The sequence below is a fragment of the Punica granatum genome, unplaced genomic scaffold, assembly GCF_007655135.1.
Source record: "Punica granatum isolate Tunisia-2019 unplaced genomic scaffold, ASM765513v2 Contig00036, whole genome shotgun sequence".
NCBI lineage: Eukaryota > Viridiplantae > Streptophyta > Magnoliopsida > Myrtales > Lythraceae > Punica > Punica granatum.
In genome coordinates this window covers 1-53,768 of record NW_022204053.1, presented here as the reverse complement: position 1 = coordinate 53,768, position 53,768 = coordinate 1, and the positions used below count along the sequence as shown (strand labels likewise).

The 53,768-nt window shown below is 38.6% G+C and overlaps 3 protein-coding genes across 4 annotated transcripts; all 3 read right to left on the bottom strand.

The window, feature by feature from the left end:
• Window positions 1-1,515: 1,515 nt before the first annotated feature.
• LOC116189876 lies at window positions 1,516-2,277 on the bottom strand. Its single transcript, XM_031519614.1, has one exon. The coding sequence runs from the start codon at window positions 2,275-2,277 to the stop codon at window positions 1,516-1,518; it is 762 nt and encodes a 253-aa protein (XP_031375474.1).
• A 33,557-nt stretch (window positions 2,278-35,834) lies between these two features.
• On the bottom strand, window positions 35,835-39,468 carry LOC116189877 (GDSL esterase/lipase At5g45910-like). The gene is made up of 5 exons (XM_031519615.1): window positions 38,323-39,468; window positions 37,187-37,408; window positions 36,937-37,088; window positions 36,564-36,840; window positions 35,835-36,122 (listed from the first exon to the last, which is right to left on the bottom strand). Exons 1-5 carry the CDS (start codon window positions 38,636-38,638, stop codon window positions 35,914-35,916), a joined length of 1,176 nt encoding a protein of 391 aa, XP_031375475.1. The 5' UTR covers window positions 38,639-39,468; the 3' UTR covers window positions 35,835-35,913.
• A 2,642-nt stretch (window positions 39,469-42,110) lies between these two features.
• On the bottom strand, window positions 42,111-44,496 carry LOC116189875 (sirohydrochlorin ferrochelatase, chloroplastic-like; the record flags this gene model as incomplete). 2 transcript variants are annotated; one of them, XM_031519613.1, is given in 7 exon segments in its annotated part: window positions 42,111-42,532; window positions 42,924-43,016; window positions 43,104-43,214; window positions 43,487-43,548; window positions 43,627-43,844; window positions 43,924-44,009; window positions 44,400-44,496. In XM_031519613.1, coding segments are annotated over 6 exon segments (645 nt in total). In that variant the 3' UTR covers window positions 42,111-42,430.
• Window positions 44,497-53,768: the final 9,272 nt, after the last annotated feature.

Here is a 53,768-nt window from a genome sequence, read left to right as displayed (position 1 = left end):
TTACCAGAAAACAGATGGAAAGATTTAACTGCTCCTAAAAGCCAAGGGGGATTAGGATTCGAAGATATGATTATTGTTTAATGATGCTTTGCTAGCTAAAATGGCTTGGAGGGTTCACCAAAACCCGGGAAGCTTTGTGGGTGAGGGTTCTTAAGGGCTTATACTTTCCTGATGAAAATTTCTTGCAGGCAATGAATAGAGCGACGGCTTTATGGCTGTGGAGCAGTGTGTTGGAATTCAGAAGAGGAATGATGGAAGGAAGGGGCTTCGTGGTCTATAGGGAGTGGAGAGGATGTTAGGGTGTGAGAAGATGCTTTGATCCCAGGTTTTCCAGAACATAGATTGAAGAAGAGGAGTGAAGACGTTAATAATCATAGAACTCAGAGTGGAGGATTTGATTAACAGAGAACAATGACGCTGGGATCTGCTGTGGCTGCAGTTTTCACAGGAAGAGAGGAAGGCTATTCTAAAAGGTAATGGAGAAAGCTTCCGCTGTTGATAGATACTACTTGGGGTGTTTGAAATGGGTGGGATGAAACGAGAGATGTTTAGGAGGGCTATAGATTTAATTATTTGGTATATTTGGAAATTGGAAAGGAAGATGTGAAGCTGTGTATGAAAAGAGAAGGCCTCAGCCTATTAATATAATCCATATATAGGCTCAGGTGTGCAATTGGAGAATATGAAAGAGCTAAAAGGATGAATACCGAAGTGGAAGGGCAGAGAAAAGCAGTGGATCAGAAGCAAGATTCTAATAAGAAATGGAAAAGACCAGGAAGAAGTCAAATCAAAATAAACCGGAATGCAGCGTGGGATTGAGATTCAAAGTATGCAGGGTCGATGGCTCGAGATAATGCTGGTATTATGGTAACTGGAGCTGGACAACACCTCTGGGCTGATTCTGTTCTTGTTGCAGATGCAGTAGCCATGAAGGAAGGAATATGACATGCTGCTGCAAAAGATTGGAACTCAGTCATCTTGGAAAAACCGACTGGAAGATCCTGTTTGGAAACCTCACAAAGGAGGACCCAGATGTTCATTGGAAGATCGGAAACTTAGTGAAAGGAACCAGGGCAATTAAAAGCAGGTTGCAAGATGTCCAATTCAGTCTTATTTGTCGAAATTACCAACTCCTGATAATTTCTTTGTAACAGACAGGGTAACATTTGATAATGGTTGAATTGAATAAAGGAGAAGCAGTTTATTGCCCAGTATATATAATTATTGCCCAATACATATATATCTGCAGGTAAGTTCTGTCTTAAGCATTCATCCATCTTCCAACATTTCAAAAGTAAAACCACATAGCAATATGTACAAAACGAATACTGTAGTATTATTAATCGAAGGGAACCAGACAAGACGACCATGGCAGAATTACAATTGCAATAATAGGCCCCCAAAAAATTTAATTTTTGCCCCAAAAAAAAAAAGACAAACAAAAGAATGAATTTCTAGTTTCTGCTGCACTAAGTAGTATTCCTTCTCTCCTCCTAACAGTGTAATCATCAAACATCAATCGTCCAATTCTTGACGACACAAAGGGCAGGCACGGTTGGTCTCCAGCCAGCGGACTATGCATGAGTTGTGGAAGACGTGCCGGCAGGGCATCTCCGTCAGCCTCCTCCTATTACATTCGGGGCCACCGCCCGAAAGTTCTTCGAGGCAAACTACACACGTCGTCCCCGTAATCGTATCACCAGCTTTCTCCCCATAAACAAAGCTCGCCGCATTCAACTTCATGATGGCCGCGCTCGAGGCCCCGCGTGGCCCTTCGTAGGGCAGGGCCTGCACCCAGCCGTTGTCATCATCGGGTTCAGCCCGAACCACCTCGATGGCAGTGATCTCTAGATCCGCCGAGGCGAGGAACTTCCTCATGTGCCCCTGGACGACTGCGTCGTTGACATCGGAGAGGATGGCCCCAGCGATACGTTGCCTGGACACTGGGTCTACGCCGAGGTCAGCGAGATGACAGCATAGGAATGACTCCAGGACGTGGGGGATGCGGATGAGTGAGACAGGGAGACCGGGAAGCTGGTGGAAGCGCGGCTGGCCGTCATAGAACTCTTGAACATCGATCTCGTCGCCGCAGTGGTCTTGAACAACAAACCGGCGCTTTCTCGTGACATAAAAGTCGAAACTTCCGAACAGCTCCCACTCCGAGGAAGAGGATGTCAATGTGGTGTCGTCGGAGGGGTTGGTGGTGGTGACACAGTGGTCCAAGAGCCTGCAGTCGGTGCTGGAGCGGATCACCGGCAATTCCCACAGAGCCGCCATCGCCGCCGCTGCAAATTGACAGAGCGTCCCAGCAAGAAACAGGGCGCGAGACAGAGACGGAGACAGACGGAGTTAATCGATGAGAGAGAGAGAGAGAGAGAGAGAGAGAGAGAGCCGTTGTAATTATCAGATATAATGAATGATAAATATATATATTGTCTGAATTGTGCGTAATAAGAAAGCTTAGTTTTAACGGTCAGTAAGTTAAAACGGAAGTTTCCTAATATTATACCCCTCATTTCTTTGCAAGCGACACAAATTTTGAATTTAAAATTTTTACGTTTTTTTTTTGGTGTGTACATTTTTTTTCCGTATCTTTCAAGATTCATTCTTTCTCCTATATCTCTCTCGAATCTTTGTAGATTCTGTTATTTAATATAACATTAATCAATAATGGTATTAAGATTCTATTAGTTTATGGCATTAATGAATAATGGTAATTTCATAATCATGGTTGTACAAAGAACAACCAACAAATAGTCGAGCAATCAAGCTTTTCTCATTACAATGAATACAAATTTTCATTTTCAAATTTTTATGCATCTTTTAAGGTTTATTCTTTCTCCCCTATCCCTCTCGAATCTTTGTTGATTCTAATAGTTAATAGCATTATAATGAATGATAATAATTTCATAATCACGGTTGTACGAAAGAACAACCAACAAATAGTTGAGCAATCAAGTTAGGAGACACTCAAATCTTTTAGTCCATTCAATATTCCTTTAGTCTAAGGTAAATAATATCACTCTCTTGATCATCGGCACGATAATTCACGATGGCATAACGCTCAAGTAGCAAACCGATAGATCAAATAGTAAGGCAATGTCCGCACGAGTCATAACCGATAGATGATGTACATCTACTCCTTCAAGTTTAGTATCTTGTGTGATGCTCATTACAAGCCTTCCAATATATGTAAGCAATTTGATGAATCTTATGATTAAATAGGGGAAAATTTCACAATTGGTACAAAATCTTTTTTGAAATGTAACAACTTTCATACAAAAAGTAAAACCTGTAACGATTTTATACAAAACGTTTATATTATATTTCAAAGTTGAACAATCCCTCAATTTTTGTTAACGTGGCTCTATCGTGGCCGTTGATGTGTCCTACAATGCTAACTTGGCGTCCCACATCATTAATATAACAATAAAACAAAAAAGGGGAAAATACAATAAAATTTCCAAAAAATGATAAAATATTTTATACATACAATAAAATCTCATAAAAATAACAAATTTTTTTCAAAAAATATTAAGATTAATTTTTCCAGAAAAGCTAAAAAATTCAATAAAAATCCAAAAAAGATTAGATGAAAATATTTTTTTAAAGAAAATTTAAAATCACCACTATATCCATAAAATACAACATTTTTTAAAATAAAAAAAATTTGGAAAAATATCGTAAAATTTCAGTAAAATAAAAAAATTATTTAAAAATACTAAAATTAAATTTTTCTATAAAATTTTAAAAAACCACGTACTCTTAAAAAATAAAATTTTTAGAAAATTAACAAAAAATTGAAAAGATACAATAAAATTTATTATTATAAATTTGTGCAATAATTGTAAATGTTGACAAATATATTAATTTGTGATAATATATATATGTATGTATATATAGACGTGAAATTAGATGATAAATTTATTATTATAAATTCTTTTTGGTGAGATGAGATTCGAAACTTCCTATCAGCTCCGACTCGGACGAAGAGGGTGTCATGGTGGTGTCCTCGGAGGGATTGGTGGTGGTGACTTGGTGGTCTAAGAGCTTGCAGTCGGTGCTGCAGTGGATCGCCAGCAATTCCCACAGAGCCGCCATTGACGGAGCGACCCCGCAAGAAACAGAGCGCGAGACAAAGACAAAGGCAGAGGTGACTAAGAGTAAATTGATGGATAGGAGAGAGAGAGAGGGAGAAAGAGAGAGGGGGGGAGAGAGAGTCGTTGTAATCAGAGATAATAATATATATATATATATATATATATATATATATATATCGTGTTTGTGGGTAATACGAAAGCTTAATTTGGGAATTTCTTAAAAAAATTTCCGAATTTTGATTTCTTAAATAGGAAATTAAGAAAGCAAATTAACTGTAAGTAACTTCAAATTTTCAAAATTAACGGTAAGCAAATTTCCTAATATTATCCCCTTTATTTCATTACAACGGCCATAAATTTTCAATTTCAAATTTTTATGCATCTTTTAGGATTTATTCTTTCGCCTGTATTTCTCTCAAATCTTTTATCCATTCTAATAGTTAATAGCATTAATGGATAATGATATTTCCATAGTCTTCCTTGCACAAAGAACAGCTAACAAATAGTCAAGCAATCAAGCTGGGAGACAGTAAAATCTTCCGTCCCATTCGATATTCCATTACCCTAAGGTAATTAATTCACATAATTCCTATAAAAAATTCAAATAATTCGGTTATAATGATCCTAACACATCCCGAAAGGAATCCCATATTTAAAAAGCAAATATTCAGTGAGTATTACTAAGCCACTTGATTATATATCATTCAATCAAAATACCTGAAAGTGAAGAATTGACCTCACAACAGACCCACGGATTCCCACTTACAAGCATTTTTATCGGCTCTTACCCATCAACAGTGGATGAGTAATAGTCATCGAATATTCAATCCATATCTAAATCACATTCCTCTGCATCTCCTAAACTCGCATTCCACCAGCACCTACATGAATCCCACTCTCTTGATCGTCAGTATGATAATTCTTGATGACATAACGGGCACCTACTACTCCTTTCCAGCCAACTAACAATGCACACTTGTCGTGGAACACGTTATTGCATGGCGTCTTAATTATCGGTTTCTTCTCATTGTCATCCCGCGATGATAAATCTTCCACACGACCCGAGCTTTGCATTATCATTCGGAGCACTAAAGCTCGTGGCATTGAACTTCTGCATTGTTTCCTTCTATTGACGCCCCACCACCAGGTTCCTCAAGTAGCCGCCACCCGCAGATGGGCCCTACTTGTTGTCGAACCACCTGAACTTTGGTTATCTCCAGCTTCTCTCGCATGTAAAACTTCTTCATGTACCCTCCAACCACATAGTAGACATCCAATACGACAGGACGACCCAAGCTATCTCATGCACGGAGCCAGGCTCCACATTCAGTTCGGTGAGAGTAGCCTCTATGGAGGTCAGCAAGAGTTTGGGTCGATGAAGGAATTGCATGCTGGCCTACAGAAAATTTTAGAAGAACATGAGTAGTGATTCCCCACCATCAAAGTGACCTTATGAGACAGGTGAAATTTCTCCGACAGAAATCTTCTAGGAGAATCCATTCTTCCTTAGACTACCTGAAATACATCTAAACTAAAATTAGTACATACTAAATTTTAATTTTTTGGCCACACTAAATAAGAAAACGAGCAAACTGACCAATTGAATAACTTCTCCAAATGTAAAGCCAAGGGATCTAACCTGACCAAAAATTATCCTACCATCGCAAGAAAGTGCAGCGTCCAGAAACTCTTTTTTCGGTTATCTATTGTAGCTGCAAAATCATTTGAAGGATAAATAAACAAGTTATCCCAAAGTACGTAATTTGAATCTTAGCCTATTTTAAATCCAGCCAGGGCATATCTTCACTGGAACTAACCTTTGTTTAGATGGAGGGATTTGAAGGCAGAAAATCTGGAGGGACCGAATATCCTCCAAATCCTTACAGTCAACTAGGGGACACTCTCCTTCTCAATCATCTCCTCTCTAATCCGGCCACCCAAACAAAGCTTAAAGGACCCACCAAATAATGTCCAAGCAGATCAACTCTTAGAACATAAAGAAATATTACGAAGCGGACCAGCCACATGCGTTCTGCTAGCTGTAACTGCCACCGGAAGTCGAACATTGGAACCAAACCAATGATGAACCACAGCTCCTGTGCAAAAAAACATGATACTAACTTCGTTGCAGCTCAAATCTCTAATTGGAAATCAAATAAATTGCTTCCGTGTACATCTGCATGTTATTACCTTGTGTGGAAGCTTAGAGTAAAGCAGGACAAAAGAGTATACGGGAATCACATAAAACAATAGTCTCCTATCAAGCAACACACCAAGCTGCAGCAAAGTTAAACCACCAGAAAGAGTTGAGATTTGAGAATGAGATTCTCAAGAAAGAAGTCAGCTCCATAACCCACCCTGGAAAGCTATGAGCAACGTGGGGCTGAAGTAAAATACCAGTGAAATGTGTCTGTCTGAAAAGACATGTTAATTAAGGAAAATACAAAATATTATTTTCAAGAATTCCACAAGCTTGAGATGCATGGATATTATCTATTGAGCCATAATCTAAATGCATATAACAACCACGCAAAACCCGAGTTGGTGCTGGTGGATCATGTGAATGAATGCAAAGACATTAAAAAAAACCTAAATCACCAAAATGGTAAAAAAATGAATGAGAATGACAAGATTTGCCGTAGAATAGGTGAAGAGTCTAGAACTGAGAAGCCATAAACACCTCCATAGCTTTGCCAAATTAGAATCACGATGACAAGCCATATACTGCTGGTCACAAACAGTTATTCCAAGCTTCAGTATATTCCTTCCTGAGAACTCGCTTATCAAATTCAAATTTACAATGCAAAATGCCAAAATTGGAATAAATCCTCTTTCGATGACCGCCATATGGCAAACGAGCATAGATTTATTGAACAGAACATCATACAATTTCAACCAAAGTATATACCAGCGAATTCAATGCTAGATAAAATTTCCCTTTCATCCAAAACCCATATCCAATGTTAACTGCAAAATAGATTTTTGAAAAGAGAAAAACAGAATGTGAGAAAATACGGATTGTGAGAGAGATGAGAGAGTGTAAAGACAGCCAATAGACTCGTGAAAGAGTTGTCTTTAGACCGCTTGCTTGCTCTCTAATCTAAGTAATATATATTACAAAGAGACTATCTATCATAAGCACCCGTAAGTGAATTCCAAGTCAGGGTTGTAATATGAGTATTTATATCAAGCAATTTATCCAAACCAAGTGCTAATGTATTAGGAAATGGACGGCTACAGTAAACAAGCAAGTGAAACTGCAGTGCACTTAATATCACAAAGAAAGCTTCTATTGGACGTCCGAACTTGCTTCTAACCTGAACAGACAACAAGAAGCCATTCTATTGGACGTCCGAACTTGCTTCTAACCTGAACAGACAACAAGAAGCATTGGCATAGTCATCTATCATACTTGTCCTTAACACCATCCAGAAGAAAAAGGATGAAGAAGATCAGAGAAATACATATAGCATTTCAGTCCTAAAAGAGAATGATCTAATCAGAATAACAGTACCCATCATGCTAGAGCATAATATCTATAATATTATAAAGGGAGAAAATAAGTAGCTGGTGTAACTTTCCTTCTCCCCAAAATGGCGTGGTGCGGCTCTTGTGACATCAGGTTGCATTATCAAAAATCCAACATTCCTAACATCAAATGCAAGTTAAAAGTCAAGAATATCAGATCAGACATCAAACTTACTTTCATCTTCATTAATAGTGATAAGAATTTAAATACATTTATAGGTAAGGGTACTTTAAGTATGAACAACAAAAAAAAGGCAAGTCAACAGAGCAGATAGTGATAATCTGCTAACATATTAAGGAAGCAAATAGAGAATGGGAAAGACTTTCTAAATGTAGATGTGATTTACAAGTGAACTGCAACCAAATGAAATGGATTGAAACAGTTGACAGAATCTACAAATACCAATTACTTGTTTATTTGTGGAGAAGAAACAGAAGAATTTCAATGAGTAGGAATGTTGTGAACAAACATCCAAATAAGGTTCTGAGTGGGCTTTCCATCAGCTACAACGCAGGAGAAATCTTTCTTATCTACATCCCTAATCCGCCTCTCAATGAAATTTAACATCAGGAGAGTTTACTTCATTGAATGCCTGTCTGCACCTCTATTTCCATGCCATCCAAAATGAAGGAGAAATCTTAATGCAAGAAACTTTGTCGCAAGATATAAAACATAACCAGTACAAATATCCAACTACAGCAAATAACTCACCTGCTATGAGACTATAAATCTTAGAAAACTGCAGCAAGCCCATGACAAATACAAATGGTGATGCTAAAATCGACACCAGGCAAGCACCTGCGGGGAATTAAAAACAACAAAGGGATTTCATTATTGTCTTACAAGAATGGAGTATTCACTCATTTCCAGCATTCAAATCAGAATATATTGCACCTGCGTTTGATATGGTGATCCATTAACTTAGTTACAGGTCTAATTGGAGGTAAAATAAAACCAACAACAATTCAGATCCACAGAACATCATAACTGACCAATAATTTTCATTTTTTTTCGAAAGGTAGATATATCCATGCACGCGCACACGCATATATATAATACAGAACTACACAAGCATCAAACAGATGCAAATGCTACATATGTATTGAAATAGTATATTTTTTTGTTCTCATACTTTTTTCTGCAGTTCTTCTCCTTTCCATGGAAAGAGAAGTCAGTTGTGCTAAGACATAAAACCATGAAGAAGAAACAAATATGATGTTCTGGACAAAGGAATAAAAGGGCATGGAAAAGAAATTTGACAGTGACATTTATAATTCAACACGGTTGCCTGTCTTTTGCACGCACTGCTGCATTCTATTATTATATATAGTTCACTACATAAGCATGTATTTGAATACCCTCAGATAAGAAATTCGTAGTAAATTAAATCCTTGATGCTTTAAATTTGGCACATATATTGGATAGACACAACTTTGCATTTTTTTCAACTTGTTAAAGATATGAGTCTTCACTTCTACTTACAAACCATATACAGTTAAGTATTTGAATATATATAAGGTATATCTTTGAAAAGTTATTTGTAATTTCCAAGATTATTAGTGTCAAAATATAAATTAAAATAGAGATAAATCATAATTTGAGATAATTCTTTTAACCAGGTGTTATCAAACAAACCTTCCACATTTCGCGACTTGGAATTTACTTGTTATATCTTTATTCCGACTTTGAGTTCATCCTTTCTTATACGGTGCAATATGAGTTGTCTAATAGAATTCACATGTCATCGGCAATCTCAAATTCAATCTGTACCTTACCAATAACAGTGTGAGGAACAATGCCAGGGAATTCCAGGTAATCATACAAATCGAAAGCAGAACATCACTGCAGTGCTTCTAAAAGCCATCGCAAAAGGGAAAACTATGAAAGCAGGGGGAGTAACCACCATCAAATCTACCTTATCTGAGTGACGCCGAGGTAAAGAATGTCATGCATCGCCTAGCAAAACATAGAAACCAAGAATACTCAATGAGCTAAACTGCAAGAAGATCTAACACTATTTTACTATGTTAACAACAGAATTGATCTCCCGAATCAGGTCAAATAAACTAAAACAAAGCAGACTTTCATCTGCACAATGAAAAGGACCACAAAAGCAACAAGGATCCGCCAAATCGCATTCAAAAGATACAATTCGTAAAAAAGCTCGAACCGGTTAATCATCCCACTGGAAGCTAATCATTCAAAATTAAGGCAACAGGATAGGCACTTCACATCAACCCAGTAACGGAGCACTGGGTTAGAGCAGAAAAGAAGTACCTGAACGTTGAAGCTCTCCACGTCCTTAGCGTAAGGTGCCATGAACACGTAAAAGGCGGCAAGCAATCGACCCCGGAAGCAGGTCATGACCTATCCGAAACAAGTCGTCGAACATATCATAAGCGAATGCAAACTTATGCTCATGGAATGTAAAGCTCCAATGGGGAAGAGGTCCGGAATGCAGGAATTGCCGTAAAGGCTGAAACTTTTTGAAAATTTAGACGCCATTGCTGCTGCCAGTGAGTGTTCAGTCGATCCTGAGGGAGAGAGAAATGGGTGGGAAGAGTCTACAAAAGGGAAGAGTTCACTCTTAACTTTCTATTTCCTGAAATGCGATCCTTCACAGTGAGTTTGGTTGCTTTAATTTTCCCTTGCCATCTTAAGATTTTCACTCCCCAAAATGGAAGATTTGGAGGGAAAATGCCCAATTCAACTATCAAAAATAAAAAAATAAAAAAAAAAAATTTACCCTTTAACTACTATGATATTAAACAATAATTTGCCCTTAGTCAACTAATATAATATTTTTCTTTCATTGCTTTTCTCTTTATTATTATATCTATTCAAATAATGGAAATTATTTCCCTCCATTTCTTTTTCCTTCTCTCCCCTCCCCTCCCCTCCCCTCCCATAATATTTCCCAAACATAGTGTTAGAAGAAAGGAAGTTTTTCCGAATTCCCCTTACAATTCTATTTGTGTTGATCTCTCTCTCTCTTGGGATAATTTTTTCGTTAAAAAGGAGGTCCACGAGTCAAAGATAATGAAATATAAATTCTAATGACTAATAAAAGAGCATGAATAATTTCACAACAAGTATCAAATTTAAAATATTTTAATTAACAAGTAAAGACGCGCGATACTAGGCTACGATCCCTTTGATATGATTTTTTCTAATTGGCTCATTCATACCAAATTGGTCAATTTCCTTAAGTAGTTAACACAAGGCAAAAATCATTTCGAAGTGGCGGAAAATCGAGTAAAGAGCACCCACAGGAGTATACAAATTAGAATTACTGTGAGCATATTTTATTACTTAATATTACTTGATTTATTATTTATTACTTGATTGATAATCCTATTAACACAAATAGACTTATAACGGGATAGATTTAAAGCTAAAATGAGACCACGTAAATTTGATCAACTTTGACGTCATTATCCTGTTATTTTTATGTCAATTAGATATAATAATGTTTTAATAAACAATTTTAGAGAGAGAACTGGTTTCCACTTAGAATATGCCTCTCTCTTTTCTTTTCTTGAAAGCCATTTCCAGCAAAAAAAAAAATTCTAAGTTGAAACCTGTTACCTCACTGGGCCCAAAAATTGCAATCTATACTGTCAGCACATTTTTTTGGTCCGGCTTGGTCAAAGAACTTACTCGAGAACCCGAACAAAGGGTCACATTTCAAAATCTTTTGAAGAAAATAAATTTTATTCCACTTCTAGGAAAGAGGAGATATGAGAAAATTAAATTCTCATGTTTTAAAAAAGTATTTTCGGACAAATTTCCAAGAAGAAAATATTTCATGGGCTTGAAACTAGTGTTATCACAACCGGACCAGACATCGAACTAGTCGAGGCATGGGTTCATGGGTACATGGGTTCAATCAGGGGTTTGATGGGTCGGACCGCATGTTTAATTATAAAATAAATAAATAAATATTATTTTTAAAAAATAATATAAAATACAAAAAAATAGTAATATATATTAGATAATAATTAATATGTGTCCAAAAAAACACATGAAAAAATTATTTGCATCTGATTGTAAATGACTCATAAAAAAGAACTAATAGTCATTTGACAGTGCTCAATTGGTCAAGAGTTGAAGAAGCTTTTGCAATGTCAAAAGAAATCGCCTGAAGAGATAAAATGGATTAGAAACAGCATACAACACATGAGTTATAACTCATAAGACCACATAAACCTCAACACACAAGTGTCTGTCTAACCTTCACCCAACTCACACGTAAATTAACAACGAAAAAAATTTAAAGGTAAGCCACAGTTTACCATCACAAGTTAATAAATCAAATCCAACAAGGACTAACTAATCAGTCAATATCATCAGCAATTCCATGCACTCCAATCCCAACCATAATTTTCACAAATATTGTCTTTAGCTACAGCATCATGTGGTGCTTCAGGAGCTTCAAACAATGGATTCTCTTGGACTCGGTCACTGACATTCCCTCCATCAATATTATCTTCAGCCCCTTCATCCATATCAAGATCTTCCAAATTCAAATTCAACGAATCTGTACAACGAATATAACTACTAAAAATGAAATGAAAATATACAACCTATCATGAAAATAGTCGGAATGAAATAAGAATATTTAGTACCATCATTTCCATTTTCTTGAATGCACATTTGCAAATCCCATCTAAATGTTCGCAATTCTTCATTTGATAGGGCCCGTGGCTCATCCTCTAGTACCCAAGTAGAATAAGAAGCAAACTTCTCGAAGTCAATTGGATCATAATTTCTACCCTTAAAGTAGTTCCTGCAAAACAAGCATCTCTTGTATACTTACATGTTGCAAGTTGCAACAGATCATCAAAGCAAAGTAAATATCTAAATATGAGAAAAAAAAATCTAGTAAAGTAAGAAAGAAAAAATGGAGAGAAGCAAATGTATGTACCTTTATTGCAACTTCAAATTATAATGGACATAAACAAGGTCATTCAACCATTGATGCTCAAGTCGGTTCCTTTTCTTAGAATGAACATGATCGAACAAACTCCAATTCCGCTGACAACCCGAGGCACTACAAGTTTGGCTTAAAACACGAATAGCCATCTTTTGTAAATTTGGTGCACTCAAGCCATACCACATCCACCACTCATCTAGACATATATAAAGAAAATAAGAATAAGAAAATGAACAAACTCAAATAAAGTATGAAATAATGACTGAAAATACTAGTGTTTAGAACATACCCGAAGCCATCACGATGCGATCGGATACTGCGGATACTCGTCCAAAATCACCTTCAGTATTTTTAAAAATCTTCATTTCACTTTTTAATTTTGTCTGCAATGAGGGCTTCCTATAGGAATATCTCTCTATGACATCCAACAAACTGGAAACCGTTCCTCTATTCTTCTCAATCTCGGTCAAGTCATATTGATATTTGGGATTCAACCAATATTCAGCAGCATGCAAGTTCTTGTGCAGTTGCATATCCCATCGAGTATCAAGAATGTCGATATACGGCTCAATCTTCTTCTTTCTCCTATTGAATCTTTTCAACATCTCTTCCCTAGCTCTGTACATTGCTTTAAGCAAAAATTCCATAACAGGCCTTTCATCACTATCAACAATACGTAACACACGAACAAGAGGTTCACTAATCTACACTATGGCTGCACATTCAAACCAGAAAGAATCCACAAATAACAGTTTCACAAATTCTTTTGTTTTACTTTCCTTTGCATTGCTTGAACTAGTCCATTCACTAGATGTTACCATAGCCCTCAAAGCATTCTGTTGTGCAAAAATACTCTGCAATGCAATGAAATTAGTGGCAAAACAAGTTGGAGCAGGGCGTAGAATTTCTCGTCCACTAGTGAATTTTCTCATCATATTCAATGCAAAACAATGATTATAGATATACTAAGTAATCTTCGCAGCATGAGTCACAATATCATTCACTTTGTCCAACTTACCAATATCACCGAGAATTAAATTAATGCAATGAGCCGCACAAGGAGACCAAAATATTGTCCTGAACTCTTGCTCCAACAAGTGACCAACAGCCACGTAGTTAGCGGCATTGTCAGTCACAAAGTGAACAACATTCTCTTGACCAACAAATAAGACCACATCTCTGAATAATTTGTAAAGCATCTCCCCAGTCTTCGAAGCATCTGAAGCATCGACAGACTTCAAGAAAACAGTTCCTTTAGGACAATAAACTAAAAAGTTAATCAAAGTTCTCCTACATTGGTCTGTCCATCCATCGGCCATTATCGTGCAGTCCATCTCTTTCCAAATAGGTCGGTAGCTATCGACATACTTTCTCACCTCCTCAACATTTTTTGTCAATAAGTATCCCAAAGATCATGAAAGCCCAGACCTTTATAACCTGCCCCCATGCTAGCAATGACATCGATTGCTTTCTGGTAATAAGGAGAATTAACCGTATTAAACGGTATACTTGTAGCCAGCATTCACTTAAAAATGGCAAGATCACATTTCTCGGTGACTTCTTCGCTTGGCAAAACACTCTTGAGTGTCCTTCGAGCTCCCGGTGTTGTTCTCGGTTCGAAATACGAATTAATTTTCATCTTGTTTGGCATCGCCGTCTTTGATTGAGTATCTTAAGTTGCCTTCCCTTTTACTTTTAAATGAAGGGGTGTCATTTCTACTATCTCCTCATCATGCTTGGGGTGGAGCACATGAATTTTGCTCATCTAACATATCACGCTTCCTTTTCTTTTCCATCATGTGCCCAACCAGATGTTCCTGCATTCTAAATCGAACAGCATCCGGTACCTTCCGACATGCCCCTGCATTCCCTTTTAATCCCACCAAATGTTGTTTAAATCGATTTATACCGTTACCGGAGAGAACTTTTGAGCAGTACAAGCATAGCAGCCCCTTCCTTCCATTTGCTGACGATACTTCCTTGCAATGTGCCCATGCCGGATCAAATTTTCCTATATTTATGGCTTTTGGAGTAGAAGAACTTGGGGTGGATTCTCTAGTAGGTGGCATAGGATTGGGTGTGTTGCTGTTACTAGCACCAGCAGAATTCATTGTCTAACTAGCAGCCTATAATGATGAAAACAATACATTTCAAGCTCCACATTAAGAAAAACAAGGCAATAAAGACTAATAAGGGCGACTAAGTGATAGCTCGAAAGAGTAAAAACCAATAAAGGGCAATATAAGCAAAACCAACCGCCAATACCTCAGCAACAGCAAGTCACCATGCAAAAACCAACCACCAATTCCTCAGCATTCAGCAACAACAAGTCACCTTGTCGAATTCAGAAACAAATTGGTGAATTCCGCATGTTATCTCGTAATTAGTGGCTTCTAGTCTCCAAAACTAGCTAACAAGATAACATGCGGAATTCACCTAGCTAGAAGCATCAAAGTCAAACATATATAATCAAGTTAACTTCAGTTCAGTGAATCATAATCGAAAGTCGATAAAACACTCTATATGCCAACAATTTCGTTTATATGCCAACCGTGACTAACGTTCCACACCATATTATCAGCAAAATCAGCTATGCGAGACTGCATATTATCAGCAAAATAAACCAACCAATGCCTCAATTTGTCACCGCAACCACAAGCAAAGGAGAAGAAGGAGAGGAAGCTTGAACCAAAATGGGTCGACTCTGCCGCTTGACTCTCCAGTAAGGGTCGACTCTGTTGCTCGAACCAAAAGAAGAATCAGAGGAGCGAAGAACTGATGAAGAACAGAACGAAGATGAACTGATGAAGAACAGAAGGAAGAAGATGACTAGGGTTTTCGCAATTCAACTCTGTAATTTTCGCTCGGGTCGAGGGGGTTTCGAAGGAGAAGAAGAATCAGAGGAGCGAAGAGCGATGACGGATTCACAAAAATAGAAGAATTAGAGCAGAAGGAAGAAGAACGAACTAATGAAGAAGAACAATAGAAGGAAGAGCTAAAGAGGAACTCATGAAGAAGACGACTAGGGTAGGATTTCCGATTTTTTTCCAAATTCAATTCAACTCTGCATTCTGCAATTTCTGCTCGGGTCAGGAGGGGAGGATTTCAAGTCGGATTTCGTTTAAGATTTCTGAACCCATGAATCGGTCGGTTCGAATGGGTTCGATGGGTTTATCTAAAAACCAATCGGTTTTTTGGGTTCACCGATTTTTTTATGCATTTTCGATTTTTAAGCGAGCCAGACCGGTCATAGGTTTGGTTTCCGGTCTGACCGAACAAACCGGCCGATCTAGTCTAGTTCTGATGACAATGCTTGAAACGCTTTTAAATCAATTTATATCGGGAAATACATAGAAAAGTGTCGAAAATGAGGTTCCCAGCAATTTCAAGGGTAAAAGCGTCATTTCAGCTCCCACATCTAGCTTAGATTGAGTTGTACAAATTAGACTTCCAACTTCTGAAAAATTAAGGAAAACCTTGCGGGAAAATTAACCACGTGAGCGGGTTGTTCACGTGATTAGTAACCACAAGAGCAAACCCAGCTGGTCGTCCTTGTCAGGATGGCCAACTAATTGTCCCCGCACACTTTGTTAGTACCAAAAAATTTATTTTGCCCCAACAGTTTCAAAAAATTACAAAATAACCCAAATCTCTCTTCTCCTATAAATAGATGATGATTCTGCAGCGTCAAGGACTTTTGGCTCTCCTCATGAGTTGAGAAATAACTGAAAATCATCCACATCCATCCCACAAACACCACACACTTATTTTCTTAACAATTTGTCTGGTAGGATCTCGGTTGGGAAGAGGTTCTAAATATGAGAATGTGTTACTGGCTTGTTTGGTTTCAAAGTATAATTTTAAAATCTTATTTTAACTTAATTCTACCAACAACAAAACAAAATAACTTATACAAAGTCAAAGGGTGAGCTCCATTTATACCACTCTTTTTCAAAATCAAAAGTTGATTTTAAAATCCTACTTTGAAACCAAACGCAATATACATCTCTTGCCATTCCTTGGGGAGAGCCTCTTCAATCCAACCACTCTACATAGCCGTGCCCTTGGAGGATTTCTCGGAGCTTTTTTGCCTCCCCGATTCACGACTTAGGTATGATTTCTAATACCATGTCAAAATGTAAGTAAAATGGCCTTACCAGATTTCTTGTTGAACACTTGGAATAAAATATGGGACAAATAAAAGGTTTTAGGTTGCTAGATAATCGGTAGTTAGGCCTCAAGGAGTTGTTTGTGTTTGATGAATGCATTGTTTGGTTGGTTTCTTGCTTAGAAAAGCCGAGTGATGAAAGAAAAGAATAGGATCATCATGCATAAACGTTAGAACCAAATCCTAGGACCAATATAAACTCCTAGGAACTAGATTTTCAAAACTTTCATGCATTTTCGGTTTCATCCAAGTTGGTTTTCGACTTTCCATCCGATTCTCAAATCAGCCTCGGGCCTCTAATGAGGTTTCCCATGAGTTTTCATCCAAACCAGCCATGAACTTTTTCTGGGCGTTGCAAATCAGTCCTAGCCTCCTTTTCAAATTCAAACTTTTTGTTCTGTTACAGATCAGTACAAGGACCGTTTTGAACTTTCTGAACTTTCCGAATTGGCCAGAGGCTTTTACAGGTTTAAAATGTGTTTTTCCATTCAGAAAACCCTATTTCGACCCGTTTTCAACTCAGCCCGTAACTTTTCCCGACTTTTAGGCCCCAAATTTTCCAGAACTACAGAATGACACCATAACATTTGGAACATACTCAGAATGGTCCATGGGTCCTCATCTGCAAGTTTGGGACCTTTTCGACAAGTTTCAGTACTCTACAGATGCTTTTAAAAACTTTTCCAGTTTTTACAGATTGAACCCTAGACTTCTTCAAGTCGTAAATCGACCCCATAATCTTGTACGACTGGGCTGTAGACATTGAGTTTGGGACCTTTCAAATAATATTTGGGCATTTTACAAGTGTTTTAATAGCTTTTTCCCAATTTTACAGTTTTGTCTTGAAACTTTGTTGAGTTGTAAATCAGCCCCATAATCTTTGGGACATTTCCATAACGATCCCTGTGCTGTAGGCATCGTGTTTGGGACCTTTGGGGGTAATATTTGGGGGTTTTGCAAGTGTTTAATGAACTTTTCCCCATTTTTGCTGTTTGGTCCTAAAACTTTTCGGAGCTGTAAATCAGCCCTAGAACTCTTGGACATTTCCAGAGCAATCCCTGGGCTGTAAGCATGAAGTTTGCGACCTTTTGGGTGATTCTAGAGCATTTTGAAGATGCTTTCAATCACTTTTCCAGATTTTACAGATTAGTCCGTGAAATTCCAGAATCTGCATATCAGCCCCTGCACATTTACTGAGCGTTCAAACCCATCCCTGCGCACTCTAAGTCGTCCCTGATGCTTTGGTTGAGGGTTTGAAGGGTCCGATTTGATCAATTATATTTTCCGGGGCTAAGGGTATGTTCGTGACACGAAAATCGAGCGAAATCTGAGGAAGACCACGATCCTAAGTTAATCAACTTGGAAAAATAATAAAATGGACATCTTAGACAATTAGAGAACCTATTAGGGTTATTGATTTGCGAGTTTCTAACCCGTAATAGAAATGCCGAACCAAGTTTCTTTGGACCATAGATCAATAAAAACCTAGGTGATTAATTAGTATCATGTTATACTTAGGTTATTTAGGTTTCTAGTTAGCTGAAATTAACTAGTGGCGACTCTGTTTAATCCCCATATCCTCGAACTTCAGACATCCCTTGTCTAAGTTGGCGCCACGTGCCAACATATATACACATTTCAAAAGTATTTATTATATTCGTCAAGTCGAAGAATAACTGTAATGCCGCAACTAATCTCGTAATCTCAAAAGTCATGGTGCTACTATATTTACTTCTCTTATATGTTCCAAATCTCTATGTTCTTGTTTTGCTATTTGTCATTTGAGTTTATTGTGGTTTATAAATGAGGCCCACGATCAAGATTATTATTTGGGCCACAACTATTAGAAAATAAATCTTAATTATACAAGTTATTTAAGACCAACAGGAAAATATATAATCAATAATCTACGATCATCAGCGTCGGTTTGTTAACCTCCCACGTGGAAGGACAAACATATGTATTATTTATCTCATCGTGACACATAGAAGACTGTGTATTTCCATAACAAGTAAAAATAACCATGGAAAATAGTAGATGAAAAGGCGATAATTTAGAGGAAAGCATTTAGTTTAGTAGCACAAGACGCTGCCTTAAATCAAGAGGTTCTGAGTTCGATCTTCACCAATAAAATTTATGTGCCCTTTTATTTAACTTTATTTCTGAAAGATTTGGAGTAGACAAACTCAACTCAAATTGTATTACAGTAGTGAGCCAAGTAAATAGGCTGTACAATGTGATGCAAAAAGGAAATTCGATAATATTCTAAGGCTAAATCTACGACTTCCTAATATATCGAGTAATTAATGTATATTACAGTTATAATATTAGGAATATTCTTAATACTCCCCCTCAAGTTGGAGCACGAGGATCACGAATGCCCAACTTGGAGAGAATGAAGTGGAAGCGATCTCTACCGAGTGCTTTCGTGAAGATGTCTGCTAATTGGAGCCTTGTAGGTAAATGCTTGGTAGTCACGATACCCAATTTAAGGTAGTCACGAACGAAATGGCAATCTATCTCAATTTGCTTTGTTCGTTCATGAAAGACAGGATTGGCCGCAATAAGTAATGCTGCTTGATTATCGCAAAATAGGCAAGTGGGTGTATCCATATGTACTCCAAGGGAGGAAAGAAGACTACGTAACCAAATGATTTCACTAACAGCTGCCACCATTGCTCGATATTATGCTTCAGCAGATGAGCGAGATACTATGGTCTGCTTCTTCGTCTTCCACGAAACTGGACATCCGCCAAGCGTGATAAAATAACCCGTAATGGAGCATCGAGTCAATGGACAGCTTGCCCAGTTCGAATCACAAAATGCTTCAAGCTCGAGAGAAGTAGGCAGCAGAAAAATCCCTTGTCCGAGAGATTGTTTCAAGTAACATAACACTCGCATGGTAGCCTCCCAATGGTCTTGACGTGGTTCTTGCATAAATTGGGCCAAAACATGAAGAGAGTAGCTAATTTCTAGCCTAGTGATAGTCAAATAAATGAGTCTCCCAATGAGGCGCCTGTACTTGGGCGGATCCGATAATAAGTCACTGGAACTCATGGACAATCGATGATGTTGTTCCATGGGAAAAGGCGACGATCGCGATGCCAACATGCCACACTCATTTAGGATGTCCATGGCATACTTTCGTTGACAGAGAAACAGTCCAGAGCTTATTTTAGTGACTTCAATACCAAGAAAATACTTCAGTGGTCCCGAGTCCTTTATACGAAAGCACTTATCCATATAAGCCTTAAAAGGTGTCACAGTAGTCAGGGTTGTTTCCAACGACGATTAGATCATCCACATAAACCAATACGCCAAGAAATATTTTCCCCCGATGAAAAGTAAAAAGGGAATGGTCCGCACCTGATTGAACGAATCCATATTGTCGCAATGCATCAGCGAACTTAGAAAACCAGTTTCTCGACAATTGGCGAAGTCCATACAAGGACTTACGTAATCGGCAAACATTGCTGTTCTTGGAAGTAGAGAAACCCGGAGGTAATTCCATGTAAACCTCTTCGTCTAGATCTCCATGCAAAAAGACATTATTCACGTCCATCTAGTGTATTTGCCACTCCTTGGCTACTGCTATCGTCAACAGACACCACACAGTCACCAACTTGGCCACCGGCGCAAAAGTCTCATGGTAGTCGATGCCCTCCACCTGGGTGAATCCCTTTGCAACTAGTTGAGCTTTATGATGTTCTATGCTCCCGTCAAATCAACGTTTGACCTTATATATCCATTTGCAGCTGATAGGTCGCTTGCCGGGAGGGAGTTGTTCAACTATCCATGTCTTATTTAACTCGAGAGCATGAATTTCTTCTTCCATCGCAATTCGCCATCTCCGATCCCGAATGGCTTCTTGATAGGACGTGGGCTCCTTGTCGGAATCAATTGCTGCTAGGAATGCTTTGTGGTGATTTGAAATATTTGAATAATCAACAAATTTCTCTATAGGATAGGACATACCTGAGGAGTTCAAGGAGGTGGGTAAAGCAGGAGGGGGGGTCTCATAACGAGCAATGTGAATGATAAAATCCTTGAAGCGATCGAGAATTTTAGAAACTCGACTAGACCTGCGTAGTGTCGATGGTTGCTCATTCTGCCCAGAACTCTCCCCACTTAATTGAGGCAAGCTGTCACTCAGCCCAGAAACATCCCCTTGATTTGCTGAGTGCTTTGGGCTCCCACTGACTTCGGAATTTTGATCTCGACCCAGGCTCTCCCCTTCTGAATTTTGGTCCAGATTTTCTTGTGCTGCCGAATTTATTCCACCCCCCTTTACATTCGTGGGCCTTATCCCAGTTCCTTGTTGCTGCCGACCCACTTTTATTTCTTTCGGTCCTTTTGATTGGACTGACTCACATATCTTGGGCTCTATCTCTTCATACTCATCCAATGAAGAAATTGACTTATGCCCTTCCAAAACAATGGGCTCCCTCTTCGTTCTTGTTTGAATTCTTCATTTCCTGTGACAAAAGGAAATATCGTCTCGCAAAATCGAACGTCCCTCGACACGAATATGTGCTGATCCTTTAGATCATAGAGTCGCCAACCTTTTTTCCCTTGGGGATAACTGATAAAAACACATTTGCGAGATCTTGGTGCAAATTTATCCTTGGTTCGTATGTGTGCATAGCATAACGACCCAAAAACTCGCAAATTCGAGTAATTAGGTGGTTTCCCGAAAAGTACCTCATGTGGACTCTTGTTTCCAAGGCGTTGGCGTGACATTTATTAGATGCACAGTTGTCGAGACGCATTAACCCCAAAAACGTGTTGGTAATGAAGCCTGGAACATGAGCGCTCGTGCCACATTTAGGATATGTCGATGTTTCATCTCGACCCTGCCATTTTGCTGTGGTGTATCCGTACACGATGTCTGATGTATAATACCGTGTGTAAAGAAGAAATCATGTAGCTCCCTTGACAAAAACTCCATCCCATTATCACTTCTCAGGGTTTTAATCGTGCAATCAAATTGATTCTTGATTAAATTATAAAAATCAATGATGAATCGTCGGGCTTCAGATTTTTCTCGCAACAAATATAACCACACACCTCGACTGTAATCGTCCACGATAGTTAAGAAATAATTGGCCCCACAACTAGCCTTCACTTTATACAGACCCCACAAGTCACAATGTATCAATTGAAATTGATACTAAGCTTTATTCATACTCAAATCAAATTGTGAGCGTGTCTATTTTGATCTAAGACATACGTCACATTCCTTATTACTTCTATCCGTAGAATTCAAATTGATACCATTCAATTTTATTGTGCGAGATGGATGACCAACTCTTCGATGCCAGATGTCAGCAGATTCCTCTATGACGGCTTGACATGTCTGCGGTGCGATCCTTACTCGCCTCAGATAATAGACCCCCCCTCAAAGTTCACCCACTCCAAGCGTCCTCCTCGAGGTGCGGTCCTGAATCACACACAAATCGGAGCAAAAATTCACAAAGCAATTCATCTCCCTTGATAATTGAGCAATGGAGATTAAATTGCAATTAAAAGTGGGCACATAAAGCACGGTACTTAATTCGACCGAATTAACAATCTTCACGGATCCTATTTGGGTGGCCTGTATTATGCCTCTATTAGGAATATAAACTGGTGCCCTCCCTTCAATTGGACGAGACGTTGAGAAATTCTCAAGACATCCAGTCATATGTCGTGAAGCTCTTGTATCCAAAATCCACTTGCTCTGCAAATTTACAAAATCAGATTCATTACTAATAAGTCGATTAGAATCCATGTTGTCCTGGGTGAGCATATCAAACAATTTCTGAAATTGTTCGTCGGGTAGGGCTACCAGCCGCTCAGCCCGTGAGGCCCTTCCCTGCACGATTTGGGCCGCATTAGCACGGTCTGGGCCTCGCTGAAAATGGGGCTTCGTCCACAGCCCGCTGCTGGGCTTAGTCTGCCCTTGTCCGAGCCGTCTCTGTTTGGGCCCCTGTCCAGGCCCCTTTGCAACATTAATCTTGGCCTTTGAATGCCAAGATGGGTATCCAATTAAGGCCCAACATGTATTTTTTGAGTGGCCCAATTTGCCATAATGGGCACAGACCGGCCTGCCTATCACGTTCTGCTGGAAGTCCTGAAATTCCCCGAGACTTTGTCTTCCTCCTCCATACCCTGCATACCTTGTTTCCCCTTTTGCCATGAACGCCACTTCAGAGGTTCCTTCTCAATTTCGAGTCACGATTCTCTGCCTTTCTTCATTCGCCACCATTTTATACACTTTGTTCAAGTTGGGCATCGGCTCAATACTCAAGATGGTCGATCGGATCGTGTTAAAGTCCGAGGTGAGTCCCTATTATGGGAAGATTTTATTCCTATTATAAATATGTATATATATCTTTACATACTTTACTAGGATTGTCTTAGATTTAGCCGTAGATTACTCTTTCCTTTATTTCATCAACCTTGAGTATATACATACCGTATCTTCTGAATAACAAAGTAAGCTTTTCTGGCCAAACCTTCTCTTGGTCAATATTATCTTCCCTTTCAATTCCGTCTCTTGACATGGTATCAGAGCATCGGTCTTGAGGACGATTAATCTCATCTGCCGACTTGTTTGTCGAGCTTCATCTTGCCAGCAACTCTGTGCTGGGCGTCCTCTCCCGACTGCTCAATCTCCTAAGCTGCTGAGATGTCTAAGAACATTGACATCAATAATTCCTTTGGAAGCTTGCCACCGGCCTATGTTCTTGCTCCTTCAGATGGCCCAGGAACACAACTAATTTCCTGTAAATTGAATGGCAGGAATTACAATACATGGTCCCAAGCTATGCAAACAGCACTTCAAGCCAAAAACAAACTGGGATTTATCGAAGGTAAAATCATACAACCAGCAGAGGGAGAGATTTATCGTGATCAGTGGGTGACCTGCAACTCAATGCTTGTCTCATGGATTTTCAACCATCTGGACGAAGAATTGCAGAATTCAGTAGCAGGAGCAAAGAATGCGAAAATACTCTGGGACGATCTCAGGGAACGCTTTTCTCAAGGTAACGAGTCAAGAATTCATCAACTTAAAACTGATATCTGTCTTCTCAAACAGGAGAAAAGATCGGTTTCTGAATACTATTCAAAATTGAAAAGTCTATGGGATGAACTGGATTTATATCTAGATCTACCGCCCTGCACTTGCAATTATGGAGCCCAACTTGCAGCTCATAAAGAGAAAGAGAAAGTGCATCAATTTCTTATCGGGCTCAATCCCGAATTCTCAACCATCCGGTCCCAAATTCTGAGCATGGACCTTCTGCCAAACGCGAATCGGGCGCACTCCATGGCAGCTCATGATGAAACGCAAAGACAAATCGCTCAGGGCAGGGAATCAAATGCAGAAGTAATCGGTTTCGCAGCTAAAATTGCTAATGATGCAGGGGGAGTTTCTTACCCTAATTTCGGCTTGAAGAACAGGGGCGATTCCAAGCCGCGTGGTCGTCCTTTTTGCGACTACTGCGGACGAAATGGGCATCATCGGGCCACCTGCTATCGACTTCATGGTCACCCGAGCTCCGAGCAGGCGAATCAAGGAAACTCGAGAGGAAATTTCTCGATGCAGTCTCGGCCGGGAGGAAGCAGGGTACCGTCATCCTCATCCTCGGTTCATCCGCAGCAACGGGGAGGAGTTTTCGGGCAATTTCATTCTGGAGGCCCATATCAGTCAGGCCCATCACAATCACGATCGGCCCAATACAATCATGGCCAGTGGAGGCTCAACCAGTCCTTTAATTCAAGCCCCAGCAATTACACAGCGGCCCAGGCCCATGCCGAGCAGCCCGCGGACCTCAGCAAATTGGCCCATTTGTCCGAGGCTCAGTTGCAACAACTGGTCTCAATGGTCTCACGTGATGACGGTGAGATTAATCGCTTAAGTGGTGAGAATTATGTGCCCATTACTTCAAAAATTGATTGGATCATTGATTCAGGAGCTTCACAACACATGACTGGTAGTTTGGATAATCTGTTTGATGTCACTTCTATTGATGGTCCGATTATTCATGTTCCGAATGGAACGACTCAAGCTACTTTTATGGGCAAGGTGTCTTTTGGAGATACTTTAGTGCTTCATAATGTCCTTTATGTGCCGGATTTTAATTGCAATTTATTGTCCGTGGCCCAATTAGTTCGGGAACTTACTTGTAGTGTACACTACACCACTGATTTTTGCTTGATCCAAGACCGCACCTCGGGGAGTATGATTGGAGTGGGTGAACTTCACGGGAGGGTCTGGCTTCTGCGGCAAGTGTCGTCATCTATTCAGAAATTACGGGCAATGAAAGCAGATGGTGAAGACATTTGGCACAAGCGGTTGGGTCATCCTTCTCCTCGCATTCAGTCAAGAATAATTCAGTTTTTATGCATTCATCAGATAATAATGCATTATGTGACATTTGTTGCCGGGCAAAACAGACACGTTCAAATTTTCCAAATAGTACAAATAAAGCATCTTTTACGTTCCAGTTGGTTCATTGTGACATATGAGGACCTTATAAGGTCTCATCTATTTCTAGTGCACGATACTTCCTGTCAATTGTGGATGATTATAGCCGCGGTGTGTGGATTTACCTTTTGCGGGAAAAGTCAGAGGCACAAGGCTTCCTGATTAATTTTTGTAAGATGATTAGAAACCAATTTGATCGGACGGTGAAAACAGTGCTCAGTGACAATGGATCGGAATTTATGAGTCGAGTTCATGTACGGACACGCCTCAACAAAATGGGCGAGTCGAACGTAAGCATCGTCATATTCTGAACGTTGCTCGGGCCTTAATGTTCCAAGCTTCACTTCCCATTGCCTTTTGGGGAGAATGTATTTCAGCGGCGGCTCATCTCATCAACCTTACACCTTCAGGTGTCCTATCAGGCAAGACACCATTTGAGTTTCTTTTTCGTAAAAAACCGGATTATCAACATATTCGTGTTTTTGGGTGTCTATGCTATGCACATCATAATCCTCGTGTCAAGGATAAATTTGGGCCAAGATCGAGAAAGTGCATCTTCATTGGATACCGTTTTGGAAAGAAAGGTTGGCGTGTTTATGACTTGGAAAGTCACGAGACTTTCATTTCTAGGGATGTGCGTTTCAATGAGGCCGATTTTCCATTCAGCAGAGAGCAACCTACTGAATCAATTACTACTAGCATTCGTTTCCTTGATACAGCCGGCCCAGCGTTTCAAGGGGAGAATTTTGGCCCGACTATCCCAAATCCTGTCCAAGGTGCATCAATCAGGCCCATTGAGCCCAATCCGGATGAAATCCCACACGGTGAGCCCAGTCTGTATAGCGGACTGCGTGACACTGGGACTCGCTCGATCCAAATCTCCTCAGCTGAGCCCAGTCGCCCATCTCCTTTCGCTCAGCCCATTTCTCCTTCCGCTCAGCCTTGTTCGGCCCAAATCTCTTCAGCTGAGCCTAGTCGCCCATCTCCTTCCGCTCAGCCCATTTCTCCTGCTTCTCCGCCCGTCACTGTTGCACCGAACCCGCCCGTTTCTGCTGGACTTTTAATTGCTCCGGCCTCGGCTCCTTCTTCTACCGACCCGACCGAAGACAGTATTGCCCGTAATAAGGCCTCCCGGAATATCCGTCAGCCAAGTTGGTGTTGGGAATTGGTGTATGCCCTAGAGGCAATCTATAATCAGTTTTGTAATATGATATCTATTTCATTATAAAACGAGGCATATCTGTTATTGTGTAGATTGCGCTAAATATGATTTTACACAATAATGTCCTTGGAATAGTAGGTTCAATAGGCATCAAGTGTGACTTGATTGTGAGATCCTATAATTACTGAACATTATTCCTAAATGTCCATAGTCAAAGTATTATCGTTAATTAGGACAACGGTAATACGGTTAGACTAGTGTGAGTGTTGATTGATGACCAAATCTCATAGGTCATGGATATGGAGATATCAAATCACACCACATGTATACATTAAGAGTAATGTGTATTGGACTGACCCGCCATGAGATTGCTACATGGGTTGTTACGTGACTGTCATTAGCATATCTCAAAGTAACTATAGTGTAATGGTCCTTTGACTTGAGGTCACCATGGATTCCTACGTGTAATGTCGTATATTTTGATACTGTCAAACGCCACCGTAACTGGTTGGTTATAAAGATAGTTATTGGGTATGCCACAAAGCATGGAAAAGAATGTGAGTGACCAAGATAGGATTTGTCCCTCCTACGAAACGGGAGCGATATCTCACGGCCACTTGGTGGTTAAGTCTAAAAGTGTATGCATACCCAAATGAGTCGATATAATGATATCGAGCTCATTTCCTCTGATAGACTTACCCGGTAAATCAAGAAAGAGAGATATTAAGCCATACAAGGATGTCATCGACCATGCCTTGGGCTCAATAGAGATATAGAGGACAATGGATTATATTACACGGTAATATAGGTCACGAGGTTCGTCGAGAAATTGACTTTCCGATTACTTGAGTAACAGTGATGCATTGCTAGATGCCGCTCACTGTTTGTAATATTAAAATAGAGATTTCGATATTACTATCAACGTAATTGGGAACCTACAGGGTCACACACTACGACTAACTTGACGAGATATTTTGAAACAACAAAATTGTCTAATAAAGATTAGATGATTTATGGTGCGACCGATTAATCGGATATTTAATGAGATTAAATTTGCCGATTAATTAGACCCGATTTATTAGATTTAATGGTGTGCTAAGTGGTTATTTTATGGAACCACTTGGAGCCAATTATAGAAAGAAACATGGGCCAATTGTATGATAACACTTAGCTATACACATGGACTAATTAAATGATGTCACCTAGACTTACACATGTCACTTGGAGCCTTGATTCTCCTTAATCCCACATCGGTGGGGCTTTGAATTTGTCTTCCCCATATTGCTTATAAAAGGGGCAGCATGCATGTTTAGATATAAGAGATATATATACATGTATATGGGTGTACGTGTATAAGTGTAAGGAAATTCAAGTTGAATTGTTCAATTTGAATTAATCCTACTAGTCTAATAAATTTCGGGTGTCGCATCGGGGTGTTTCTTTCGAGTGTTGGTCGCTAGCACCGCCGATCTCGAAAAACTCGTCGACAAAGTCGGTGTGGATACCAGTAGAGGCGTCACGCGTGGGACGCTCGGTCGACAACTTTAAATATTCCAGGTACGCTTTTATTTACTCTTACTCTTCTAGTAGGTCTTGGAATTAGTTTCACGGGTGAGAAATTTTGAATTTCTGTTCCTTTTTACGCTTCCGTTAGCCCCGTGGAACTAGCAATTGGTATCAGAGCCTAGCTAGTTAGAATCTGAGTAGATAATAGCATAAAATATGATTTTATGCTTGGTACTGGTATGATTATGTTTGATATTTGCGGTGCATGACTGTTAGACATGGACTATGTCCTAGTTGTGTTAGTATAATAGTTATGCGTTTGGACTATTATGTAATTGTTACATAATAGTGTATGGTGAGATCGATTAAATGTTAATCAAATCCCTCAAAATATTAAGTCCATATCCTTCCACCGTGTAACGCTCGTCAAGACCAAGATCGATGAGTGTGTAGACCTTGCCTTCGCAGGATGCCCTTATCTATCCTAGTAAGACGTTGTGTTTACCAGTGGGTCGGACTTAACTGAGCAAGCCTAATAGGATTAGGAGTTCAGAGGCATGTAGTTGGGCATCGATCTATAAGATAGATTTGAATAAGGAATTATTCACTCAACTAATCAAGAGTTGCATGTGATGCAATTGGGAAAGTGAGTTCCCTACCTAAATAGCCAGTTCTGGGTGAATCAGCCCTCGCTGACTCAGAGCTTGGTGAGATATGGATCTTGAGCTACTATGAGAATGATATTCTCTGAATCAATGTTGAGGGTCATTGATTTGATATAAATAGTGGGAGCAATATTTATAAAGTCCTCATTAAATATTGATGTGTCATAATACTTATTTTGTATATTTCTATGGTAGTTACCATGGCAGGGAGCACTTCTAGTACTTTCTGTTTGCGATCCGTCCTTGATAAGGACAAACTGTCAGGGAATAATTTCCTTGGTTGGTATCGAAACTTGAGAATTGTTCTCACCCAAGAAAAGAAACTATATGTCTTAGAGCAACCTCTTCTTGCGCCACCACCTGACGATGCCCCCCAAGCTGAGAAAGATGCTTATAGTAAGCATCATGATGATGCCGTAAACGTCGGATGTCTCATGTTAGTCACCATGGACTCGGAGCTTCAGAAGCAACATGAGAACATGAAGGCGTACGATATGATCGTGCATCTCAGGCAGCTCTATCAAGAGCAGGCCCGACATGAGAGATTCGAGATCTCTAAAGCACTTTTTCAGGCAAGGTTGACTGAGGGTAGCCCGGTGGGTCTTCATGTACTCAAGATGATTGGGTACGTCGAGACTCTGGGAAGACTGGGATTTCCTCTGGGTCAAGAGTTGGCCACAGATTTAGTCCTACAGTCGCTGCCCAGCAGTTATAGTCAGTTCATCATGAGCTATAATATGAATGACTACAATAAACCATTGCCTGAACTGCTTAACATGTTGAGAACAGCTGAGCATGATATCAGTAAGGGGACGTCTGTTCTAATGGTCCAGGGGACCAAAAGAAAGGGCAAGGGCAAGAGTAAAGGCCAGAGGGCTAAAGGTGCATCCAAGTATGACTTGGGTGCGTTGAAGCCTAAAGCCAAGGTGGCAAAGAATGATTACTGCTTCCATTGTGGCAACACTGGACATTGGAAGCGGAATTGTAAGGTATACCTAGAGGAGTTGAAGAAGAAGAAGGGAAGTGAGACTTCTACTTCAGGTATCCATGTTATAGAGATCAATGTATCTACTACTTCTACATCTTGGGTATTAGATACCGGGTGTGGTGCTCATATTTGTGGAAATATGCAGGACCTAAAGAACAGTAGATCGTTGGCAAAGGGCGAGGTGGACCTACGAGTTGGAAATGGAGCAAGAGTTGCTACATTAACTGTAGGGACTTATCACTTAGTTTTGCCTACTGGGCTAGTATTAGATCTTAACGACTGTTATTATGTACCTGCTATTAGTAGAAACATAATATCTGTTTCTTGTTTGGACAAGAAGGGATTTTGTTTCACTATCAAGAACAAGTGTTGTTCTATGTACATGAATGATGTATATTATGGCAGTGCACATTTAAGTAATGGTCTGTATGTTCTTGATCTAGATACGCCTATTTATAATGTGGAAACCAAACGGCTCAAATCTAATGATTCGAACCCGACTTACCTCTGGCATTGTCGTTTAGGCCATATTAGCGAGAATCGCATCTCTAGACTCCATAAGGATGGATTACTGGACTCGTTTGATTTAGAATCGATCGAGACATGCGAACCTTGCTTAATGGGGAAAATGACTAAGGCCCCTTTTACCGGAAAAGGTGAGCGAGCTAGTGATCATCTGGCTCTCATACATACTGATGTATGTGGACCAGTGAACAAGCTTGCTAGAGGTGGGTATCTCTACTTCATTACATTTACTGATGATTTCAGTAGATTTGGATATGTGTATTTGATGAAACACAAATCTGAATCCTTTGAAAAGTTCAAAGAATTTAAGAATGAAGTGGAGAATCAGTTGGGTAAGAGCATTAAAGTTCTTCGATCAGATCGAGGAGGTGAATATTTGAGCTATGAGTTTGCTGACTATCTTAAACAGTGTGGGATTTTATCTCAACTGACTCCACCTGGAACACCACAGTGGAATGGTGTAGCTGAGAGGAGGAATCGAACTTTATTAGATATGGTTCGATCTTTGATGAGTCATGCAAACTTACCTGACTCCTTCTGGGGATATGCTCTACAGACAGCTGCTCTCATATTAAACAATGCTCCGTCGAAATCAGTTGAAAGGACACCATATGAGATGTGGTATGGGAAGCGTCCCAAGATGTCTTTTCTAAAAATATGGGGTTGCGAAGCTTATGTGAAGAGATTGTCTTCGGATAAGCTTGGCCCTAAATCGGACAAATGTTACTTTGTGGGGTATCCTAAGGAAACTCGAGGATACTATTTCTATAATCCCATCGAGGGCAAAGTGTTTGTCGCTCGAACTGCGGTATTCCTTGAGAAAGAGTTTCTCTTCAAAGGAACTAGTGGGAGGAAATTAGAACTTGGGGAAGTTCTACCACAAAATGACATTGACCAATCGACGGGCGATGTTGCAGAACAAGTACCACAAGTTGTTGTGGCACAATCTTCTACACGGGTGACACGGGAGCCTCGTTGGTCTAGTAGGATACGTCATGAGCCCGAGAGATATGGATTTCTCGTGACTCAAGACAATGACGTATTGCTCATAGATAATGATGAGCCTACAACCTATGCGGAAGCCGTAATAGGCCCTGACTCTGAGAAATGGCTGGAGGCCATGAGATCTGAGATGGAGTCCATGTACACTAACCAAGTATGGACTTTGGTTGATCCACCTGAATGGGCAAAACCCATTGGGTGTAAGTGGGTCTTCAAGAAGAAGACTGATATGGACGGTAATGTGATTACCTTTAAGGGCCGACTTGTGGCAAAAGGTTTCAAACAAGTTCATGGTGTTAACTATGACGAAACTTTTTCCCCGGTGGCTATGCTTAAATCCATAAGGATCTTGCTTGCAATTGCAGCTTATTATGATTATGAGATCTGGCAAATGGATGTCAAAACTGCTTTCCTGAACGGGAAGCTCCTCGAGGATGTGTATATGACACAACCTGAGGGTTTTGTCGATCCACATAGTGCCGGAAAGGTTTGTAAGCTACAACGGTCTATTTATGGGCTGAAGCAAGCTTCCAGGAGCTGGAATCTTCGTTTTGATGATGCAATCAAAGAGTTTGGTTTCATTAAGAATGAAGATGAACCCTGTGTTTACAAGAAGGTTAGTGGGAGCGTAGTGATCTTCTTGGTGTTGTATGTAGACGACATACTTCTGATCGGAAATGACATTCCTTCCTTACAGTCTGTGAAGACTTGGTTGGGAAGGTGTTTCTCTATGAAGGACTTAGGCGAAGCTACCTATGTGCTAGGTATCAAGATCTATAGAGATAGATCCAGGAGACTGCTTGGCCTAAGTCAGAGTGCATACATAGATAAAGTGCTTCGGCGTTTTAGCATGCATGATTCTAAGAAAGGGTCGCTGCCTATGTTACATGGCATAAGCCTTTCGAAGGCTCAGAGTCCTTCTACTCGAGAGGAGAGGGACCGCATGAATAGGATTCCATATGCGTCAGCTATTGGATCCATCATGTATGCTATGTTATGCACTCGATCAGATGTCTCGTATGCTTTGAGTATGACGAGTCGATACCAATCAGATCCAGGTGAAAGACACTGGATTGCAGTAAAGAACATCCTTAAGTACTTACGAAGGACTAAGGAGATGTTTTTGGTATATGGAGGCGAAGAAGAGCTCGTTGTAAGAGGTTACACCGATGCTAGCTTCCAGACCGATAAGGACGACAGTAGATCGCAGTCAGGGTATGTGTTCTGCCTGAATGGAGGTGCTGTGAGTTGGAAGAGTTCCAAACAGGAGACAGTAGCCGATTCTACCACAGAGGCCGAGTATATTGCTGCCTCTAACGCTGCAAAAGAGGCCGTTTGGATCAAGAAGTTCGTGACAGAACTTGTTGTGGTTCCTAGCATCGCAGACCCAGTGGATCTCTATTGTGACAACAATGGAGCCATTGCGCAAGCTAAGGAACCCAGGTCTCACCAGCGATCCAAACATATACTCAGGCGCTTCCATCTCATTCGCGAGATCATCGACAGAGGAGATGTGAAGATATGCAGAATACCAACAGATGAGAATCTCGCAGATCCACTTACGAAGCCTCTTGTGCAGCGCAAGCACGAGGCTCACACTAGATCTATTGGCATAAGACATGTGCCAGATTGGCTCTAGTGCAAGTGGGAGATTGTTGGGAATTGGTGTATGCCCTAGAGGCAATCTATAATCAGTTTTGTAATATGATATCTATTTCATTATAAAACGAGGCATATCTGTTATTGTGTAGATTGCGCTAAATATGATTTTACACAATAATGTCCTTGGAATAGTAGGTTCAATAGGCATCAAGTGTGACTTGATTGTGAGATCCTATAATTACTGAACATTATTCCTAAATGTCCATAGTCAAAGTATTATCGTTAATTAGGACAACGGTAATACGGTTAGACTAGTGTGAGTGTTGATTGATGACCAAATCTCATAGGTCATGGATATGGAGATATCAAATCACACCACATGTATACATTAAGAGTAATGTGTATTGGACTGACCCGCCATGAGATTGCTACATGGGTTGTTACGTGACTGTCATTAGCATATCTCAAAGTAACTATAGTGTAATGGTCCTTTGACTTGAGGTCACCATGGATTCCTACGTGTAATGTCGTATATTTTGATACTGTCAAACGCCACCGTAACTGGTTGGTTATAAAGATAGTTATTGGGTATGCCACAAAGCATGGAAAAGAATGTGAGTGACCAAGATAGGATTTGTCCCTCCTACGAAACGGGAGCGATATCTCACGGCCACTTGGTGGTTAAGTCTAAAAGTGTATGCATACCCAAATGAGTCGATATAATGATATCGAGCTCATTTGCTCTGATAGACTTACCCGGTAAATCAAGAAAGAGAGATATTAAGCCATACAAGGATGTCATCGACCATGCCTTGGGCTCAATAGAGATATAGAGGACAATGGATTATATTACACGGTAATATAGGTCACGAGGTTCGTCGAGAAATTGACTTTCCGATTACTTGAGTAACAGTGATGCATTGCTAGATGCCGCTCACTGTTTGTAATATTAAAATAGAGATTTCGATATTACTATCAACGTAATTGGGAACCTACAGGGTCACACACTACGACTAACTTGACGAGATATTTTGAAACAACAAAATTGTCTAATAAAGATTAGATGATTTATGGTGCGACCGATTAATCGGATATTTAATGAGATTAAATTTGCCGATTAATTAGACCCGATTTATTAGATTTAATGGTGTGCTAAGTGGTTATTTTTATGGAACCACTTGGAGCCAATTATAGAAAGAAACATGGGCCAATTGTATGATAACACTTAGCTATACACATGGACTAATTAAATGATGTCACCTAGACTTACACATGTCACTTGGAGCCTTGATTCTCCTTAATCCCACATCGGTGGGGCTTTGAATTTGTCTTCCCCATATTGCTTATAAAAGGGGCAGCATGCATGTTTAGATATAAGAGATATATATACATGTATATGGTGTACGTGTATAAGTGTAAGGAAATTCAAGTTGAATTGTTCAATTTGAATTAATCCTACTAGTCTAATAAATTTCGGGTGTCGCATCGGTGTTTCTTTCGAGTGTTGGTCGCTAGCACCGCCGATCTCGAAAACTCGTCGACAAAGTCGGTGTGGATACCAGTAGAGGCGTCACGCGTGGGACGCTCGGTCGACAACTTTAAATATTCCAGGTACGCTTTTATTTACTCTTACTCTTCTAGTAGGTCTTGGAATTAGTTTCACGGGTGAGAAATTTTGAATTTCTGTTCCTTTTTACGCTTCCGTTAGCCCCGTGGAACTAGCAGTTGGCTCAAAGATTTTGTTTCTCACATTGCTCGATGTCTTGATTATACTTCCCCCCCTCCAATCAAATCACCCACTCCATCGTACTCTCCAGGTACGTCTCACCCTCTAGAGCATTTTCTTACATATTCTGACATCGATGTCACACAATTATCCTTTATTGCTGCTATTGATTCTGACATGGAGCCCAGAACTTACTCACAAGCAGCCAAGGATCCACGATGGTGTCTCGCTATGGCTGATGAAATTCGTGCTCTTGAGAATAACGGTACTTGGGTTCTCCAGACACTTCCTCCGGGAAAGAAACCCATTGGCTGCAAATGGGTTTTCAAAATTAAACGACGGGCAGATGGTACTATCGAACGTTACAAAGCTCGACTCGTGGACAAGGGTTTCACGCAAATCAAGGGCGTCGATTTCCACGAGACCTTCGCTCCAGTGGCAAAACTGGTAACCGTACGTTGCCTATTGACTATTGCTATTGCTAAACAGTGGGAGATACATCAGCTTGATGTTAACAATGCTTTTCTTCATGGCGACTTGGATGAGGAAGTTTACATGTCACTACCTCCTGGTTCTCGCCATGAGAAATTGAAAACACTCCTCTATTTCCCGTTGTGTTGCAATCGCGGTCCCTGCCCCACAGACGCAACTCGGGTGTTCTAGATAGAATTCTAGCTCATCCCAGAGTAGTTTCAGCTTTCCATAATAATCTCGGACACTCAGTCCGTCTTGTTTGAGGAGGCAAATTTTGGTTTTTATCTGAAAAGCCCTAGATTGATTTCCCTCGGAGTATCTCTCCTTGAGATCGTCCCACAAGTTCTTGGCGTCTTCGGCATACGTAACTGTAGCTTGAAGATTGCCTTCCATGGTGTTGAATATCCACGCTAAAATCGTGGAGTTACACCGTTCCCATCTTTCTCTGAGGGGGCTGTCCTCTCCCGGTTTCTCGAGAGACCCGTCGATGAAGGGTAATTTGTTCCTTGCCCGAAGTACGATCACCATGGCCCGTGACCACGTCAAATAGTTGTCACCATTGAGGATGCACTCGATTACTTGGGCTCCCATACTGTCCGATGACGTAAGGCGGTATACCGGCGGGACATCCACACTCCTCGAGGTGCTGTCCCCTACCCCTTTGCCTTTGGATGGGCTCGAATCCATTCTCAGACCCTTCTCATCGTCACTAACATCCGACATATTGAAAGTGGAATATCGTGATCGGTTGAGGAGTGATATCGATCTGATACCATGAAAGATTTGGAGTAGACAAACTCAACTCAAATTGTATTACGGTAGTGAGCCAAGTAAATAGGTTGTACAATGTGATGCAAAAAGGAAATTCGATAATATTCTAAGGCTAAATCTACGACTTCCTAATAGATCGAGTAATTAATGTATATTACAGTTATAATATCGAAAATATTCTTAATAATTTTTTTCTTTGTGCTAGGTTTACGTGCCTCGCTTACAGTTATTACAAAAAAAAGGGCAATAATTTAATTGGTGATGCACAAAAAACAGAAGTACAACTCTAGAGAGGTGGAGAAGTGAAGGGACCATAAATCAATCCCTTAGCCATATGTCGGTACGCAGCCTCCGTCCAATGATTACCATCCCAATTCACAAAGGTCGATGGATCGTCGCACACAGTCGAGCCAGGCTGACCGCATAAGCTAGAGATATTGAAATTGTACGGTCCACCACCTCCGCAACACGCTGTAATGCTGCCCCCGGAGAATCCTACAATACATGATGAAGTTACTTCGAGAGTGCCGTACATATATATATATATATATATATATATTCATGTCCATATTTTGTTGAAGTACCATAGTGATACATTCTTGTAGAGCTGTCGTATTTCTAGCGATGTTTATGACATCGGCCAAGCCAGATAATATTTGCAACTGCAATAATTGTCCTTTTAACATAGCTATATCTCTTCCTGGAAGATGGTTGATATAACTTCAATATTGTCCTATCCGCATTGCGTATTTTTCTTTAAATATTTATTAGATAATTTAGTCTTTATGGTAATTCCATCAATTATTTGTTTTTAATGTGTAATTCTATCAATTATTTCTGCTTCTGGTACCAATTTAGAGCTGCTGTACCCAAAATTAATCTACTGCGCTTTTAATTATCAAAGATCTAAACTATTATCAAGAGGAAAAACTTTACCATAGAGTTTTGGGCTATAGTAGAACCCAATTGAGGCACCGTAGTAGTCTGCGTACATGATCCTTGCCCGCGGATATTTCTTTCTCAACGTCTTCAGTGCTTGAATGAGCAGTCTGTTGTGATACTTAGAAAACTCGTTGAATGCATCCAGACACCCGGTTATTGGGTTATAGTCCGATCGATTAGAACTCTGAAATCTGGTCAAGTAAGCTGGTAGACAACCTATTGGCAAATTCCCCGGAACCACCACGTTTGCTGCTCCTTCTTCGATTATGGCCTTCCATTTCAGGGAAAAGTAAGATGAAACGAAATCAATTCATTTCAGCAGTATATCTTTGTTCAAGTGGAGCTTTGAGTTGAGTCAGTAACATACTGTGGTGGCGTTGATAATAGCTTCGATGATCAGTGGCACAAGGGGTCGAACTTGTTCAATGGGAGCACCGATATATAAGAGGGGTATGTGGTAATCGTTTCCACCAATCTCCCCCACGAGGAACAGAGACTTCTTAAAGTACTTGTGACGCTCTGTGTCAACAAGCAAACAATAAATTCGGCGAAACAATCCATAAAGATGTAGTTCTTATATTTGTTATGGGAGAAGGGTCCAGAGAAGCCACACACACCTTGCTTAGAAGTACAGATCGAGGACTTCCACTTCTTGAACCAGCCGACTTGAACGCTCAATGAATCATTTGTAAACAAGAAAGGGCCTTGATTCTTTGCATAATAGAATTCTGCATCAAGTGCAGTGGCCCCAAAAACGGCAAAATTCATTCCCGTTTTCTTGTATGGCCCTCCGGTTTGCTTTAGATAAGGTGGAAGAGAAGGTAATCCGAATGCCTCCGCTGTATGTGTTCTCATGATAAATAAATAAATAAATATTCTTAACCATAATAGAAATCATCTCATCAAATCGAAAATAATTTTGCAAATAAACGTGTAAGCTATAAAAGTACCAAAAGAATTTGGTGTGAAGGTCTTTTTCCCGACCCACACGCTAATAAATAATTAACGCGTTTGCCATTTGGGTCCGGGATAGGCTACGATGTTGAGGGTTAAAATGCCATGGGATCTGGGATGAATTTGAGATTTTGATACAAAATCCGTTCAAATTTGTTAAGGTGTAAATTATTAGTTAAAAAAATGTTCAGAAGAAAAGACATCAGGAATTCATCTTTCTGTCAAGAAACCTGCTTATGGATGCAAGAGATCGAAGCCTCTGTGCTGGCGATGGAAAAAATCGAAATTCATCCTGGGAATGTCCCCATCTATAGAAATTTCTTAAGGGCTTGTTCCCACATATTAGGTTCATTTGGGCTAAGGGTGGATGTGATCCAGTTCGGTTCGAAAAATAACTCCAAATCGAACTGAACAGTACTTTCAGTTTGCATTTCCTTACATATATAATTATATTTGATCAGTTAATTTTAGATTAGGAGCCTTGCGATAAGTGGATAGCTTCTTCCATGGAATAGTTCACTAGTCCTATAAATGATTGAGACTATATCCAATTCAAAATCTTGAACTAATTGAACTATGACAATCATCTTATATTTTCAGATTTTTTCTGTATGATCAGAACAACTCTCGACATTCTCACATTCTTCAGGTTTCGAGCTTGAAGATAAGATTATCGAAAGAGGACACTGGCACTTGCAAACTCATCCTATATTGCCAGTTGATCAAGGACACCTTTGCATGCTGTCCCTAATCTTGGCAAGGATATACATAGGTATATAAGAAGGAAGAGAAAATTTACCGATAAAATCAACAATGAGATGTCCGTCTGAAGCGCGGCCAGTCGCATTTCCGAAGAAGGTCTCTCCATAAGGGAGGTGCGCAATCTGGGGAAATCCTGGTGCACCGACTGCAAGGTAGTTCCCAGTATCACTCAGTGAGTCGCCAAAGTTGAAGATCGACTCATATTTCGCATAGGGCCTTCTTGATGAGACCGACACATCGGATGCAGTGACGAAAGGAAACAGAAGGAACACAAACACTTGAAATTTCATCTTCATGTTTATTGTTCGAGAATGGTGAGTTAGAGCTAAACATCGAACTAGTATATATATCATTTATGGGGAGCATTCCTCGGTTCGTTAGTTGACCCTCGAATTAAAAAGTGTAAAGTGTGCCCTCGTGCATCATTAATTTATTCGAAGGGTCTTCCTGGCATGTGATGATAAAAAAAATTGTAAAATGCGAAAAGGATAGGAAAAGAAAATCAAACAATAATGAGAAAAAGGCATAGGACAATGACTCACACTCTCTTTTGATGATAAAGAGATTTCAACTTTGTTTTTTGAGGTGATATTATTTGTATCCTTTATGAGTTATTCAAATTTTTATTTTATTGTATTAAATCCATAAACATTCTTATAATTGTAATTAAAAAAAGAAAAAAAATAAAAGGTTATTTATCTAGTCGCCAGGTCTATAAGCTTGTTATTTTTTATTTTCTTGGGTCGAAAATGGTGCATAATATAAATTAATCAGTATCATTAACAAGTTTGGGAAAAGATATCCCCACTACATCCTCAGAAAGAAAAGGTCTCTAATACTAGAAGGAATCAAGGATAAAATAGCAAAGTTATAATGTTAATTTCAAGTGATTTGACCTAGTAGTTAAAGAGAATCTTATGTATTCACTCAATCTCAAGTTCGAAATTCCTTAGAGTCACCAGAGTGATTTTGGCCGTGATTAACCGATCCACACATAGCTAGGGATTCATACGTCCTGGGAATTAGTCGGACGAAACTCAAACACTCCGGATCAGGCCAAAAAAAAAAAAAAAGTAGACAGGTTATCCTGTTGCTCCCCTCTAAGATGAGCAAGATTGTCCACAAAACAGTTGGCTTCTCTATGGACGTGCTTTGGAATGATGCCCTCGAACCTCCAGCTTAAGGTTCCTGCAGTCATCGATCAGATGTTTGAGAAACATATTTGATCATAATTTTTTCTCTTTAGCTTACGTAAAATGAAACAAAACACATTCTCTTTCTAATTAATATGTCTACAATTCATTTACCGATACGTAGTTTAGTAGTGGCATGTTTAAAACGAAGAACTTATTCCAGGAAATATCCAGCTAAGTAGTTTAGTATCGGCACTTGACTTCATCACCATAAATCATACCGTCTTGCGTTGCATTATCTTAGCAAGGCCAACAGTTTTGGTTGAAGTGCACTCCCAAAGAAATACTTCTATAAAAAGTAGCATAATATAGGGATTCATCCATGTTTTCATTCGAAATCTCTATCAAGAGAGTATCAATTCGATTTTTACCATTTTCATTTTCCGTCTCTTTCATTTTTCTTCTCTACCCTTTTACTAGAATTGTGTATCTCTTTTGTAATAGAAAGAAATAAAATAACTTATTAATTTATGTTAAAAAAAAGAATACTTAATTGATCAGTTTGTCTTCCTCTCCGCTGCCAATATTATTGCAGAGGCTGTTATTATATTATGACTAAAACAGGAAAATTTTCTCGAACTGATTGTCGGGCTTCATTGAATTTTCAAATAGAAAAATGCACATAGATAAAAGAAAGGGAAATTTTCTTTCCATCTAGCTATGATGTAGTTAATTCAAATTGTGTAGCTGGACACATGTCCACATGCGATACCAAACTCCGAAATATATATTTTGTAACACCATCTAGAGTTATTTGATTGTTACATTTTAATGAATTTCCATGATATAATAGGACAATCATTGGGAGGATTTTATGATTCCTAAAAGTGGATTCATAATTTTTTGATTAAAAAAAACTCTTTGGGTTATTTGATGTTGTCCTGAAAATAAAGATAATAACTTATTTATGTAGGAAAAAAAAAAGAAAACTTATTTATTATTGTGATCGGGAATGGGGATTGGGGTAGTATGGGAATCGGAATATTTGGCAGTTGGACTTGGATCAGTTTATCTTATAAACATATATATTTTCGCTGCACTTTCGTTATCTTATATTTAGTTATTCTCCTCGTTCATTGCACTTTCGTTATCTTATGTTTTATTATTCTCCTCGTTCATCTCTTTTATTCTATACAAATTAATTTATACGAAACTTTTCATGGTGTTAATTCCGATTTTTTTGACAAAGATAGCTTCCGTAAAAATCAGGAATTCTCAGATGTTAATATTTTTTTGGGACTTCGTAGTAAGTAGATTAATCTCTCAAAGTACAGATAACCAAAATTATTGAGGCATTAATGACAGATAATATTAAAATGAGCTAAAAATAATTCATCAATTTACAATCAAACAAAATTGACTTATTCCATTAAGCACTTAATTCATTAAGTACTTAAAAATTAAGCATTTAATTCTCAATACTTAAAATTAAGTCCAAACAAACACAACCTAAGCGTTTAAAACTAACTTTTTTATTAACATCATATAATCTTTGTAGGTGCTTTTATATATATATATAACGAGGAGTTTATTCTCTTCGGACCCATGAACACCCCCACAAGCTTATGAATCCAGTTAAATCTATATGCAAGCACATATATGAGTGGCCTCACCAAGGGCTATGCGCGCAAGGGAAGATTCGAACCTATGACATTTTGAGCCACTCTTAATGCGTACACGCATCCTAACCACTTGTGCTAATCCTTGGGATTACTGGTGCAATTTTTTAATTAGTTATTTCATTATCTCAAATGATAATTGTATTAAATTGATTATGGCTTAATTAAAATATCAATTACTTAAAGGGATAGCACATGTCTTTTACTTTATCATATTGATAATAACAAACTTTCTGTTTTCAAAAATTTAACATAAATTGTATTATCTCAGTGTTCTTTATCCTTTTTCATCTATTTCTTGTCTTTTTTATATATCAATAATACTACAAAAATTTAACTTATTCTTTTATTCTAATGAGTACTCAATAAATCTATATATTATGTCTCATGATAAAATTTTATCTAAGAATATTTAATTTAATTTGTTTTATTATACTTCACATCATTCTAAATTTTAGATTTAATAAGGCCATTGCAGAATAGATATGATTCTATGATAGTTTTCTGATTATCTTCTAAAATGACTTTTAAAATGATCAATTCGTTTTGCATTATTCTATCGAATTGAACTTTGGGTCATGGCAAAATTTTCTATTTAAATTTCCATATATATATATATATATGCATTACTAATTTCAAAAGTCGATATCAAGTTGGAATATTCCAACGAAATTGGAATGTTTAATTATATCAACCTGTCGACCCTGTGATGATTCAAACAGAATTAGCTGATAGAAATCCGAGCAGATGTAAGTAGCTATCGTTTTTACCACCTTTGATTGAATACACAACCGACAACCGACAACCGACAACCGACGACTTGCGATGTTATCTTTTTCATTTCCTATGTGTTCCTTGTACTTCAATCCAGGACAGTGTTGTGCTGATTTAGAAGAATCCGCTGTGCATATCATAGACAGTAACATTACATTGAACACGACTTCATTCATTTCTCCAGAATGACAGAATTGATTGGAACTTCTACCTGGTCAAATTGTAACCGACCCCAAAGCTAAGACCAAGAAACAAGTAGAGTTCATGAACAATTGAGGAAGAAATAGTAAAGTAAAACGAATGTTCATAAATCAATGACAAGGTATAATATACACGCAGAATACTGTTAATGCTAGCTGAATTGGAACATCTAGAACTGTTTGTTAATAAAGCAATCGCAGGGATCAACATGATCACAAATCTTAGTATTACCGGATGAGGAAGATGGGATCAATCAACGGTCTGAAGCTCGATGATGATGCTGCCAGGCATATATTCTATGTGGAAGCTCGGGGAATATTTCTGCATATTGTTGTCTGCGTTTAGCTTGTTAGATGAATCAGTAGAGCCTGCATTTGCCTGTTCCTGCACAAGCAGCACATTCATCTGCATCACCGGCAGCATGCCTTAGACAGTGCTTGATCCTGTCATTGACGACGTCCTGCAACCAAGACAAAACTATGCTATCACCATCCAACATCATCAGCAGAGCAATATTTATGCAACGAATTCCTTCCTTCAACTCCTTTTCTGGATGCATTTATTATCCCTTATTTCCCTCCCAAACCCGGAAAAGAATGTTTCACTAGCGATCTTCTATGTGCATTCTAAGGCTTGCACATATTCATTCTCCTACACAGACGACAATTTTTCTAGGACTGTAAAGAGACTCGCAAATGAAAGAAAACCAAAATCTTTCCATCGCCAAATAAAATGGTTGTCCGTGTTTCACAATCTAGAGATAGAAAATCACAACTGACAAAATCCCAAGGTAGAATGCTATTAGAATTTATAACATGGCAAATCACGAGATAGCGACAAGAGTTCAGTACCACGAGTAGCTCGTGCAGGCCAAGAGGTGCAGTTACCATATACAAGACACCCGGGTGCTCCTTTGCTGCTTCAGCTGTCAGAGCAGGAATATCCTACAACAAGAAGTGTCAAAGTCAAGCTATTAGATGCCATACCAAAAGATGAATGCCGAAGTTGACATGGGGAATCGTCCAAACTACCTTGTGCCAGTGTCTTCCTGGGAAAAGAAAAAAAGGGCTTACAATCACACGGAGGGCGCCTTTCTGAACACACGAACAGAATGCATCTTGTATAGAGGGCTCTGCCAACTCCTGAGTCAAACACAAGATTTAGGCCAAACCGGGTAATGACCAAGTGTCTCATTCACTATGGAAGTAACTCAAAAGGCGACAAGATAGATAATTGTATTACATTACATGTTCCTCAAAACCTATATGGTTTCTGCTTTGCAACCACCAGTAACTCTTCACTGAAAGTGTGGCAGATAGATTCAAGCCCTATCCAAGAGCCTATTGCTCACTTGTGGGTCTCTGAAGCAAACAACGAACACTTGACATGCACAGGCAAATCAAAGCATTATTACCATATGGGCAGGCTCCACGATCGGGTACCCTGTTTTATCCTTGAACATCGCCACAAAATCATCTGACAACGCATATATTTACAGTCAGATGCCGTTCAGAATCTCCTCACATCCACGAAAGAATTTTTCTTCTCACTCACTGAGCATGAGATTGGATTCTTGGCGGCGCGACCCGTGGTCAACAATGATAAGGCCATCCTTTTCACCGATCATTACAGGGGAATTCCGTCCATGTCCTCCATTTTCCGACATTGAGCATGAAGCCACCGATATATGTCCGGTCCTTGCAGGCCTTCTCAGGAAATTCAACAAGCTGCGACCTTGTTGTTTCAGTTCAAGGACTTCCCCGGAGGAAGACCTAAGCAGTGAGAGGAAATGGATCAACAACTGACCGACAGAAGACAACGAAATTCAAGAACCGGTAGGGGAAAGATTACCTCTTCGCAGTGATTGGAGAAGATATGGGCAGTGAACCAGCGGGCACGGTCAACGCCATTGCTCTCAATCCTCCTCCGACGATCTGCTGAAATGGGGGAGAAACTGATCACGTGTCAGAAGGTGAGGCGAGTAAGATTTTTAATTAATTCCTGTATGTGTGCTCATAGTTTTGGTTCCAAAATCATGCGTTAAACTGATCATCAAAGCCTCCTCCATTACAATATTTTTGCTGAAATGATAACTTCATGACAATATGCATCATTGTACATCAAACCCCCCTCCATTTCAGACCACAGAAGACAGCACCGGACGCAACTCATTTACATTCCAGAAGCCGAACACACCCATACGTCCAGCATATTTACACAGATTATGAGCTAATACCACAAAGTTCTAGGCCTAAATTTCACATTTCAAAAGTGGCACAGATCCAAGTGGGACTTAAAATGAAGATATTCAAGCCAAAAGACCATACAAGACCAGAGACAAGCTGCAAATGTGGTACGAGGACTCGAGCAGCAGCAGATAGCACGCACAGACAGAGAATGACAGGGGTCAGGACTCGAGCACGCACGAGAGGAGAGTAGCCAGCACCCAGCAGACGACTCGAGTCAAGCAGAACAACAGACCGAGCACGCGGATGAGGACTCTTCACGACATGGGCGAGCTGCTAGGGTTTCGTTTCCAGCTGTTGCTCGACGTTCGGGTCTTGGTCTCCACCATCGCGTCCCTTAGCTGCTGCTTATAACTCATCCGAAGTCCGACCCCTTGCTGAATGTCGAGTCACCTCAGCTCTGGGCCTGCTAGCGCTGGCCGCTGTTGTTGCAGAGGGAGACAGAGAAAGGGAGGAGGAGGATGAAGGGAAGTAGGGCTGGATTTGGGCCAGTGGGCTAGTATTTGGGCTGGGTTGAAAGTGAATGGAAGAATAATTTCGGTTAACCGGTTAAACGAAGTGTAAGAACCGGCTCTTTTTGGTTGAGTTTCAAAGCCTTCAAATGATTCGGTTCTTCAAACCGCTCCACGTCTATGGTTTGGATTTGTTCGGCTCGGTTTTTTAACCGAACTGCACCATGAACAGCCCTATGACCTAGCCCGAGGACAGGAATCATTTCTGATGCCCAAGCATGCCCCGTTTGAGAACAGGGCGAGTAAAACCTGACCCAAACGGGTTGAGCCAGGTCGGGTACCTGTCGAGTCGGGCCATTTTGCCATCCCTTGGTCCAAGAGATCTTGTGACCTAAGGCAAAAGTTCAGTATGAAGCCTATAATTTATATTCAATAAAAATAATATATTATTTTATCTTAGATTTTTTTCCCATTTCTGAGATGCAAGATCATAATTAGGTTCTTATAATCAATATATTCTAATAAATTATTTTCGTTCTTATTTTATTACGTTAATCATTCATAACAAAAAGATAAAATATTCTTCTTCTCCTCCTCCATGCATCAACTAAAAAAAAGAGAAAAAGATATAGGTAAAAATGTACATAGGGAAAGAAAAGAGGAAAACTAAGTAATTCGGTAGAAGAGGTAAGAAAAAAAAGATGACTAAAATAAAAAAAAATTACTTTGATTGAACATTTTAGTGGATGGACAAATTCATATATCATTAAGAGAATGAGAAAATTTGATTCAATTAACTCTAATAGCCAGTTAATCAGGAGAATAACTAGAAATAGCAGGAAAGTGATCAACAAATTGGAAAGTATTGATCGGGAGAAAAACTATGAATTTTGTGTACATGAAACAGATAAGGAATTTTTTTAAAAAAATTGATTAGTCATACTTGGTTAATTATTATAAATAAAGAAAAATGGTACTTATTAGGAATAGTTAGGGACCTTAATCGATCATAAGTATATTAATTTTATATACTCTATGAATGGTTAGGAGCTCTAATCCATTATAAGCAAGTATAGTAATTTTATATATTTTCAATGGAATATTCCTAACTAATTGTGGGGCCTAAAATTCTGGAGGCCTAAGGCTACGGCTTTACGGCCTCACCCTATGCTGGCCTTGATACGAAACTTTTAGTAATGTTAATTCCAATTTTTTGACAGAGAGCTTACATGAAAATTGCAGGTTCTCAACTCTTAATAATTTTTTTGGACTTCTGATTAATCTCTCTATAACTACTGTCTAGCTATAACATATATATATATATATATGTATATGTAATTATCTCTATGACTATTACAACCATTTGGTTTTATTTTCAAATCGTGCATCTATATTTATTTATATATAAAGTTGTATCCTACACATAAAATGGGGTTAGAAAGGTCATTTTTATAAAATTATAAGGTCATAAGCTAAATGTATAAATAATATTCAGGATAAAAAAATACTATTTCAAAGAAAATAAGTACTATATTAATGATATGTTTATATGAAATAAATGCAAATAAAGAGTGACATAATTATTTAATACATATATATACTCAAAAAATAGAAAAATAATTTTTTAAAAATTATACTCAAAACATAAATAATTGTATGAGATTTTATTAAATAATTATGTACTTTTTAATGTGAACCCTAGTATCTATAAGTCCACTTGGGTCCCGATTAATCCAATCGAGCCGGACTGGCCAACTAAGGGGTAAAGCACTCATACATTATGCAATAAATGTGTACTTTGATCTTTTATGAAAATAATTGAGTCATTCTAGCTAAAATTATACAAATTTCAACTAACTTTATATATAGATATATAAACTTGACTACAATTGATGGATTAGACATATGCCTTATGGTCAATATGTCCCAGTAGAGAGATATAATCTATATAGAGAGATAAATGAATTACGATCAATAATTTAAATTGTTAAATATGATAATAAATATATTAATTTTCATCTCCCAACACTAATAAATCGGCTATAAAAGATAAAGTCTGCTGATTGTTTGCATTAAAGAGCCTCATAATAGTATTTTTACCATCAATGCCAATGCCAATGCCAATTAAATGTAAATTTTACTGCCAATGTTGTATAATAAATAGGGCGTAATATTAAATATATTGTAATTCATAGAATAATATGTTAAATAAAAATTGATTAATAAGACATATTATTATAAATAAAAGTGGTAAATATAAAATAAAGAATGAATTAATTTGAATCAATGTTGTTATTTCAATAGTAAATAAATATTTGTAATCTTAAGAAAATAAAGAAAATTTTCAAGTATATGAATTTGAATTTTATTGCATAAGGTTTTATAACTATTGCAAATCTTATAAAGTTCAATTAAGTAAATCTTAAATGGAAATAATTGATTCATATGCTAAAATTAATCAAATTCACAAAATTTAATGTATGAGATTTTACTAAGAATAGCACAACATATAGTGAAATTTGATTTTTTTTAAATATAAAAAATTATCCTCAATTTTTTTTATAACTCATCAGAAATCTCAATTAAGAGAATGTTATAGAGAACAACAAAGAGATGAAGATTTGAAGAGATTACCCACGACAACAAAAGATAACGAGAAAGTAAGTGCAATGTAAAAAGTTATAGTTACTAATTTTTTATCATATTAGAAGAATAATACTTTTGAAAAAGTTATACCACTATTTTTCTTTTACTTCTTGAACATATTTGTAATAGATCATCCTAAAGATATTTGGATATAATTAGTATTATATGCTATAGAAAAAAGGAATATCTTTTTATGAAACTTTTTAAATTTAACTAAAACAATTAAGTTTGAATTATGTAAATAAACATATATTTGTCGTAAAAGTGCCATGCAACGCACGAGCAAAAAAATCTAGTATTGCATATATTTCAGTCAATGAAAACCATAAAATAGAAGTTACCACGGTAGACTTCTTAATAATAACTATCCACTTACGTTATGGCTGGCTTGGGTGCACGCTTTTCTAATAAAGAATCTATGTTTTTTGTCATTGAAAATCTTGGAGATTGCTCATGGAGTTGGAGGAAACTCCTCCAACTAAGGCCACTTACCCAACCTTGGTTTGAATGCAAAAATGGGGACGGAGTTACGACCTCATTTTGGCTCTACTCATGGTTACCAGTATGCCCCTTGATTGAATATTGCAGCTAGGGATACATTTGCTTTCCTTCCATTTAAAAGAATGCAAAAGTGAAAGCCATTTGAAGAATATGAAGTGGGGATTGGTCTCGCAATGGAGACTCGCAAGTTCATGTTATACAAGATCTTGCAGCACAAATCTCTTATGCAGAGGAAGATAAATTGTTGTGGAGACGTTCAAATTCAGTTAAGTTCTCCCCCAAAGAGTGCTTGGAACTTGCTGAAACCACGAGGGGATAAAGTTGCTTGGAGCTAAGCTTTATGGTTTATAAGAGTTGTACCTCGAGTAATTTTCATTTATTGGATGTTGTGGCTGGATAAGTTAACAACAAAGGCTAAACTCCTTCAATGGCAAGTTAATCAAGTGGAAGAATGTAAATTTTGTTACATGAAGTGTTTGGAGAAGTGTGTTGAGTAGAATGGGGATCGAGAGATTGGAAGTCCGTTGGCAATCAGAATCTTCATGGGTTCTTTATCAAAGGAAGGAAATTAGACGCCATTATCTTGAAGCTTCTGTGACTATTATGTATATTGAATATGGTAAAAGAGGAACTCAAGATTTTTCAAAGGAGTTGCATATATTTCTGCTTTGGTTAAGAGAATTACATATATCGTTGTTGATAGAGTTCGAGCTTTGCCTAGAGTTAGTCACAAGTTAACCAGTTCTACTTTTGCTAGTAAATTGGGCATGCATGCCAATGATAATTTTGTTGCCTAGTTTGTTGGGATTTGATGTTTGAAGTGTTTAATACATTTGCATAGTGTTTGGGATGGTGTTGAACAATGTAAGTATAATTTTGATTTAACAAAGATATCAACATTTTCCAAAAAAAATATAACCCTTTCATGGTAATCTACATTACCACTCAAGTGAGAATGTGAGAGTGAGAATGTAGATCGTCATGTCCAAACCAAATATGGAAATAATGTGGGCTCGAGAAATTTAAATCAGCTTTCTTGAGAGTCCACATAGATTTCCACGTACCAAACGCTAACATATCTTCTATCAAAAATGGTCATGGCAAGATTTTCTATTTAACTTTTAAAATATATTTATATACACATAGTACAACTAATTTCAAAAGTCAATACCATGTTGGAATATTCCTACCAAATTGGAATATATTTAATTATATCAACCTCCCGACCTTGTAATGGATTAAAACAGAAACAACTGATGGAATCCTTTTAATTAAACTTTGATTGATTACACAACCAACGACTTATGATGTTATTTTCATGTACTTCAATCCAAGACAGTGTTGTGCCAATTTAGAAGAATCTGATATGCATATCATAAATTAGTAACATTTACATTCAGCGTGATTTTGTTTTTATTCCAGAGCAACAAAGAATTGATTAGAACTTCTACCTAGTGAAATTGTAATCTAACCCAATGCTAAGATCATCAGGAAAAAGATACAAGTAAAATCATGAACAACTGAGGGATAAATAGTAAAACGACTGTTCATAAATTGACGACAAGAAGAACATAATATACATGCAGAATACTGTTAATGCCAGTTGGATTGGAACATCTAGAAATAGTTGCGGGTAAAGCAATCACCAGATCAAAATGTTCACAAATCTTAGTATTTACCGAATGAGGAAGATGCTCTCAGTTGGGATCAATCAGCACTTTGAAGCTCGATAATGATGTTGCCAAACATGAATTCTATGTGGAAGCCTGAGGAATATTTCTTTATATTGTTGTATGCGTTTAGCTTGTTTGATGAATTAGTAGAGAATGCATTTGCATGTTCTTGCACAAGCAGCACATTGATTTGCATCACCAGCAGCATGCCTTAGACAGTGCTGGATCCTATCATTGACAACATCCTGCAGCCAAGAGAAAACTATGTTATCGCCATTCAACAATATCAGTAGAACAATATCTATGCAACAAATTCCTTTCTTCAGCTCCTTTTCTAGAATGAGCAGTGATGCATTTATTCTCCCTTTCTCCCTCCCATACCTGAAAAGGAATGTTTCACCAGCAATCTTTTACATTTATTCTAAGGCTTGCACATAATCGTTCTCCTACAAAGTTAACAATTTTTCTAGGACCGGAAATAGACTTGCAAATGAAAGAAAACCAATACATTTTCTTCACCAAATAAATGGTTGTTCGTGTTGTACTATATAGAGATAGAGAATCCCAACTGACAAAATCCCAAAGTTGAATGCAATTAGAATTTATAACATGGCAAATCATAATAGAGAGAGAGTTCAGTACCACGAGTAGCTCACGCAGGCCAAGAGGTGCAATTACCTTTTAGGAAACACCAGGTGATCTTTCGCTACTTCAGCTGCCAGAGTGGGAATATCGTACAACAACAAATGTCACCTTTTTGCCTCTTTTGGGTCACTTGGGGGAGCACCCGTTTCGATTAAATGGACGATTGAGGTCATCCAATTGTCGGAATTATTGACTTGCAGGATTTCAATAGGAATATATTTCTAGGATTACCTAGGATGCTCAATGAAGTGAACTTCAGTTGCTGGGCGGGACTGCCGCTGCTCGCTAATAGAGAGCATCTGCAAGTATATTGTCATCGCAAAGAACTAGCTCAATATACGCCCCTTTCAACCCAGCCAAGAGCTCTCACGTCTTAGTAGCATCAACCTTCATTTTGTCTTATAGGGCTTCATACTTGCCTTTGACCTAGTTGACTAGCTGTTGCGAGTAACACTTAGCCAGAATTTTCTCAACTCCGACCTTCTTGGCTATCATGAGTCCAATTATGAGGGCTTCATATTCTGCCTCGTTGTTTGTGACAGGAAAAATTAGCACCAAGGAGTACTTGAGCAACTTTCCTTCAAGTGAATTCAAGGCACAACCACGCCTGCGCCCATGCTAGTCGAGGACTCGTCAGTGATGAGGATCCCCTTTCAGATTCGACCATCTGGTCAAACAACTAACTCAGTGCCACTAGTCATCTTCGTGACAAAGTCGGCTAGTACCTTCCCTTTCACTGCCTTCTCTTCTCGTGCTCCAAACCGAACTTAGTGAGCTCGACAAACTACTTGGTCAGTCCCCAGAAGTGTCTGACTTGTGGAGGATCTATTTGAGGGGCTGGTTAGAGAGCACCACAATAGGATGAGCTTGAAAATATAGCCCGAGCTTCCTTGTAACCGTGACTAGCGCGAAAGCCAGCTTCTCTATGGTCATGCAGTTCCTCACTGTAGGGTGACGAAGTAAACTGGCTACTGGTCCTTGCTTTGGAATGTTATGAGGGCAGCGCTTACTGCATTCTCGCTAACCTCGAGATACAGGTCAAAGGATCTCATGTCAAATACATGATATGTGGAGTAGTGTTGATTCTAATTGATTTTCTTTCAATCTTTGCTCCATGTATAGGTTCCTCATATGAACAGTTTTGTCCCTGGACTCTTTTCTCAACAATGCCACCAGTTTTTCAGACCCCTGCAATGAGGCCTCCCCCAGTCAGGCCACTTTCTTATACTCCCATGACAACAGGGACCATGAAAGCTACCAGTTCTGGAACTGCTACAAGATTTATAACTTTCTTTCATCCAAGGGGACCTCCTCCTACTCTTCCTCAATGAAGTGGAACTCTAAGAATATGCTCTCTCTACATTGTGTGTAGATGATCAATGGAATGAAGTTTGTTTAGTTATATTAGGATGAATGTCATGGTTTTATGTTACATTTGGATTTGGTCAATCCATGGGAATCGATACATGTTAGTATGTTTGGATGTTGTACATATAACCTAGCACTATGGTTACATGTTATTTTGTTAGAGATCCAGTCATTTTGTACTTTGGCAAAATAACTTGTATTCTCTTTTGTATGAACAATGTGCAAGTCATTATTAATGTAGTTATCTTTGTAATTCCTTGTTATTTTGCAAAGTTTGACATTCCATGTTAGTTCGCAAAGCTGCAAATTAGGTTTGCTTAACTCATATTGTGAACCAATGACAAGGACCAAATTGATGTAACGTCCAAATCGTACTAAAGTGCCACTGCAGAAGGTGCGCTAAAGAATTTACCAATAAAAGAAGGCCAAAATTAGGCAGAAGGACCAATCTGATGCAACACTAGATCTGTTTGATGTAGCATTTTTCATGTTTTAACGGAGTTAGTGACGCTATTAGATGTAAATAATTTGAAGATTGATGGTGTAGAGGACCAAATTGATGTAGCAGTATGATCATAATGATGTAATACTGTAATTTGAGGGACCTTCATGATGTGATCAAGACCATACAGATGTAACCATTAAAATTTGGGGACTTAATTGATGTATCAAGGACTAAATTGATGTAACGTTTCAAATAAATGGATCAATTGATGTGAAAAAAAAGTCTGAAACTGGATTGACTTTACATCCGAATCTCATAGAGGAAATTGCCTATTAGACCTTAATTTAATGAATAACATGACTTCAAATGAGACAGAAGTTTCCTTTGGAAGCAATTCCAAATGCATCCATCATATTGTCGTATGTACACACGCATTATATCTTAGATGAATAAAATAAACTAAGTGTGGTTTTAGTATTACGTGCCCAAAACAACAACCACCGCCAAAGTGAGGTTGCTGCCGACCTTGTCAAAATGGCGATGCACCACCGTTGATCCCCTAGCTACCCTCTACCCCCATGGAACATTCCCCACCTTTTCCTTTCGGTATTTGAGGAAAATGGGGACTGATTTGTGATTACATTGAAATTGAGGTACAAATTAATAAATTATCTGCCCAATTCGGTGATTAAGCAAGAAAGATTAGTAAGTTCTTAGTTTTGTTTAATCCAATAAAATGATAAAAGTTCAATTTATCACTAAATTGATGTTCTCAACCCCCACCTACGGCATTTCTGACTTGTTATTGTACCGAAACTCTTATACCAAATGTTCTTCCTCGTCACTCTTTCTTTCCCTCCTATTCATTCTTTTCATAACTTACATAATTACAAAAACTCCTAGCTAATTTTTCCGCATTTAATTAAAGGATTTTTGTAACATACACTACTTGTGGAATCACACACTCCATAGGTTGGCTTATAAAATCGTGCACATGTTCCTACTCAATCCCAAAATTAAAACCGTAATTAAGTATTAGAAGCTTTCTTTATTAGTGTTTATTTAAACAAGAGAAACTCAGTGGAAGTAATATGATTTTGTCCAACATGGAGTCCTTGGAATTTAAAAATACGGAACGATAATCTCAACTCTAAATGTTGGCCAACTCGTATTGCCAAGTAAATTAATATTTTAATTATTTTAAATCCAATTATCTATATTAATAAATTAATGGATTCTTTTTTTTTATAAGGAATCTGGAATAATATATAGTACCAATTCTTAGAAGTTAGGATAATTATCTTATTTAATTAAATAACAAGAAAACAACCAATAATTAATGGTGTTAGGTCAGGGTGAAGTATGAACATGTGGCATGATTTTGCGAGCTGCACGCGGAATGAAATTAAACTAGGAAAGAGCTCTCGTAATACCGCGAATCTTCAACATTGTTTTCAGTTAATAATATTTTCATATGATCGAATGTGGGAAAGGATTTAGTAGTATTGAAAAATAAAACATTAACAAATTAATATAACATCGCTTATTTCAAAATAGATAAAGCACTTTAATTTCGAGACTGTCTTAATTTAATGAACATATAGATGTGGAAGAAAAAAGAAATGTGATGAAAGTTGATTTTTTAAATGATAAATAAGCTATGTTAATTGTTTTATCAAATTATATAAGACCAATTACTCAACTTTATCAACGCTTCTTT

Bases quoted from the DNA above. Each gene is read 5' to 3' on its own strand.
- LOC116189876 (XM_031519614.1), bottom strand. From the start codon at position 2,277: ATGGCGGCTCTGTGGGAATTGCCGGTGATCCGCTCCAGCACCGACTGC.
- LOC116189877 (XM_031519615.1), bottom strand. From the start codon at position 38,638: ATGATATATATACTAGTTCGATGTTTAGCTCTAACTCACCATTCTCGA. The intron at 37,089-37,186 runs GTGTGTGTGGCT...TTGTTGACACAG, and splicing joins GATCTGTACTTCTAAGCAAG to AGCGTCACAAGTACTTTAAG. The intron at 36,123-36,563 runs GTAAAGTTTTTC...CATGTATTGTAG, and splicing joins CTATAGCCCAAAACTCTATG to GATTCTCCGGGGGCAGCATT.